This window comes from Tachysurus fulvidraco, chromosome 9 (genome assembly GCF_022655615.1).
Source record: "Tachysurus fulvidraco isolate hzauxx_2018 chromosome 9, HZAU_PFXX_2.0, whole genome shotgun sequence".
In the NCBI taxonomy this organism is placed as follows: Eukaryota; Metazoa; Chordata; class Actinopteri; order Siluriformes; family Bagridae; genus Tachysurus; species Tachysurus fulvidraco.
In genome coordinates this window covers 28,397,920-28,470,008 of record NC_062526.1, presented here as the reverse complement: position 1 = coordinate 28,470,008, position 72,089 = coordinate 28,397,920, and the positions used below count along the sequence as shown (strand labels likewise).

The 72,089-nt window shown below is 41.1% G+C and overlaps 6 protein-coding genes across 6 annotated transcripts in view; 4 read left to right on the top strand and 2 right to left on the bottom strand.

Annotated features, from left to right (window-relative positions):
- LOC125145406 (trace amine-associated receptor 13c-like) overlaps positions 1-255 on the bottom strand; it is a 7,051-nt gene extending 6,796 nt beyond the window's left edge. Inside the window, exon 1 of the mRNA XM_047817973.1 lies at positions 1-255. This exon is cut by the window's left edge and continues 710 nt beyond it. Within this exon, the coding sequence (XP_047673929.1) occupies positions 1-255 (255 nt within the window).
- A 24,396-nt stretch (positions 256-24,651) lies between these two features.
- LOC113651783 (trace amine-associated receptor 13c-like) lies at positions 24,652-25,644 on the bottom strand. Its single transcript, XM_027160632.2, has one exon. It carries the CDS (start codon positions 25,642-25,644, stop codon positions 24,652-24,654), a length of 993 nt encoding a protein of 330 aa, XP_027016433.2.
- Positions 25,645-36,336: 10,692 nt separating this feature from the next.
- Positions 36,337-37,329, top strand: LOC125145555 (trace amine-associated receptor 13c-like). The gene has a single exon (XM_047818887.1). The coding sequence runs from the start codon at positions 36,337-36,339 to the stop codon at positions 37,327-37,329; it is 993 nt and encodes a 330-aa protein (XP_047674843.1).
- A 10,863-nt stretch (positions 37,330-48,192) lies between these two features.
- LOC125145575 (trace amine-associated receptor 6-like) lies at positions 48,193-49,185 on the top strand. The gene has a single exon (XM_047819007.1). The coding sequence runs from the start codon at positions 48,193-48,195 to the stop codon at positions 49,183-49,185; it is 993 nt and encodes a 330-aa protein (XP_047674963.1).
- A 2,637-nt stretch (positions 49,186-51,822) lies between these two features.
- On the top strand, positions 51,823-52,815 carry LOC113651718 (trace amine-associated receptor 13c-like). Its single transcript, XM_027160565.2, has one exon. The coding sequence runs from the start codon at positions 51,823-51,825 to the stop codon at positions 52,813-52,815; it is 993 nt and encodes a 330-aa protein (XP_027016366.2).
- Positions 52,816-60,328: 7,513 nt separating this feature from the next.
- Positions 60,329-61,321, top strand: LOC113651785 (trace amine-associated receptor 13c-like). Its single transcript, XM_027160634.2, has one exon. The coding sequence runs from the start codon at positions 60,329-60,331 to the stop codon at positions 61,319-61,321; it is 993 nt and encodes a 330-aa protein (XP_027016435.2).
- Positions 61,322-72,089: the final 10,768 nt, after the last annotated feature.

The following is a 72,089-nucleotide window of genomic DNA, read 5'->3' as shown; positions in this document are numbered from 1 at the left end:
TAACGTTGGCGGCATCACTAAAGCTCCAACAAGGAAATCCGATACAGCCAGAGAGAGCAGCAGCATGTTTGTTGGTGTGTGAAGCTGCTTGAAGTGAAGAACAGAAATGATGACGAGCAGATTTCCACACACTGTTAGCAGAACCACAGCAGCTGAACACACGTACAGTAAGATATAAACTGCAGGAGATACAGATCTCTCTGGACAGGAGAAATGATCACAGCCATCAGACTGATTAGACTCCATCAGGTTCATCAATACAGCATTTCTCTAATGTCTACAAAGTTTAAGAAATACCTTATACATTGGATGACATTGTAAATAGTAAATGTAAAAGGTCAAATGACTTGAGGCTCAAGCAGTCCTAGTGGTTTTATCATTTAGAAGTGGAGTACGCCCCTGAGTTTGAGTGACTGCATAATACATATGATGTCATGTTGGCTAAAGAAGTAAACCTGTTATTATGCAGATTTATGTGTCACGAAACCTCAATTAAATATGAACACAAAGTTCACTGAACAAAAGTTCTCACAAAAAATAAATGCAGGGAAATAAGTTTTAATATAAATATATTTTCATAAACATATTTACAATGTTGCTATTTTGATGAACTACATATCAGACATACACAAGACACAATTTTCCAATCTATCTGTGTGTGATAAAGTATTACACTTTATGCAGGAAACAAGTATTGAACATGCTAACTGAAATGTATTTAATACATGGAGCATATGTGGAGAAGCCTGATATGATGGCTTTAAGACATGACAGTTTCTGTATGAATGAACTAATCAGTCACAGTTTTCACAGACAAAATGATGCTAATCACTCCCAGTCTGCACTCTGAAAGTTTTTTTGTGGTTTAAATGGGAGTTGCAATCATGTAAAAATCAGAGTAAGAGTCTGTGCATTTGATGCATGAAGCCAGTTCATGTGCAGTAAATACTGCCCAACAGCAGCAGGTCTACATTTTGCACTACAAAGAATCTTTTACACATGTGCATGGTGATTTATCAAATAAATGATTTACAAATTAACAACAGACAAGCTTAACTGTATAATTGTCATGATTCATTTGCAGAGTCGCATGCAAGTGATAAAATTCTTCTTTCTCGATATACTCAGGCCTTATCACCTGTTTGTGAGTGCCGGGGAAGTGTACATGTATTGTGGAGATTGTAGCTCAGGGAGGCCATGAGTATCAATGTCTCCCAATGGGTAGATTACACAATCTGGGTGATTTACATGAATCTCATGGAGCAGGTTGGGGTCAAGTATAGTGTGTGCAGGTACCCAAAATTGTTCTTCTGGCCTGTAACACATACAACTCAGTGATGTACTCTACGCAATCAGCTTTGCATCTAGAGTTTAGAATGGACTTGATTAGGTATGCAGGTTGAACTTTAATGTGGAGGGATAGCAGGGTAGCAGCAGGCAGGTTGGTGGTAAAGGATCATGAGACAATTGATTTGAGCCAGGAGACATGGAATGGTGGAGCAACATGCCAGTGATGGTTACACCTGAAGGTCAAGCTAAGTTATGCCTTTAATTTTTTTTTGCATCTTGAAGGGCCTAGTGTACCTTGTGGTGAGTTTTTAAACGGATGCAGTTGGTGCAGGTCATTAATGGTAAGCCAGTGTCAATCACAAGTTTGATAGCAGGGGGTTGTTATCTTTAATCCCTCTTATTTAGAGGTGGTAAATGCTTTAAACACTTATGTGCCCACAAATCCCAGATTTGTGAGCCCATGGATTGAGTCTGGTTTACAGGCATCTGGACAAAGAGCTTGTTAGGAAACTGCTGCCTAGAATTGCGTGCAGTGATACTATCAAATTTTTAATGGATATCTCCACTGGGTCTGGCTGCCTGGCAATAAGGACTGTGGTGAATTCCAGGTTAAGCTTACAAATTGCAATGACTTGTGTGGGTGAGTGAGGGCATTAAAGCCCCGAATTAAACAAATTATGATGAAACTGAGTTAGTGTTAGCTGCCTTGGTTTGTGCCATCACTTCATTTATTCATGATGGTTTGTTATTTAGAATAGCAGGATAACCTGGTTTATGGAACAAAATGAGCAACAAATTGGAAAAAGTACAAAGAACTGCTGATTGTCTGTTACAATAGTTTACAGCAGAACAAATGCTGTCTTTGCTACAGACTGTAAGGAAAAATAATGAATCTATATCATGCTCAACTGAACAATAAAGCTTTGTTTTTTCCTCAAAAATAATTTGTGTAGCTGTTACTGAAAATGAAATTTTTGGTCTGTTTTTAAAATGGAATGGGAAAGGTTTAAAATTGTACTGCAGCCAGTCACTAGAGGGCCTCAGACATTTTGGCTTCACATTTAAATCCTTGTCATGATTTAACATATATAGAGTCAATAAGAATATCAAAGATTAATGCAGAGTTTTTTTAATCAAGTGGACATTTTACACAACCGAGTACAATGAAATAGTGTACTGTATATATGTGTATTTATGAATAATTTAACACACCTCCCAAACCAACGGTAAAACAGAGCATAAATAACTGGATTAATGGAGGAATTAAGATGAGGCACAATCAAAACTTTCTGAAATGTTTCATTATCATTTCTTTTCAGAAATGATAGATATGATGTCATGGCTTGTGGGAACAAAAGGCCTAAACTAAAAATCTCCATCTCCATCTCTGTACTTGACTGGAATGATGGATCTTTCTGTTCACTCACTGTTTAAGAATGTGAATCTTTTCTTGAAGTATTGAAGGAGGTTTTTGATTCTCTGATACACTAAACCTGGTCTACAAACTGCACCTTAGCTTCCATATAGACATTTCGAGCAGGTTTGCCTGGGCCTTATACCTGCAATACATTTACATTTACAGCATTTGGCAGACGCCCTTATCCAGAGAGACGTACATAAGTGCTTAAATCTCTATCATTGGATCATTTACATTAATGCTGGCTCACTAGGTTACATACTTAAGATACCATGAGTTTAAAACATTGTTCAAAGTTACAGTGAAAAAGTGTCAAAGGTTGTTTTTTCTTTTTTTTAATAAATGCAAAAGATAGGGAAAGAAGTGCTAGTTGAAGTGTTTCCTGAATAATTAGGTTGAATAAGAGCTGAATGGCAGCATCCAGAACTCAGTGAAAACAAAGATGCATCAGTCTATAGACAGTAAATATTTAAATGACATATAATACAACAGCAATATTAACAACTATTCCCTCTGTGATTAAGCTGTGATTTGTATTGAGAAAAATGCAAATTAATCGTTTATGTAGGCCAAACATTTGTTGTTCTTATATATGCTAATTATGCTTGATATTCCCCTTATGGTGTCTATCATTATTTCTAATGATTTAAATCTTAGAAAACATATTTTTGTTTTACCAAAAGTTACAATTCATTTGATTGTATTATACATATTGAAAAATCAATATTGCTTTTACATTATACATTATATTTGGGGCTGATTTTTTTATATATAATTGATATATTTTATTAATAACTTTGTCATGAACTGTTATATATCTTTGGACACATCAGGCATGGTGAAAAAAGAATTTTCATAAAAAAACATTTATTAATGCAGAGTCTGTCTGGAATATTTGTCCAGTTTAATGCAGCACTGATGCTTTGATAGCATATATTGATTACACCCCTGAGTTTTGAGTGACACTGTATGTATAACTTGATGCTGTGTTGTGATGGAAGGCCAAATATCATTTACAGATGATGTCATACCAGAAAAATAGGAATATGTTTATTTTTTTTAACACAATGCAAAAGTGTGCTCAACAAAGCCTTAATATCAGCCCTACAGATAAAGAACAAGTGATGAAACAGATTTTTATATTAAATCATGATTCACTGTCAAAACCTGTATCTGGTCAGGCACATGTAAGACAGCCCAGTAAAACCTACCCTTCCAGAGCAAAAGTGCATCTGATGTTTTTTTTTTATTTATTGTTTTCTATTAAAAACATAACTTTATGCTCATTTATGCTGACATGTATATTATCTGAGAGAATTTGAAATATTACATAACAGCAATATTTTGGGCTAATGAATAAAACAAGTGACGGAAATTAAATCATGAAAGGACGTTTATTAACGCAGAGTCTGTTTGAAATATTTTCAGAGTTATGATTATATGAATGCATCTCCTAAACCACGAGTAAAACAGAGCATAAATATAAGGATTAATTGTGGAGTTAAGATAAACCACAACTAGAAACATTTCTACCTGAAGTTCAATAACTCGAGTATACAATATGATTATGACAGAAAGTGGAAATATAAATGAATATATGAGATCAGTTATAGACCAAACCTCATTTAGTAAGTAATAACACTCTCCAGGACACATTACAGTATTTGTAAAGGATCCACCGAAATAATAGAATGCTAGACTGTACACCAGATTTACACACCAGTTAGTTGAAACCACAATGCACATCATTCTTGTAGAGATTGTGTTTGTGTAGAGAAAAGGGTTTGGGAGAGCCGAATACCGATCTACAGAGATCAGAGCAATATTATAGATTGATATGGTCATGAGGAGACCAGCAGTTAACAAAACATTGGTACACAAACCTCTACCAAAAATCCAGCATAACTCGATTGACCAGATGAACATCGATGGCATCACCAATGTGCCTACAAGGAAATCCGACACAGCCAGAGAGAGCAGCAGCATGTTTGTTGGTGTGTGAAGCTGCTTGAAGTGAAGAACAGAGATGATGATGAGCAGATTTCCACACATTGTTAGCAGAACCACAGCAGCTGAACACACATACAGTAAGATATAAACTGCAGGAGATACAGATCTCTCTGTACAGGAGAAATGATCACAGCCATCAGACTGATTAAACTCTGTCAGGTTCATCAATACAGTATTTCAATCAGGACCACTTTGTAAATGAAGGTTAGCGAGCATACAGTTAGTGTTGGTGGGATGGTTCTGTTCTGAGAGAATTTTCCCACGCGCCTGTCGGTGCATGCATGGACGGGGCGGGGAGGCAGCAGCTGGGGAATGAATAGACCCCCCCATTACAGCTCAGAATCAGAACCGAAATTGCGTGTGATTTTTTACGTGAAGAATTTAATCTGAGCTGGCGACAGGTTCTGGCTGGAGGAGTCGGGGACGGAGGAGGGTTTTGGATCGCATCAGCGGCGATGCGTAGGTGCGCTCGAAGGCGAGGATTTAAAGGAGGGAAATTATGGAAGTCGTGCTGGATTGGTGCGCCTTGTGGACAGCTGATTAGCAGCTGATGCAGCTTACTGCGTGGCCTGCCTGAACTAACACGATGCTTGATTTCTCTAATGTCAGAGTTTAAGGAAATAGCTCTTATGTCCTGGATGTTAATATTGTAAAATATTAATTCTAAAATGTCAAATCAAATATCTCATGACTAAAGGAGCTGTGGTTCTTTTATAGTATAAAAAGATCACGCCCCCCGAGTTTAAATGACATCATACTTATGAGGCAGTGCCTTGTTGTAATGGAAGCGAAGTAGAATTATAAGTATTTATTTGCAAAAAATTAGGCAAAATGTTTGTGACAAAGCTTAAATATCAATAAAATCATTTCACGCTACTAAGATAAATGGCCAGATTAATAATTAAGTGTTAAAAGATGCCAATTTGACATTTATAAAACAAATTTGAATTTAAGAAAATGAAAAATATTATCATAAATAGGATCTGTTTTAAGATATATTTCATTTAATGCACCTACTCTATTTTCAAAAGAGTAAAAATTCTTGGTGCGTGTCTCACTGGTGCAACAGCGACCAGGACAGAATATCTCTGAACAGCCACTGTATTCATGGTAATCTCGGCCTACCACCACATGGAGTAACTGTCGACACAAGAGGCTTGCTTTTGCTGGTTGAGCATGCCGCTGTCATGGACTATCGAACTATTCTAGAGGATAAGGTCATTGCTCTAGAAATGTCAGTTGGTATTCTGAGCTCATGAGGCAGATCTCATGAGATCCCCTTTCTAATAATGTTCAGGTCAGACAGGATTATGATGCATAGACTGAATTGCACTAGCAGATTTTTGACAGACTCAAGGGTAAGTTTACATCTGTGCCTGTTCTCGCATATTCAGATTTCACCCAGCCTTTCATTCTGGAAATGAATGCCATTTATAGCGGACTGGTGACAGAGTGGTTTTATTAATTGGTGGTGCCTAGTTTCATTCTGACCATGGTTCAATTTATGTGTTTAGCTGGACTTCTGTTCATGTATAAGATCGCCAAACATTATTACAGTACAGTAGATCATGCAACAAACAACATGCATGATGACGAGCTGGAGAAGCTTCATGACCTTGGCTTGCTACAAAGATCAGCCCTCCAGCTCTTGGCTTTGTCTAATTCCGGTGACAAGAAGAGGGGATGCCAAATGCAGTGCAGAAGCTCGGCAAGATGAAATGCAGCAGGACTTGCATTACGGCTCACAGTTGTGGCATGTGTATTTACATTACCAATGTCAGGATCTAGCCCAGACTTTTTCAATGTACACTTTATGTTTGGTGTCTGCCCAGCCCTTGTCTATTCCTTCCCACCTCTGCACAGCTGTCTCTTATGTGGACTTTTTGTCTTTTTTATTTAACAGAGCATGCAGAATCCTTGTCTTGTGTTTTGTCTCTATATTGTCTTCAAGGTTTGTGTTGTGATTTTTGAGTTTCGGTTTCGGTTATGTTTAATAAATCATTTTTTTTGGCCATCTTGCATTTGGGTTTTTTTAACCATTGTAACATGAGATCAAGATCCCTCCTGTAATGGTGGCCCGAAATATACTGTCTTTCGTGCTATTGAGGAGGAATGAGGAGGAAGTGGAATGAATGCTGAAGGAAGGGATTTTTGAAGAGTCTGCCAGCCCTTGGTCCAGCCCCATTGTAGTGGTACCTAAACCTGATAAGTCCATTCGCCTCTGTAACGACTTCCGGAGGCTTAACCAGACAAAGGGCTATTGGCAGGTGGCACTTGCACTGGAGGCGAAACCAAAGATGGCATTCAGCACCTCAAATGGCCACGGGTAGTACCGGGTCATTTCTTTTGGCCTACATGGGGCTCCGGCCACCTTCCAGTGCTTCATGTACATCATCCACTGACCCCTCCACGCTTTCGCTACTGCCTACCTGGACGATGTGGTAGTCCACTACTCCACCCGGTCTGATCACCTGTTTCATCTGGGGGAGGTTCTGGGAGCCCTCCGGACAGCTGGTCTTATGGCAAATATAATTAATTGCCACCTGGGCCTGTCCGAGGCCCAGAACCTGGGATATTGCATCAGTCATGGGCTGCTGAAGTCCCAGGAGAAAAAGATCCAGTCTGTAAGAGCATACCCCTGACCCTCTACAAAGAAACAGGTATTGGCCTTTTGGATTGGTGGGCTATTATAGACGTTTTGTGTCTAATTTCTCTTCTTTAGCTGCCCCCGCTCTCAGATCTAACCAAGAAAGGTCAACCAGACTGGGTACACGGGACAGATGGCACAGAACGGGCATTCTGGCCCTCACTACCCAGCTAGTACTGCGGAAACAGGATTTTGATTGCCCCTTCATGCTACAAACGGATGCCTGATGGAACTAATGGACTAATGCTGAGCAACGCCAAGTTGGCGAACTCCGAGAATGTTTTTACCTCTCGCGTAGGCGGCATCAGATACCGCAGGATGTCCCTTAGTCCATGTTTAAAGATATCCTTGAGCACCTTCTCATCGAAGTTGATCTGATTGCACAGGTCCACGAATACCTCCGTATATTCCTCGACCGGGGAGTCCTCCTGACAAAGACAAAACAGTATTTCTGCTGGATCCATGGGGTGAGTCGTTCTGTCACAATGTGACATGGTGAGACAAAGGCAAGTGTGGATCCAAATGCAGTTTTACTTATTTAATAAACAAAACTGCATGTGGCCAAAGTCCGAGCTGAATCATGACAGTAATACACTGTATGTGTTGTAGTATAATTGGCCCCTCTAACAATATAACTGGCCCCAGCTTGGCCCCCCAATTGAAAAGGTCTAGAACTGCCACTGGTGCAGAGCCCCGCCCCATCCCGCCTCATAAATTCCCCAACAAGTTCATGGTTAAATATAAACAAGATAACACATTTATTTATGTGGTTTGTACACTTTTAAACTGATAATTCTCAGCGTGTTCAAAATGTGCGACTTACCCACAGCATGTCTGGTTACCTCTGCTGTACATGGTCCCTATTCCACATTCCAGATACCATCTTTTGTCATACAGATGCCGCTGTCCCAATTTATGCGTCATTTAATACCCTCAGCAACCCATTTTACCCTCCATTATATATGCTGTTTATACACCGTAACTTTAATGCTGTTTTGTACAAAAGTCATGCTGCTATTGTGTACATACTGTATAGCAATCTCTATTAGTAATCTCTATTTGCACAATGCCATTACAATGTGTTCTCGGGTCGGATTTTTTGTATTTGTCTTGGAGAATACTGTATTGGTTGCACTGCCTGTCTGTTTGCTCTGTCGTTTTTTAGTCTCATGTGCCCCCATGTTGTTTTATGTAGCAACATGGTCCTGGAGAAATTCTGATTCATTTTAGTATGTAGTTAATAGTATATGCAGCTACATATGTTTGAAACAACAATAAAAGCATGTTTGATGCAGTGTTTATGAAGATTTTATAACATAGAGAGAAGTACTTCACCGTATCAACCAGCTGGTAATGGCCAGTGTGAGTTGTTCAACCATACTTAGCATAACCTGTCATGTACCCTACCTGTGTCAAGAAAAATAAATTATGGATTATCATGTCTTCCCTGTGTTATGTCATATCACAGCTTATCATGCTAGTGTAGAACCCTTCACTTTCTTGTGTTTGGTCAAGATCTTACAGTGAAAGCAACAAAGGAGGGTGGCACTACATTCACCTATGACCTTGGCATCATCAGTGGGTGCCCAGAGTGTAGGTAAACTGCTGGTGAGTGTCACATGGGTAAGTGTAATTTCTAACCAGTCTAATTCTTTAACATGGGTAAGTGTAATGTCTTACCATTCTAATTTCTAACTCTTAAACCAGTTTTCTGAAAAATAACACATAACTTTCGAGTTTGTGGTTCGTTTTTGTTTTAACACGCTGCTGTCTGGTGAATGATTCTCCAATTTAATTCTTCTACACAATGCTTTATTTGAATAAAATTAGGCCATGCTGCTGTCAGTGCAATGGTTTTCCTTGTACTTTAATGTCACATGCACAATTCAGTCATAATATGAAATTCTGAAAACTTTCATAAAGTAACATACAATCTGTATTATTAATGCAGTACAAATCATTGGAGTGAGGCAGTAATTTTACAAACTCATTTGTGCTTTAAAATGCCACATCTGTACAACATTGTAGGTGTGATGATAAAGATCAGATGTGTTTTTGCATCCAAAAGCTTTCATTTCACAGAAAAGTAATCACAAGCACTGAAAAATGAGTCTCATTGTATGAGTGCTTATGTATGCCTTAAAAGTAGAGTACTACAGAAGAGATTTAAAGCTCCACTTCAAATATATTTTTTGTTATACTGTATATAAAAGAGAACAAAACAATGGTCATATAAAATATAATAGAATAATAACATGTCATATTAGTAGCAGTATTTTGGGGTTATGCTAAAGATTACTGACAAAACTTAATTCATGAAAGAACATTGATTAAATTAGAGTCTTTCAGAAAAATTTGTAGATTTTTGATTAACTTAACACACCTCCTGAACCACGGATAAAACAGAGCATAAATAACTGGATTAATGGTGGAATTAAGACAAATAATTATTAAAACTTTCTGAAATGTTTCTAATTGTATTTCAATAACATTCCCTAATAAACTGAAGCTGCTTGAAGTGAAGAACAGAGATGATGATGAGCAGATTTCCACACACTGTTAGCAGAACCACAGCAGCTGAACACACGTACAGTAAGATATAAACTGCAGGAGATAGAAATCTTTCTGGACAGGAGAAATGATCACAGCCATCTGTAATGTGTCTGTCTGTGTTTTCCCCTTGTTTCTGTCTGCCGTCTCTCCCTGATGTTAATTGTTGACCCCGCCCACCTATCTGTTACCATGGACACTAATTACATTCATTCTCTTCCCCAGGTGTTTTGTCTTAGTCCTTGTCTGTCTCCGTTTTGTGATTGGTTCTCGTTCACCATATATACTCTGTCTGTTCACTTCAATGTTGTTGGTCGTTGTTGGTGTGTGCATGTCCGTGTTCCCGTTTCCTGTTTGTTTCGCGTTGCCTGCCTGTTTGTTTGTGTTTTGTTTAGTAAAAAACCTTTAAACTGCATTTGGATCCTCACTCGCCTTTGTCTCACTGTGTCACATCGTGACACCATCAGACTGATTAAACTCGGTCAGGTTCATCAATACAACATTTCTCTAATGTCTACAGAATTACCTTATACATTGGATGACATTGTAAAATAGTAAATGTAGAAGATCAAATGACTTGAGGCTCAAGCAGTCCTAGTGGTTTTATAATTTAGAAGTGGAGTACGCCCCTGAGTTTGAGTGACAGCATAATACATATGATGTCATGCCTCTGTGGAACAAATAGGTCTAGTTGGCTAAAAAGGTAAAAATGTTATTATGCAGATTTATGTCACAAAACCTCAATTAAATTTGAACACAAAATTCACAAAACTAAAGTTCTCACAAAAATAAAATGAGTAAAATAAGTTTTAATATAAATATTTTCATATACATATTTACAATGTTGTTATTTTTATGAACTACATATCAGACATACACAAGACATAATTTTGTAAATCTATCTGTGTGTGATAAAGTGTAATGATGCAGGAAAGAAGTACTGAACATGCTAACTGAAATGTATTTAATACTTGGAGCATATGTGGAGAAGCCTGATATGATGGCTTCAAGACATGACAGTTTCTGAATGAAGGAACCAATCAGTCACAGTTTTCACAGACAAAATGGTGCCATTCACTCCCAGTCTGCACTCTGAAAGATTTTTTGTTGTTTAAATGGGAGTTGCAATCATGTAAAAATCAGTGCAAGAGTCTGTGCATTAGATACATGAAGCCAGTTCATGTGCAGTAAATACTGCTCAACAGCATTGGGTCTACATTTTGCACTACAAAGAATCTTTTACACATGTGCATGGTGATTTATCAAATAAATGATTTACAAATAAACAGCAGACAGGCTAATTTAAAGTGGTAAGTACGGTGTTAAATAATATTTAAACACTTAACTGTATAATTGTCATGATTCATTTGCAGAGTCAGGTGCAAGTGATAAAATTCTTCTTTATTGATATACTCAGGCCTTATCACCTGTTAGTGAATGCAGGGGAAGTGTACATGTGTTGTGGAGATCAGGGAGCTCAGGGAGGCCATGAGTATAAAGGTCTCGCAATGGGTAGATGACACACTCTGGGTGATTTACATGAATCTCATCGAGCAGGATGGGGTCAACTATAGTGTATGCAGGTAGCCAAAATTGTTCTTCTGGCCTGTAACACATTCAACTCAATGATGTACTCTAGGCAATCAGCTTTGCATCTAGATTTTAGAATGGATTTGTTTTGGTATTGTTACATTTTCCTTAAAACTGGCTCGGGTGGCTCGCCAATGTACTAGAATGCTTCTAATACGTAAAAGAAAAGTAAGCTGGACCAAGTTAAAGGAAAAAGTGTTTATTGAAGATGTTTGTGTAGCATAGCGGTCTTCTGGAACTTAACCTAAAGGTACTGTCTGTGTGACCAGATTTTATACCTGGTAACAAATGGCCTTCAAAGAATAGAAAGATACAGTTAGGACCTCCTACTAGAGAACATACAATGAACAGGACAGAAGGGCCATCCAGTGTATTGATCAATTGATTGCATTACAGACCGGCCATTTTGTTAACTACAGGTAGGGCACAGGCAAAATGTAATCAGCCTTTTGGTTCCCTATTTACAGTTATATGTAAATTACAGGTGGGGCACAGAAACATCAGATTTTAATTAGATATGAATGTCAGGCGTTGATTATGCATGAAAGAAGTAGACACAAAATCCTTCAGTATGCAGGTTGGACTTTGATGTGGATGAGGGATAGCAGGGTAGTAGCTGGCAGGTTGGTGGTCAAGGGGAATGGGACAATTGATTTGAGACAGGAGACATGGAATGGTGGAGCAACATGCCAGTGATGGTTACACCTGAAGGTCAAGATAAGTTATGGCTTTAATTAATTTATTTTTTCATCTTGAAGGGCCCAATGCACCTGGTGGTGATTACTTAAATGGATGCAGTTGGTGCAGGTCATTAGTGGTAAGCCAGAGTCAATCACAAGTTTGATAGCAAGGGGTTTCTCTCTGTGGTGATCTGACACCTCCAAATTGTTAACAGATTTCTCCACTCCAGTTTGGCAGGTGAATGCGGGAAAGACCATCTGCTTTGGCATTGTAAAAGCTGCTGCAATAGGACAGGGTACACAGGAAGTGGGCCAAAAACAGGGACAAGGAGGCTTGTTGGTGATCTGTGAGATTCAGGAATGTGTGTTTAGCCTCCTACAATCAGTGGCTCTACTGTTCCAAAGCCAACTTGTTGCCTAGCAGTTCTTGATTACAAAGTCAGAAATACAATCATGAGTCATCAGCTTCGGAGAAAAGGAGAAAGATTGAACCGATCCATGAAACACTGTGAAAGGACAGCCACTGTCAGGGACGCGGGGATAAAATAGACCCAAATGCAGGATAGCACAAAATAAACAGGATTTAATAAACTAAACCACAAAACAGGAACCAAGGACACATGACCGCATGACACAGGACGTAACAAGAGACGACATTAGACAATAGAGGATTCCGCGCTGAATTGCACCAGCAGATTTTTGACAGACTCAAGGGAAACTTTACATCTGCGCCTGTTCTTGCATATTCACCGAGCCTTTCATTCTGGAAATGAATGTCATTCATAGCGGACTGGGAGCAATCCTCTGTAAGGAAAGGTGAGGCCTTCTGCTTATGTTAATCACATTCTTCAGTCCACTGAACACAATATGTCAAATTATAGATTCATGAAACTGTGGTTTTGAACTCAAGTATGCATGACTGATAATTTTAGAGAATTTTCGTTTGGAAGAAGTGTTTGGTATTTCAATTCAAGTTCAACTTTATAGCATTTTTAACAATGTAATTTGTCTGAAATCAGCTTTACAGTACAGAACATAGGAAAAAAATACAAAAAGTTTAATATAAAACAAATGTTCAAGATTAATATTAGACTTAAATATAATTAAATGTGTTTGTATTTATCCCCAATGAACAAATCTGAGGTGACTGTGGTAAGGAAAAACTTTGAAACCTTGAGAGGAACCAGACTCAAAAATGAACTCATTTGGGTGACACTGGAGGGTGTAATTATAAATATACAGTCTGACAGTTGTACTGATGAGGAGGTTGTTGTCCTCAAAGACCACATGGAGTTGGGATCTCCACTTAGTATGCCTGAATACTTCTTGAGGCAGAGTCCAAGTGGAATTGGTACATCTCTAGATACCTCAGGATCCTCACAAGGTTGGCCTCATCTCAATGAAGGTCTGAAATCTTCATGACTTGGAACACAACTGGAGCTGGTACTACCTCTGGATGATGTGGGATGGGTAGAAAAAAGTATTCAGTGGAGTGAAATTAGTGTAGCTGCTGTTAATAATATTAGCAAGCACTAGATGATAATGTGTATTTGATCAGAGGTACTGAAAAAAACTGTCCTCACTCTGGACAAGCATGCTCAAACAGTAGCCAGGTTAATGGTGACAAGAAGAGGGGATGCCAAAAGCAGTGCAGAAGCTCGGCCAGCAGCTAGGTTTCTGTGCTAGGCTAAAAACAGACTATAGCTGGCTGGCACAGCCATTTATTGTACTTGCTAAAGTTTTTTCCTGGACAATACACTGGACTGCATCCGACTTGAGCAGACCACATGGCTAGAGTTTCAAGACCCTGCCTCTTTGTTTTCATGGAATCGTGGCTAAGCAACAGAGTGCTGTACATTCCTATTCAGCTAGATGAGCTCATCTCTTTTCATGCCAAGAGAACTGCTGCAGGTCTTGCATTAAGGCTAACAGTGGTGGCATGTGAATTTACATTAACAATGTCAGGATCTTGCCCAGACTTTTTTCATGTACATTTTGTTTATGTTCAGTGTTCATGTGTCTGCCCTGCCCTTGTCTATTCCTTCACACCTCTGCACACCTCTCCCTTATGTGTCTAATTGTCTTTTGTATTTAGCAGAGCAAGTGGAAGTTTCGGTTTTGGTTATGTTTAATAAATCCTTTTTTTTTTTTGCTATCCTGCATTTGGGTCTTATTAACCACTGTAACATGAGATCAAGACCCCTCGTGGAATGGTGGTCCGACAGCGGCCATACAGGGTCCTGGAAGCCTGCTGTCGCGCCATTGAGGAGGAAGTGAAATGAATGTTGAAGGAAGGGATTATTGAAGAGTCTGCCAGCCCTTGGTCCAGCCCCATTGTAATGGTGCCTAAACCGGATGGGTCCATTTGCCTCTGTAACGATTTCCAGAGGCTCAACCAGACAAAGGGCCATTGGCAGGTGGCCCTTAGGCGAAACCATTCAGCACTGCAAATGGCCACTGGCACTACTGTGTCCTTCCTTTTGGCCTACATGGGGCTCCGGCCACCTTCCAGCTCCTCATGGACATCTGACATGGACAACCCCTCCGTGCTTTCAATGCCGCCTACCTGGAAGATGTGGTTGTCCACTCCTCCACCCGGTCTGATCACCTGTTCCATCTGGGGGACGTTCTGGGAGCCCTCCGTACAGCTGGTTTTACAGCAAATCCCCATAATTGCCACCTGGGCTATTGCATCAGTCGCGGGCTGCTGATGCCCCAGGACAAAAAGGTCCAGGCTGTGAGAGTATACCCCCAACCCACTACAAAAAAACAGGTATGGGCCTTTTTGGGATTGGCGGGCTATTACAGTCATTTTGTGCCTAATTTCTCCATTTTAGCTGCCCCCCTCTCAGATCTAACCAAGAAAGGTTAACCGGACTCGGTGCACTGGACAGATAACACAGAACGGGCATCACTACCCAGCCAGTACTGCAGAATCCGGATTTCGATTGCCCCTTCATGCTACAAAGGGGCAATCAGACTGATTAAACTCTGTCAGATTCATCAATACAGCATTTCTCTAATGTCTACAGAGTTTAACAAAACAGTTTGTATATGGGATGACGTAAAATTTTAACTGTAAAATGACTTGTGGCTCAAGCAGTCCTAGTGGTTTTATAATTTAGAAGTGGAGTACACCCCTGAGTTTGAGTGACAGCAGAATGCAAATGATGTCATGCCTCTGTGGAACAAATAGGTTTAGTTGGCAAAAGAAGTATACCTGTTATTATGCAGATTTATATGTCACAAATCCTGAATTAAATATACACAAACCAGTTTTCCAAAAAGTGAATATAGTTAAATAAGTATTTAACATAAACATTTATTTTCATAAACATATTTAATATGTATTTAAAGAAAGAACTACATATCATACATACACGATAATTTTGTAATTCTAGACCTCTAAAGAAATTTTTGTATTTCAATTTATGAGGATTAAAGTGTAATGATGCAGGAAACAAGTATTGAACATGCAATCTGAAATGTACTTATTACTAGGAGCATATCTGGAAAAGCCTGATTTGACAGCTTCAAGATGGCTTTTAAAAAGACGTTCAAGACCACTAATCTGTCATAGTTTTTACAGAAACGATGGTGCCACTCCTAGTCTGCACTCTTGAAGCTGTTTTGTGTTTAAATGGAAGGTGCAATCTTGAAAAAAATAGGAGCCAGTCTGCTCATTAGATACATAGATACATTACAGTACCAAACACCAATAGGCTCCTTACCTGGTAAGGCATTCTGAGAGCTGGGGTCATAGGACAGGGTGAACAGGAAATGTTCAGCCTCCTCCAACTAGTGTCTCTACTGTAATGTAATCAGCAGTCATCAGCCTCAGGATAAAGGGGGAGGATTGAGCCTCTCCATGAAACACTGTGACCCCCTTTATGCTTCCAGTGGCATACACCACTTCCACAAAGGGTTTGGGCAATGATGTATTAGTAGTAGCCTTTATTGTCACTGGTCACAAGTACCGTGAAATTAGCCATCAACCTGTCCAACATACAATACATACAATATGACAAGGGGTGGACAGGACAGGAAGACAGGGAATTTGAAAAGAAATACAGCATAACATGAGGGAAGGGAGGAGAAAAAACCAACCCCCAGACTATACTCCAGAGGAAGTACAGTGTGGGAACAGGAAAAACACCTCAGCAACATAAGCACATAAACAGTATGCCATAAACACACGACTTGCAACAGGGGAGGGGAGTGGGGGGTGGAGGTCATCCAGCACAGGCAAGCAGCCATCAGGTCCTGCAGCCTTTATCTACAGCGCTGGTCACAGACCCACTTGTCAGACTGGCGGTACGAAGCGGCGAAGGCGTGGGGTGGGGGGTGAGTGCATATCTTTATATATGTGTGTGTGTGTGTGTGTGTGTGTAAAAGTGTAGGCCTGGAGAGTCGTCGCTCCCAGCATCCAATCTTGGTGCCTCAGTCCGCAAGATTGTCATAGCAATACACAGCAAATTGCCATGGAGACAACCTTGATTAGGTCCTAGAGAGAGTCAACAATCAGCAGGTGTCTGTGGAAGTGGGGGAAAGAACGCAAGAGAGTCCTGCTGCAGTGCTCTGCCGGGGGAGTTGTTGTTCCAACAGCAGCCTTGGCCAAGGCCAGTGCTGGTTGAGGGGAGCCGAAAGCAGATAAGATTGGGATTGTTTGGTCTTGGGGCGAGTAGACGCATTCCAATTTACACGACTACTCTCTTAGTCCATTCTGGTCTCCATTTTTCTTTCCAAAGCAGTGAGTTTCTCTCTGATGTCAACCAAAGCAGTATCCAAAGCAGTGAGCTTTACCGTGATGTTATCCATATTGCGGTTATTAGTCCCAGCCTCAGTGCTGACCGCTCTGCCTACTGCATCAATCATGACGGGCAGCCTTGGGAGATTTTGAAAAGCTGTTACCGTTTTCTGATTTCGTCGATAATCCAGGGCAATGCCTAATCCAATCAGCAGAACTCCTGTTATCATGGTTCCGAATAGGTAGATATCTTCAATGTCCTCCACGGAAAGAGGCGCCAGACACACGACTCACCATCTCTCCCAAGCGTCCATCGTATAGCCAGCTGCGAACGTTCCGGGCAGGGCAGTCAGGTTCCCCCGAACCCAAGCTTCTCGTCGAGAAGATGGTGTCAGTTGCGTTGAGAGACCAGTTTATCAAATCCATGTTATTTTAGTTTGGAGAGCAGTGCGATATAGGCAATCAGCTTTGCATCTAGATTTTAGAATAGACTTGAGCCAGGATCCAGTAATGTGGAAGGTTCAGCAAAGTTCTGCCTTTAATTCTTTTTATTTTTAATCTTGAAGGGCCCAGTACCTTGTGGTGAGTGTTAAAATCGATGCAGTTGGTTCAGGTCATTAGTGGTGAGCCAGACTTAAACACAAGGTTGATAAAGTTGCAGGGGGTTTCCCTGTGTGGTGATCTGACTTAGACATGGCAGTAAATGCAATGAACCCATAGGTGCCCAATGACAACATATGTGTGAGCCCATGTTATGAGTCTGGTCTGCAGCTATCTGTGAACAAAGAGCTTGTGAGAAATCTGCTGCCTAGAATTGTGTGCAGTGTCACTTCCAAATTGTTATTTTCCAGGTCGAAAGGTGAATGCAGGAAAGAGCATCTGCTCTTTGAGCAGGGAGTGGACAAAAAACAGGGATCAGCAGGCTTGTTTGTGATCTGTGATACTCAGGAATGTGTGTTCAGCCTCCTACAACCAGTGTCTCTACTGTTCCAAAGCCAACTTGATGCCTAGCAGTTCTTGATTACAAAGTCATAATATCAGTGAACGTATGGAGGTGCTAGGGAGGAACCCAAACACAGGACAATATCTCATATCTAGCAAGCTCAAAACCCCAAATATATAATCCAATTGGCAGGAAAAGTGCTGGAGCACGAAAAGCGGAACAAAGCACACACAAGCAAAGTACACAACTGAAGTTTGCAAAAACACGCGAAACAAAAAAGAAGAAGACAAAAGTCCACTCGGAACAACAGCAGCGAGACAATGAAAAATAACTAGAACAGGAGGACAGCGGGATGACTCACAGACTGCGATGTAACTGGAGAGAGATGATCTTGCGAAAATCATGCACGATAGACGTGCTTAAATAGCGCTGCCAAGATAAAAAGTCTGGCGACCCGGAAGGGACCTCACCAGTGAGAGCTGCAAACTGGAACTCCGGAGGAATACGCTAATACATAATTACAATCTAAATATAATGACCTTAGATATCCTTTGAATGTATGTTGTTAGGGTACTTTGGACAATGTGCTTGTAGTCAGTCTGCTCACTTACTATGAATTCACTGTGGTGTTGGAACAATCATGTTGCACATGTAAGGGAAGAAACAGATTCGGGTAAGGGCATTGCTCCAGAAATGTCAGTTGGTATTCTCGGCTCATGAGGCAGATCTAGGGTGCGATAACCTAACTGCTCATGGGATCGCCTTTCTAATAATGTTCAGGTCAGACAGCACTGTGATGCATTATATTATATTAGATATGTTGCACCAGCAGATTTTTGACAGACTCAAGGGTAAGCTTACATCTGTATGCTTACTTCTTGCATATTCAGATTTCAGCCAGCCTTTCATTCTGGAAATTAATGCCATTTATAGTGGACTGGGAGCAATCCTCCCCAAGGAAAAGGGAGGCAGGGCACAGCCTACTGCTTAAGTCACATTCTTTGACCTACTAAACACAATACGTCAAATTATAAATACATGAAACTGGTTTTGAACTCAATTAGGCATGACTGAAAATTTTAGAGAATTTTAGTTTGGAAGAAGTGTTTGGTATTTCAATTCAATTTCAATTGTTTAGCACAGAGTCGGCCTAATCTCAGTAGAGGTCCAAAATCTTCATTGCATAGAAGTCAATAGGAGCTGGTACAATTTCTGAATGCCTCAGAATGGGTAGAAAAAGAGAAGCAGTGGAGAGGAATTAGCATTGCTGCTGTTCATAAAATTAGCAAGCACTAGATTATAATGTGCATTTGATCAGATGTATTAGAGCACAAGATTATGGGATGTACAGTATTATGTTTATGCCTGACTAAAGAGATATGTCTGTAATCTACATTAACTGGAAGAGTGTGTCTGAGCCCCAAACACAATCAGGAAATCTATTCCACAGTTTGGTAGCTAAATACAAAAACGCTCTACATCTTTACTTGATTTTGATGTTGTGAGATCTACCAGAAGTTTTGTGATCTCAGAGATCGTGAAAGATTGTAGCGTGTTAGAAGACTGGAGAGACAGAGGGGAGCTAAACCATATAGAGCCTTTTACGTAAGTAGCTGCATGTTTTTAAATACAGTAAATACAGTACTGTAAATACAGTTTGTAATCAATTCTAAACTTAAACAGTAGCCAGTGTGAAATTGGGGTTATTTGATCATATTTTTCAACCTGGTAAGAACTCTGGCAGCTGCATTTTAGAATAACTCTAGCCTATTTATTGAAGATGCAGGCCAACACCTAGTAATGCATTACAATAGTCCAGTCTGGAGGTCTGAATGTTCAAGTGCAAGTTTCTTTATTTGATATTTTGCTACATGTTGAAACATGCAGTGGAACGAGATGTCGTGTCTCACAGGTCAAACGCTGCAACATATGAGATATTGTCATCCCAGGTGATTCATCCCGAGGTCATGATCTTGCTATATCCCTGGACAACAATCCAATCTCCCCTTCAGCCACAGCTCGCAACTTTGGGATAACCATGGACAATCAACTGTTCTTTTCCTCTCATGTTGCTAATGTGACTCGCTCATGTTGCTTTCTTCTCTACAACATTAGAAGGATTTGGCCATTTTTGTCCACACAGGCTGCTCAGGTACTTGTTCAGTCTTTTGTCATTTTAAGACTGGATTACTGCAACGCACTGCTGGCAGGTCTACCTATGAATGCAATTCGTCCTCTGCAAATGATCCAAAATGCAACTGCATGGCTCGTTTTCAACCTGCCAAAGTTCTCGCATACCACCCCACTGCAGCGATCCCTCCACTGGATACCGATAGCTGCACGCATCAGATTCAAAACACTGATGCTGGCCTACAAAGCCAAAAATGGACCAGCTCCCTCTTACCTCCAAGCCCTCATCACTCCTCGCACTGCACCCCACACCCTCCGATCTACCAGCACTGCTCGACTGGTTCCACCATCTCTCAGGGTAAGAGGCAAGTATACTATAAGACTCTTCTCTGTTCTGGCACCAAGGTGGTGGAATGAATTCCCCTGGGGGTCCGGACAGCTGTCACTGGCTGTTTTCAAATGGCAGTTGAAGACCTACTTATTCAGGAAACACTTAAACTAGCACTTCTTTCCCTATCTTTTGCATTTATAAAAAACAAACAAACAAACAAAAAAAAACCTTTTTCATTGTAACTTTGAACAGTGTTTTAAACTCATGATATCTTAAGTATGTAATCTAGTGAGCTAGCATTAATGTATCCAATGATAGAGATTTAAGCACTTATGTACGTCGCTCTGGTTAAGGGCAACTGCCAAATGCTGTAAATGTAAATGTAGTGCAGAGCCCCGCCCGCACCTCGGCTGCTCAGACCACATCTCCATTATGCTAATTCCCTGCAGCAGATAGTTAGGACTACTGAGAAGATCGATGCAGTTGCTCTCCTCTCTATAATGGACATTTACACCACATGCTGCATCCACAAAGCCAACAGCATATTGTACGACCCCATAAACCCCTCACACACACTTTTCACTCTACTGCATCAGGTAATTGGTATCAAATCTCTCACTACCACTGTGGTTTTTGCCCTTTAGGCATCAGTCTTCTCAACACAAAGACAACATATCTGAACCAAACTGGCCTACACACACTCAAACAAACACACTCATTCAATATAAATAACTGTAGTGTTCACAACTCCACCCATATAAGACTGATAAGATGCTGTTTAAACATTGTAACTTTAATGCTGTTTTGTACAAAAGTCATGCTGCTATTGTGTACATATCTTTATAATCCTCTTACTGTTTAGTGATCTCTATTTGCACAATGCCATTACAATGTGTTCTCGGGTCGGCACTATATTTTATGTATCTGTCTTGTAAAATATTGGATTGGTTACACTGTCTGTCTGTTTGCTCTTGGTTTCATAATATGCACTTTACTTTTTAGTCCTTAGCTCTGTGTTGTTTTTAGTCTCATCTGGCCCCTGTTGTTCTATGTAGCAACATGGTCCTGGAGAAATGTTGATTCATTTTAGTATGTAGTTACTAGTGTATGCAGCTATATATGGTTAAAATAACAATGAAAGCTTCTTGACTTGGCCAAGGCCACAATGTTGAGTATAGTCTGATACAGTGTTTGTGTAGATTTTATAACGTAGAGAGAAGTACTTCACCGTATCAACCAGCTGGTAATGGCCTGTGTGAGTTGTTCAACCACATATTGCATAACCTGCCATGTACCTTACCTGTGTCAAGAATAAGGAATTATGGGTTACATTATCTGCCCCAAGTGTTTTGTCCTCTCACTTCCTCATGTTTGGTCAGGAACCACAGTGAAAGCACCAAAGGTGGGTGGCACCACATTGACCTATGACCTTGGCATAATCCGTGCCCAGAGTGTAGGTAAACTGCTGGTGAGTGTCACATAGGTAAGTGTCATTTCCAGTGTTGTGCTAGTTACTAAAAAATAGTAACTATTTACAGTTACTAGTTACTTCATTCAAAAAGTAATTCAATTAGGTTATTGATTACTTACACCTAAAAGTAATGTGTTACTGTTAAAAGTAACTTTTTAGTTACTTTTTTAAAGAACGTTCTTTAATGTTCCCATTAATGTCCTTTTATGCGTTATGGTCTATACAAACACAAAACCAGACATCACAAGTATCCCGGATGTTCTGGGAGTCTGACGTATATTGATAGTGGCTCCCTGATGCCTGCAAATGAGTTACAATCTCCCGGAATCTAGAGCAAGTGAGCAAGAGCATGCATGCACGACAGAGACAAGTATTCGAGTATGTGCTCCAAACCTTGTAGCACATGCACGGTAGAGAGGGAGGGGGCCAATCCTGATTGTAGTAAATGCTGCTGTAAACAGGTTAGGCTGTAGTCTACACTTCAGCCAAAATTAATTAATTTAAAAAAGTAACGGGTAACACACCATATAGTAACGTTAACTGAGTTACTTTATTTAAAAAAAAGTAACGCGTTAGAGTATTAGTTACTGTCAAAAGTAACGGCGTTACAGTAACGTGTTACTGCCCAACACTGGTCATTTCTAACCAGAGTCTGACTGCACTAAGTATGATAAAGTAAAATTTTAATATAATAAGAAAACAATCAAATTAAATTTTGGGGGGCACGGTGGCTTAATGGTTAGCACGTTCACCTCACACCTCCAGGGTTGGTGGTTTGATTCACACCTCCGCTTTGTGTGTGTGGAGTTTGCATGTTTTCCCGTGGCTCAGGGGTTTCAACCGGGTACTCTGGTTTCCTGGTCCAAAGACATGCATGGTACAGTAGGTTGATTGGCATCTCTGGAAAATTGTCTGTAGTGTGTGATTTTGTGAGTGAATGAGTGTGTGTGTGCCCTGTGATGGGTTGGCACTCGGTCCAGGGTGTATCCTGCCTTGATGCCCGATGACGCCTGAGATAGTCATAGGCTCCTCGTGACCTGAGGTAGTTTGTATAAGCGGTAGAAAATGATGAATGAAAAACAATTGTATATTTTCTGTCTTAGTATATTATTTCTTATTTTTCTGTATCTTATCTCAGTCACACTGGAATTTATCAGGAACCATTTAGCAATAAACACCAGCCTTTTTTAGTCTGTGATTTATGAGCTATATACTTTGAGCCATATTCTAAATCTACCTATCTAAATCTTTGGGGAAGTCGTGGCCTAATGGTTAGAGAGTCTAACTCCTAACCCTAACGTTGTGGGTTCGAGTCTCGGGCCAGCCATGACTGAGCCTTGAGCAAGGCACCAAACCCCCAACTGCTCCCCGGGTGCCGCAGCATAAATGGCTGCCCACTGCTCCGGGTGTGTGTTCATGGTGTGTGTGTGTTCACTGCTGTGTGTGTGCACTTTGGATAGGTTAAACGCAGAGAACAAATTCTGAGTATGGGTCACCGTACTTAGCTGTATGTCACGTCACCTTCACTTTCATCTATAAAAGGTGCTACAGTAAAAATATATTATTGAAGTTGTTCGTAAAAATGTTTACATTAACTTATTTATTTACTTTCCAATAAGAGCTTTTTCACTCGACTACTGCAAATGGATTATAATGCATTTATTCAAATAAAATAAAAGCTTTCAAAAAATAACACAGCTTTCAAAGTTGTGGTTTGTTTTTGTTTTAACACACTGCTGCCTGATATATGTTTCCCTAATTTAATTCTTATCCACAGTGCTATATTTGAATAAAATTAGGCCATGATTCTGTCAACGCAATGGTTTTCCGTTTTGTACTTTGTCACATACAAAATACAGTCATAATATGAAATTCAGAAAACTTGCATTAAGTAACATACAATCTGCTCATCTGTCCTTTAAAATGCCACATCTGTACAACATTTAAGATGTGTAATATTACAAACATAAGATGAATCTTTCCATCCAAAAGCTTTAATTTGTTGTGAAAGTTTGAGTTTTGAGACATTTAAAGTATAAAGTATTACACTGGTAGGCACAGGCAAGAGTAAAAAGTTTTGCCCCTTTGTAGTGTTGCCTAAACCGGATTGGTCCATTCGCCTCTGTAACGGATTCTGGAGGCTCAACCAGATCACAGATCACTGAACCAAACTGGCCCACACACACTCAAACAAACACACTTATTCAATATAAATCTCTGTAGTGTTCACACCATGGCGCTTTGGCCACCTTTGGCCATCGTGTTCTGCTGCGCAGCAGGATCCAACACTGCTAGTATAGCCTGACTAAGGCCGGACCCCGATGAGTGATTACATCAATATTTTATAGGTGGGATTCAAACAAAGATGACATGTAAAAGCAAAACATCATTAATCATTGGCTTAAATGCACAACACCTGCTCACCTCCTTATCAAACTAATCTTGACTTACCAAGGTCTACTTGAAGCTGTTTATGAACCTAAGTCCAGCCAACTCATCTGAGTCCCCTCTGTCCTTGTCATATTCTACAAAAACAACCACTGGCAATGACAATTTCTAGTCACAACGACTACCAGTCATGAGTATAGATGGACAAAGACTTGAAACATCTCTAGAGGAAAATAAGGCTTCTTTATGCCATAAACGTTACTACAATAGAGATTAAAAAATAAATAAATAAATTTAATCTCCACCACAAATATATAATTTATAATACTCTATTATATACTGCATATAATACAGAACAAAAAAATGTATAAAATATATCATAATATTATAATAACATAAGTCGTAATTTTATAGAAATGTTTTGGGGTTATGCTAAACATTTGTGACAAAAGTTAATTCATGAAAGAACATTGATTAATTCAGAGTCTGTCAGAAAAATGTGTAGAGTTATGATTAATTTAACACACCTCCTGAACCACGGATAAAACAGAGCATAAATAACTGGATTAATAGTGGAATTAAGATGAACGACAATCAAAAACTTCAGCAATGTTTTTATCTGTAGTTCAATAACGTTCCCTAATAAACTGTAAATATAAAATGGAAGTAAACACATCAGAAACACAGACACTAAAATACCGAGGACTTTAGCTGCTTTTCTCTCAGATTTCATGGAGTGTGAGGTGATTTTCTGTGTTTTAGGCCGTGTGTGATTATTAAGCTCTCTGATAGCAGTCGCATGTTTCTTAGCAATCATAAAAACTCGAGTATACAATATGATTATGACAGAAAGTGGAAATATAAACAATACCACAAGATTCATTACAGACCAAACCTCATTCACAATTAATAAACATTGTCCAGGACACATTACAGAATGTTCAAAGCTTCCGTTGAAATAATAAAATGTTGTCATATACATAATACACACACACCAGTTAGAATAAACCACAATGCACATAGTCCTCCTAGATATAGAACTCATGTAGAGAAAAGGGTTTGACAGAGCCAAATACCGATCTACAGCGATCAGGGCAACATTATAAATTGATATGGTCATGAGGACACCACCAATAAACAAAAAACTGATGCAGAAATCTCTCCCAAAAATCCAGCATGACTCTATTGTCCAGATAAATATTGGTGGCATCACTAAAGCACCAACAAGGAAATCCGACACAGCCAGAGAGAGCAGCAGCATGTTAGTTGGTGTGTGAAACTGCTTGAAGTGAAGAACAGAGATGATAACGAGCAGATTTCCACACACTGTTAGCAGAACCACAGCAGCTGAACACATGTACAGTAAGATATAAACTGCAGCAGATACAGATCTCTCTGGACAGGGAAAATGATCACAGTGATCAGTCTGATTAAACTCCATCAGGTTCATCAATACAGCATTTCTCTAATGTCTACAGAGTTTTAGAAATTCCTCATAGATGGTAAAAATAGTAAATGGTAAAATAGTAAATGTAATAGATCAAATGAATTGAGGCTCAGGCAGTCCTAGTGGTTTTATAATTTAGAAGTGGAGTACGCCCCTGAGTTTGAGTGACAGCATAATACATATGATGTCATGCCTCTGTGGAACAAATAGGTCTAGTTTCCAAAAGAAGTAAACATGTTATTATGCAGATTTATGTGTCACAAAACCTCAATTAAATATAAACACAAAATTCACAAAACAAAAGATAAATGCAGGGAAATTAGTTTTAGTATAAATATATTTTCATATACATGTTTACAATGTTGCTATTTTCATGAACTACATATCAGACATACCCAAGACATAATTTTGTAAATCTATCTGTGTGTGAAAGTGTTATGATGCAGGAAAGAAGTATTGAACATGCTAACTGAAAGGTATTTAATACTTGCAGCATATGTGAAGCCTGATATGATGGCTTCAAGACATGACAGTTTCTGAATAAAGAAACCAATCAGTCACAGTTTTCACAGACAAAATGATGCCATTCTCTCCCAGTCAGCACTCTGAAAGATTATTTCTGGTTTAAATGGGAGTTGCAATCATGTAAAAATCAGAGTAAGAGTCTGTGCATTAGGTACATAAAGCCTTTTCATGTACAGTAAATACTGCCCAACAGCAGCGGGTCTACCTTTTGCACTACAAATAATCTTTTACACATGTGCATTCTGATTTATCAAATAAACGATTTACAAACTAAAAGCAGAAAGGCTAATTTAAAGTGGTAAGTACGGTGTTAAGTAATACTTAAACATTTAACTGTATAATTGTCATGATTCATTTGCAGAGTCAGATGCAAGTGATAAAATTCTTCTTTATTGATATACCCAGGCGTTATCAACTGTTTCTAAGGACCAGGGAAGTGTACATGTATTGTATCGAGGTCTCCCAATGGGTAGATGACACACTCTGGGTGATTTACATGAATCTCATTGAGCAGGTTGGGGTCAAATATAGTGTGTGCAGGTACCCAAAATCGTTCTTCTGGCCTGTAAGTCAGCTTTGCATCTTTCTGCCCCTGGTAGGGTCTCCCAAGGCAAACAGGTCCTGGGTGATGGGCCAGACAAAGAGCAGTTCAAAACCCCCCTCATGAGGAATTTTAAATCAATGTTCGTGACGTCGCCTGGTATGGCGCAACTGGGGCGACACCCTGGAGCCAGGCCCAGGGTTGGGGCTCACATGCTAGTGTCTGGTGGCTCAGCCCAAAGGAGTGATGTGGGGCTGATCTCCTGTGGGCCCACCACCTGCAGGAGGAACCGTAAGGGGCCGGTGAATTGTGGAAGGTGGGGGCCTCGGCGACCCAATCCCTGGACACGGAATCAGGCTCTAGGGACATGAAATGTCACCTCACTGGGGGGAAGGAGCCTGAGCTCGTGTAGAAGGTTGAGAGATACCGACTAGAGATAGTTGTGCTCGCAATAAGTGTTTATTGAAGATGTTTGTGTAGCACAGCAGTCTCCTGGAAATTAACCCAAAGGTACTGTCTGTGTGACCAGACTTCATACCTGGCAACAAATGGACAGGACAGAAGGGCCATCCTGTGTATTGATCAGTTGATTGCTTTACAGAGAGGCCATTTTGTTAACTACAGGTGGGGCACAGCCACAATGTAATAAGACTTTTGGTTCCCCCTTTACAGTTATATGTAAATTACAGGTGGGGCACAGTAAGATCAGACATTGATTACATACAGTATGAATGTCAGGCGTTGATTATGCATGAAAGAAGTAGACACAAAATCCTTCAGTATGCAGGTTGGACTTTCATGTGGAGGAGGGATAGCAGGGGATCTTCAACTCTGGCAGAGCTTCAACCAGATCCTGAGGGAGGAGACATTGAGTCCGAGTGAACCATGTTCTCCACCTCCATTGTCGTCGCAACCGCTCGGAGCTGTGGCCGTAAGGTCTCTGGTGCCTGTTGTTGCGGCAATCCCCGAACCCGGTGGTGGACCCCGGAAGTAAGGAATGCCGTCAAGTTGAAGAAGGAGTCCTATCGAGCCTGGTTGGCTCGGGGGACTCCGGAGGCAGCTGATAGTTACCGGAGGGCCAAGCAAGCTTCAGCCTGGGTGGTTGCGGAGGCAAAAACTCGGGTCTGGGAGGAGTTTGGTGAGGCCATGGAGAAGGACTATCATTCGGCCTCAAAGAAATTCTGGCAAACTGTCCGGTGCATCAGGAGGGGGAAGCAGTGCCCTGCACACACTGTTTACAGTGGGAGTGGGAATCTGCTGACTTCGACTGGGGACATCCTCGGACAGTGGAAGGAGTACTTCGAGGACCTCCTCAACCCCACTGACTTGTCTTCCACTGAGGAAGCAGAGGCAGAGGGCTCAGTTGTGGACTCCTCAATCCCCCAAGCTGAGGTCACTAAGGTAGTTGAGAAGATCCTCAGTGGCAAGGCACCGGGGGTGGATGAGATCTGCCCTGAGTACCTCAAGTCCCTGGATGTTGTGGGGCTGTCTTGGTTGACACGCCTCTGCAACATCGTGTGGTGGCAGGGGACAGTGCCTCTGGACTGGCAGACTGGGGTGGTGGTCCCTCTGTTTAAGAAGGGGGACAGGAGGGTGTGTTCCAACTACAGGGGGATCCACCGTAGGGTGGCTGGGCACTCCCTTAGAGATAGGGTGAGGAGCTCGGTCACTTGGGAGGAGCTCAGAGTAGAACCGCTGCTCCTCCACATTGAGAGGAGTCAGCTGAGGTGGCTCGGGCAGCTGTTCCAGATGCCTCCTGGACGCCTCATTAGGGAGGTGTTCCGGGCATGTCCAACTGGGAGGAGGCCCCGGGGAAGACCTAGGACATGCTGGAGGGACTATGTCTCTCGACTGGCCTGGGAACACCTCAGTATTCCCTGGAAGAGCTGGAGGAAGTGTCTGGGGAGAAGAAAGTCTAGGCATCCCTGCTTGGACTGCTGTCCCTGCGACCCGGTCCCGGATAAGCGGTAGAAGATGGATGGATGAATTGTCTGATCAGAGTGTACCATTCACAAGCAAAAAAGGCCTTTACTTATACTAATGATACTAATGTGAAAGTCCATGTTTTGTGAATAGCAAAATGCAAAATAAAATGTACACATTTTAGCCCTGCCATTTTTACACCGTTTTTACAGCCTGTTAAAATTTCTGACATTTACTAGGGTCATATATTTTTCATATCTGTTTTAAATTCTATTTGACACCCATTTCATTTACCAATTGAATCTTGTGCTCCTTCAGTGAAATCAACCAAGGAACAGGCCTGCACAGGTTTGAAGCAGAACAATGGGAAGGTAGAATAGGCTCTAGAATAGAGTAGGCTCTTAGGGAGTTTAAAACGGATGGTTACTGGGTTGAGTATCCTGGAGATGAGAAACGGAGGCGCATCGAGGCGCGAGCTTGCGGCAAGACCCCTTGATAGGAAGGTCCTTGGTGGATAGCCATACCTTTTAGACGACGTCAAGAGTCAAGTCAAGAAGCTTTTATTGTCATTTCAACCATATATAGCTGTTGCAGTACATAGTGAAACTAGAACGGTACATTTCCTAAAGAAAATGTGTATGTGCTTGCACGTGACGTCAGTTTCCTTCATCGTGCTGAGTGTTTTATGTTGTGTAACTGAGATATGGCTTCTTTATATTGCAATATGGTTCGTAAGGTGCACTACATGGTTGCTAGGGTATGGCTGCACAGTTACTATGGTTATATTTGCAGACTAGTTTCTCACCTGCAACAAAAGAGCACACCTGAAAATCCATTTATCTTTTCCTGAAACAAGCGCCATGAAGATCTTGAACTAAAGCATCAATCAGTGATTTTAATGGGAAAAAATATAATCACGTTACAATAAGGATCATTAGTTCAAATGTAATGTATTAACTAACATTAACTAACCATGAGCAATAAATTATTGTATTTAGTAATCTTTGTTAAAATAAAGTTTATTCTTTGTTCATGTTAGTTCACAGTATATTAACTACTGGGAAAAAATATAATCACATTACAATAAGGATCATTAGTTCAAATGTAATGTATTAACGAACATTTACTGACCATGGGTAATAAATTATTGTATTTAGTAATCTTGTTAAAATAAAGTTTATTCTTTGTTCATGTTAGTTCACAGTATATTAAGTAATGTTAACATGGTGTTAATAATGTATTAGTAAATGTTGAAATTAACATGAACAAAATGAATAAATGCTGTAGAAGGGCAGTTCATTATTAGTTCATGTTAAGTAATGTGGTAACTAATGTCAACTAATGAACCTTTATTATAAAGTTTTAGAAAAAAAAAACTGTCCGAGGGTGGATTCGAACCCCGAATCTCTGCATGTGAAGAATGGCGCGTCTAACAATACCCAAGCTTTATTATATTAAAGTCATTCTTATCATTTTTTGTGATATACATGTCATATCATGTCAAAAAAAATTATGTAATGTGAGGAGACAAAGAAAAAATGCGCTTAATTTTAATTAATGGGTGGCTCTTAAAAGAGCCGTTGCTGCTCTTAAAAGGACATTAGTTTAAAGTGAAATAAAAAATTATAAAAACTACACTGATTGTTGAAAACAACAAAAAGTTATACAAATGGCAGAAACAACAACATATGTGACCGCCGTGCTGTCCAAGGCACGCAACACTAGTTTTAAACATCAAATACACGGTTAAATGTTATATTGTTTGAAAGCTTAGACGCTCAGGATTTTATTAAGCCCACACACAAAGCATAATATGATTTATAACCATCATACTAATTTAATCCAAGTTGATAGTCACCGGAAATAGGCGGCGCTTACCTTTCTTCACTGGGGTAATATTTTCCATTTGGCCTAGCCCTTACACCACGCACATTTAAAAAGTGTATGGACACTGCCCTGGCACCGTTACGTCTCCAGGGCCTCCGTGTACTGAATTACCTGGACGACTGGCTCATTCTGGCCCAGTCGAAGGTTATGGCGGCCAGTCATCGAGATGCTGTGCTTGCCCACATGAGGTCTTTAGGCCTCAGGTTGAACCCAGGAAAGTGTGTGCTTTCTCCTTCTCAGAGAACCACCTTTCTGGGTGTAGTTTGGGACCACAATGCGGGCACATCTGTCTCCCACTCAGGTGACTTCCATCTTGTCAGCAGTGAAAGCTGTTCGGCTAGGCCGAGGCAGCAGCCAACTTTATCCCTTTGGGTCTGCTTCGCATGAGGCTATTCCGGCTCTGGGCTGCGGACTTTTATCCTCGCAGATATCCCCTCAGGGTTATGATGGTTACACACAGTGGGCTTCGTACCCTTCTTATGTGGAAAAGACCCCGGTTCTTGGCCTTGGGTCCCATTCTAGGGGTGTGTCACCATCACAGGACTCTTTTGACGGACACCTCACTTTCGGGCTGTGGAGCGGCCTTGGATGGCTGCCCTGACCAGGGTTTATGGGAGGGCCCCTATCTCTTGTGGCACATAAATTGCCTAGAGATGAGGGCTGTAATTATAGCATTGAAACACTTTCTCTCACACCTCATGGGCTGTCGTGTCTTAGTACGGACAGACAGCACTGCGGTGGTGTCCTATTTCAATCAACAAGGTGGTCTGCGTTCACGCCCCCTGTTAAGGTTGGTGCAGCAGATTCTGCTCTGGAGAGAGACCAGGTTTCTTTCGCTGAGAGCGGTTTTCATTCCAGGGCATGTAAATCGAGAGCCAGACTTCATGTCAGGGCAGGTGGCAGATTTTCGGCTGGGCAGAAGTGGATCTGTTAGCCTCCAAGGAGTCGACCCACTGTCCGCCGTGGTTCTCCCTCTGTCATCTGGCCCCTTTGGGCATGGATGCCTTGGTATGGATGTGGCTGAGGCTCTGTCTGTACACCTTTTGGAATCTTGGAATCCAAAGGGGATCAGTTCCTAGAGGCAGGCCTATCATCTGAGGTGACAGAGACTCTGCTGAATGCTAGGGCTCCCTCCACTAGGAAGTTGTATGCTCTGAAGGGGAGACTTTTTTGCCTCTGGTGCGGTGAACACTGTCAGGATCCACTTCACTGCCCGGTCGGTACAGTACTGCCCCATCTACTTTAAAGGTGTACGTGGCCACCATCGCTGCAAACCATGAGCCTGTCCTTGTGGAATGAATGAATTTTACAGCACCATAGCACCATGTACCTTATATTCATGACAACTGGACTACATCAAGATGGCGGCACGGCAGTAGCATTCAGCGGCCTCTCCGGATTCAATACGGTGCTATTTAAGTTTTTTAAGTTTTTATTTATGGTTTTTAGCCCGACCGTTGCTTCTACATGGATGCCAGAGACAGCGGTGTTCATGTATACAACCACCAGGACCTAATAAAGTACAGAAATCGTGTAATAACCAACCTGCACGATGATGTACTGGATAGACTTCGTGACCTCGGCTTGCTGCGGAGACCAGGCCTCCAGTCCCCGGTGTCACCTGATACCAGAGACCAGGAGAGGGGACGCCGAAAGTGGTGCGCAAGGAAGCGGAAGTGCGGTAAGCGAATGGGTGTCCGTGCTAGGCTAAAAACAAACCCTAGCCGGCCGGCTCTCCCGTCCATTCTACTATCCAACGTTTGCTCCCTGAACAATAAACTGGACTACATCCGACTCGAACGCTCTACATGGAGAGAGGTTAGAAACTGCTGCGTGTATGTTTTCACGGAGACGTGGCTCAGCGACAGAGTTCCGGATGGGCTAACTTCATTTAGAGCTGAAAGAAATGTAGCTCTGTGCAGTAAGACTCACGGTGGTGGTGTGTGTGTTTATATCAACACAGAAGCGTTAGCGCTAATGCTAATGAGGCGCTATGTGAGCTATACGGAGCTATTAGCGACCTACAGAAATTTCACCCCGACGGACTTTTTATCATTGCCAGAGATTTCAACCATGCAAATCTTAAGTCAGTGCTCCCTAAATTCCATCAGCATGTGGACTTTGCTACGAGAGGTGAAAACACGCTGGATCTTGTTTACACAAACATTCCCGGCACGTACCGTGTGGAGCCCCGCCCCCACCTCGGCTACTCAGACCACATCACTGTTATGCTAATTCCAGCATACAGACCACTCATCAGACGCTCAAAACCGGTTCTGAAGCAGGTGAATACCTGGCCAGCAGGAGCCACCTCTGCTTTTCAGGACTGCTTTGAGTGCACTGACTGGAATATCGTCAGGTAGGCTGCAACCAACAGTGACTCCGTCAACTTGGAGTAGTACACGTCAGCAGTGATCAGTTACATCGGCAAGTGCATTGATGACGTGACTGTCTCCAAGACCATCACTACATGCTCCAACCAGAAGCCGTGGATGACTGCTAATGTGCGTTCTCTGCTGAGGTCTAGGGACCTAGCCTTTTGAACAGGGGACAGGGTGGCCCTAAGAACAGCAAGGGCCAAACTGTCCCAAGCCATCAGAGACGCAAAGCTTGCACATGCCCAGACAATCCACAGCCACTTCCATGACAGCGGAGATACCAGGCGCATGTGGCAGGGCATACAGGCGATCACAAACTACAAGACAGCTTCACCTGATTGTGATAGCGACGCCTCCCTCCCAGACGTGTTGAACGAGTTCTACGCTTGGTTCGAGGTACAGAACAACGTTACACCAAGGAAGACCATCCCTCGTCTCGACGACCAGGTACTCTGTATATCCACGGCCGATGTGAGGAGATCTCTATGCAGAGTTAACCCACGGAAGGCTGCTGGACCAGACAACATTCCTGGCAGGGTGCTCAGAGAATGTGCGGAACAGCTAGCGGATGTCTTTACGGACATCTTCAACATTTCCCTGAGCAGCGCCGTTGTTCCTACGTGCCTCAAAACTACCACCATCGTTCCTGTCCTAATGAAGTCTACAGTGTCCTGCCTCAATGACTATCATCCCATTGCACTCACACCCATAGTTATGAAGTGCTTCGAGAAGCTCATCATGAGGCACATCAAGACCCAGCTACCACCCTCACTGGACCCCCTACAGTTTGCGTATCATCCGAACCGCTCCAGAGACGATTCCATTACCACAGCCCTCAACTTAGCCCTCACCCATCTGGATAATAAAGACACTTATGAACTAATGCTGTTCATAGACTTTAGTTCAGCATTCAATACAATCAGCACCCGATTGGGAAGCTGAGCCTGCTGGGACTAAACACCTCCCTCTGCAACTGGATCCTGGACTTCCTGACTGGGAGACCTCAGTCAGTCCGGATCGGGAACAGCATCTCCAGCACCACCACACTGAACACTGGAGCTCCTCAAGGCTGCGTGCTCAGTCCACTGCTGTTCACTCTGCTGACTCACGACTGTGCAGCAATGCACAGATCGAATCATATTATTAAGTTCGCTGATGACACGACCGTGGTGGGTCTCATCAACAAGAACGACGAGTCAGCATACAGGGAGGAGGTGCAACAACTAACTGCCTGGTGTAGAGCCAACAACCTTTCTCTGAATGTGGACAAAACTAAATAGATGGTTGTGGACTTCAGGAGAGCACAGAGTGAACACTCTCCGCTGAACATCGACGGATCATCTGTAGAGATCGTCAAGAGCATCAAATTTCTTGGTGTTAATCTAGCGGAGAACCTCACCTGGTCACTCAACACCAGCGCCATCACCAAGACAGCCCAGCAGCATCTCTACTTCCTCCGAAGGCTGAGAAAGACACATCTCCCTCTCCCCATCCTGACCATGTTCTACAGAGGGACCATTGAAAGCATCCTGAGCAGCTGCATCACTGTCTGGTTTGGCAACTGTACGATCTCGGATCGCAAAACCCTGCAGCGGATAGTGAGGACAGCGGAGAAGATCAATGGGGTCTCTCTTCCCTCTATCATGGACACTTACACCACACGCTGCATCCGCAAAGCCAACAGCATTGTCGATGACCCCACACACCCCTCACACACACTCTTCACCCTCCTGCCTGGAAAAAGGTACCGAAGCATTTGGGCCCTCACGACCAGACTGCGTAACAGTTTCTTCCCACAAGCCATCAGACTTCTCAATAACTGAACTGTACTATACTGAGCACAACATACACACACATCATCTGTATGGACTGCACAGACCGTCACAAAACACACACACTGTTCTGCATACCATGAAAATTCCACACTGCTTTCATTGTCGGAGTGTACATTCCCCCGGTGCTAATGATAAGAAGACACTATGTGAACTTTATAGGGGTTTTAGCGATCTGCAGGTTTCTCACCCTGAGATTTCAACCATCCAAATCTCAAATCAGTGCTCTCTAAATTCCATCAGCATGTAGACTTTGCAATGAGAGAGGTGAACATGCTGGATCCTGTTTGTTGTGTATTTGTCCTGTGGTGTTTTGTTTTGTCTTTTGTCTCACACTGTTTGCACACTATGCATTTTATGTGGATAGGACAACTTATTTCAAGTCCTTAGCTCTGTGGTGTTTTATTTAGCTTTGTCATATGTAGCACTATATTCCTGGAGAAACTATAGTCCTTTGTTTCATTTAAATGTGTACTGTGTATACTATATATAGTTGAAATGACAATAAAACTTCTTGACTTGACTTGAATTGATCAAACTGCTATACATGTAATAAAAATGAATTTGATTATGGTCTTATAGTTTAATACTTATGATTCATATTTGCTGGCGCATGAGATTGTGTGTATATCTGCACACCCCTGTCCATGTGTATACAGGATCCCCTACTGGTAGAAGAGTGTAATAGCATGTAAACTAAGGAGCTTCTGTCCCACCCACTGTCAATTATGCCAGAACAGGAGAGAGTAATTACTAATTTTGGTGATCATATGAAGGTGCAGACTGGTAACACTGATTAAATGTGATATAAGTCGTGTAAAATGGTGATAATTTGAGATGATATATTAAGATTTGGCGTGTACAGTTTGTGTAGTGAGGGATCACTGAAAAGAGAAAATGAAAAATGGATCATCATCAGATTTTGTTTGATTAGTGTGAGTTTATTTGATATCTGTTCATGAGGTTTCAGACACACATTCCATAGATTAATTGTCGATGATTTTGGCATTTGTAGACCGACTTGGGATCTGAGTCAGACTGTAGAACATGGTGTGTGTCTGTGTGTTCAGGAGCATTCAAGTAGGAAATGCACAAATATTCCTGTAGCCTTGTTTATCCTTTCTTTTTTTTTTTTCCTTTATTTTGACCACTTTATGCACCTCTTCCACTTAATCAGATCAACTGAAACCAAAACCCTAAGCACCAGTAAAACATTGCCAGTGACAATGGCATGTATAAGGCCCAGGCAAATTTGCTAGAAATGTCTATATGGAAGCTAAGGTGCAGTGTGGAGACCTGGTGTAGTGTATCAGATAATCAAACCCCCTTCAACACCAATCAAAGATTCACATTCTTAAACAGTGAATTAACAGGAAGCTCCATCAGTACAGTCAAGAACATGTGAGATGGAGATATTTAGTTTAGGCCTTTTGTTCCCACAAGCCATGACATCATATCTATCATACTGTCATTCAAATAAGGGAGGCGTGACTAATTTCTATAAACTATAAATTCACCAGAGCTTCTGAGCCATGAGTCATTCGATTATGACTGTTTGCATTTTCTGTTTTACTTTAAACTCTGTAGACAATAGAGAAATGCTGTTTTAATGAACCGGACAGAGTTTAATCAGTCTCATGGCTGTGATCATTTCTCCTGTCCAGAGAGATCTGTATCTCCTGCAGTTTATATCTTACTTTATGTGTGTTCAGCTGCTGTGGTTCTGCTAACAGTGTGTGGAAATCTGCTCATCATCATCTCTGTTCTTCACTTCAAGCAGCTTCACACACCAACAAACATGCTGCTTCTCTCTCTGGCTGTGCCGGATTTCCTTGTTGGTGCTTTAGTGATGCCATCGATGTTCATCTGGACAATCGAGTCATGCTGGATTTTTGGAAGAGATTTCTGCATCTGTTTTTGGATGATTTGTTGTTTTCTTCTAAATTCATCAATCTACAATATCGCTCTGATTGCTGTGGATCGATATTTGGCTATCTCAAATCCTTTTCTTTACATGAACAGAGTCTCTGTGAGGATCACTGCTGTTGTAATTATTTTTGACTGGTGTGTGATGCTGATCTATATCTTAGCTGTCATGTTTTTCAATGGAAACTTCACAATTTCTGTAATGTGTCCTGGAGAGTGTTATTACATTCTGAATGAGATTTGGGCTGTAATTGATCTCATATATTCATTTATATTCCCACTTTCTATCATAATCATATTGTATACTCGAGTTTTTGTGATTGCTAAGAAACATGCCACTGCTATCAGAGAGCTTAATAATCACACACGGCCTAAAACACAGAAAATCACCTCACACTCTATGAAATCTGAGAGAAAAGCAGCTAAAGTACTCGGTATTTTAGTATCTGTGTTTCTTGTGTGTTTACTTCCATATTTTATTTACAGTTTATTAGGGTATGCTATTGGAATTCAGACAGAAACTTTTCAGAAAATTCTGATCATTCTTTATCTTAATTCCACCATTAATCCAGTTATTTATGCTCTGTTTTATCCGTGGTTCAGGAGGTGTGTTAAATTAATCATAACTCTACAAATTTTCCAGACAGATTCTGCATTAATCAATGTTCTTTCATGAAAAGTCTTTGCACACCACCTAATAATGTCTTTACAGTAAATATTGTTCATGTTAATTATATATCATTTAAACATTTAATCAAATTTCAACCCCAATATAATTTTTGCCTGATGTATTTTTGTCAACACTACTGTTTAAGGGCCTTGCCCAAGGTGCACCTAGTAGAACCATGAAGAGAAGTCTGTTAATGCTCTTTATAGTGATGCTGCTGCAACAAATATTTAACATGTTTTGTGACATCTTTATGTTTCTAATCCACAGGTTAATATGTAAAATGTAAGAATTAATTTTGTACAGAAAACAGAAAATCACGTTTAAGTCTCTCACTAGTTAGTACTAGGAATTTTGTTTCAACATGGCATGACATGTTGACTGTCAGTCAGAATCAGGGGGTGTGAGTCATTTATAAAGACTAAAACCACCAATACTATTTGAGGCATTTGAATTTGACCTTTTCTTACAATTGTCCAATTAGATTTAAATTAGATTTCAGCAGTTGGCAGACTCCCTTATCCAGAGCAACCCACTGGGCTGTTTTACATGTGCCTGATCAGATACAGATTTTGGCAGTGAATCATGATTTAACATAAAAATGTGTTTCATCACTTGTTCTTTATCTATAGGGCTGATATTAAGGCTGAGCACACTTTTGCATTGTGTTAAAAAAAAACAAAACATACTCCTGTTTTTCTGGTATGACATCATCTGTAAATGATATTTGGACTTCCATCACAACACAGCACAAAGTGTCACTCAAACTCAAGGTGTCATCAATATATGCTCTCAAAGCACCAGTGCTACATTAAACTGGGCAAATATTCCAGACAGACTCTGCATTAATAAATGTTTTTTTTTTAATGAAAAGTCTTTTTTCACCATGCCTGATGTGTTCAAAGATACAGTATATAACAGTTCATGACAAAGTAATTAATGAAATATATAAATTATATACATACAAATCAGCCCAAAATATAATGTATAATGTAAAAGTAATATTGATTTTCAATATTTATAATACAATCAAATTAATTGTAACCTTTTGTTAAACAAAATTGTTTTTTAGCTTAAAATAAGATTTAAATCATTAGAAATAATGATCAACATCATCAGGGGAATATCAAGCATAATAACAGTTAGCATATATGAGAACAAAAATGTTTGGCCTACATAAAAGATTAATTTGTACTTTTCTCAGTACAAATCACAGCTATTTTCAACTAATTCAGCACTGCTTTCATTATCAAAATGTACATTCCCTGGCAATAATGCTAAGAAGCCACTATGTGAACATTATGGGGCTATTAGCGATCTGCAGAATGATCACCTTGAGATTTCAATCACACACATCTCAAATCAGTGGTCCCTAAATTCCATCAAAATACTTCCCTACTATATTTACAGTTTATTAGGGAATGTTATTGAACTACAGACAGAAACATTTCAGAAAGTTCTGATTGTGCTTTATCTTAATTCCACCATTAATCCAGTTATTTACGCTCTGTTTTACCATTGGTTTGGGAGGTGTGTTAAATTAATCATAAATACACATAAACACACTATTTCATTGTACTTGCTTGTGTAAAATGTCCACTTGATTCAAACTGAAAACTTAGAAAGCACCTTTTTTGCTTCTTCAATTAAGGAAGCTCTGCATTGATCTTTGATATTCCTATTGACTCTATATATGAGTTACATCATGAGAAGGATTTAAATGTGAAGCCATAATGTCTGAGGCCCTCTAATGACTGACTGCAGTATAATTTTATACCCTTCCCATTCCATTTTAGTAAATATAAACAGACCAAAAGTTTCATTTTCAGTAACAGCTACACAAATTATTTTTGAGGAATAAACATAAATAAGTACTTTATAAATAAGTAAATTTAATCGGAATAAAAAAATATTATTGTTAAGTTGAGCATGATATAGACTCATTATTGTTCCTTACAGTTGGTAGCAAAGGCAGACATTTTTCCAGTGTGTTGCTCATTTTGGGACATAATCTAGCAGGTTATCCTGCTATTATAAATAACAAACCATCATGAATAAATGAAGTGATGGCACGAACCAAGGCAGCTAACATTAACTTCATAATAATTTGTTTAATTCGAGGCTTCAATGGCCTCACTCTCCCACACAAGTCATTGCTCCAATAAAGACCTGAGAAAGCAATGTGTAAGCTTAACCTGGTCTTCACCACAGTCCTTATTGTCAGGCAGCCAGACCCAACCAAACCCTTTGTATTAGTGGTGCATGCCTCTCGAAGAGAAATAGGGGCTGTCCTGTCACAGTGTTTCCTGGATCCGTTCTCATTTTCTCGCAGCGGCGAGCAGCCTGGGCCATCATCCGGCCGCACCCAACTCTCTTCTAGCTCACTCAGGGCAGTAAAAAGGGTTAGTGTGGTGGCCCACACCCCCCGTCTAAAATTAGAGAGGCTGGTCAGCATACCCGGGCCCAGACCCATCTGGTGAAAGGGGACCTTAGGTCTGTCATCTCAGCCAGGCGGGCTACAAAGGAGTCCTGATGCCAAGGGCTGGGGTTCCTAAGAGCGTCCTATTCAGGAACGTGCCTGCTCCCCTTCCTTGCATGGATCTCCCTGGGTTAGCACCTGCCAGTGCACTGTTTCAGGGCACACGGGAGGTCTGCACGAGGTTGACACTACTGACAACCAGGCAGCACGGAAACTTCTGCCAGGGGTGTCTCAGTGGGTCCTGGATACTGTAGAAAAAGGGTACAGGATACAGTTTTCCTCCCATCATCTGCGCTTCCAGGGTGTGTTGCCCACGATCATTGGCAGGCACCAAGTGGTGTTCCTCCAAGAGGAACTTCTCTCACTTCTGAGGAAAGGGGCCATAGAGCATGTTCCCCTCCCAGAGCGGGACTTTTGTTGTTCCCAAGAACGACGGGGGGCTGCGTCCGATTTTGGACCTGCGGGTTCTGAACTGTACTCTGAAGACTTACAAGTTCAAGATACTCACACTCAAGGTCACGATCAAATCCAAAGACTGGTTTGTGACCTCAAACCTCAAAGACGCTTATTTTCACATAAGCATTCTGCCAGAGCACAGGAACTTCCTAGGTTCGCTTTCTGGGGCAAAGTGTACCAGTATTGTGTCCATCCTTTTGGCCTAGCCCTTACACCATGCACATTTAAAAAGTGTATGGATGCTGCCCTGGCACTGTCTCCAGGGCCTCTGTGTACTGAATTACCTGGACGACTGGCTCATTCTGGCCCAGTCAAAGGCTATGGCGGCCGGTCATCGAGATGCTGTGCTTGCCCACATGAGGTCTTTAGGCCTCAGGTTGAACCCAGGAAAGTGTGTGCTTTCTCCTTCTCAGAGAACCACTTTTCTGGGTGTAGTTCGGGACCACAATGCGGGCACATCTGTCTCCTACTCGGGTGACTTCCGTCTTGTCAGCAGTGAAAGCTGTTCGGCTAGGCCGAGGCAGCAGCCAACTTTATCCCTTTGGGTCTGCTTCATATGAGGCTATTCCGGCTCTGGCTCTGGTTCAGGGGTGAGGACTTTTATCCTCGCAGACATCCCCTCAGGGTTATGACGGTTACACAGAGTGGGCTTCGTACCCTTCTTATGTGGAAAAGACCCCGGTTCTTGGACTTGGGTCCCATTCTAGGGGCGTGTCACCATCACAGGACTCTTTTGACGGACACCTCACTTTCGGGCTGTGGAGCGGCCTTGGATGGCTGCCCTGCCCAGGGTCTATGGGAGGGCCCCTATCTCTTGTGGCACATAAATTGCCTAGAGATGAGGGCTGTGTTTATAGCATTGAAACAATTTCTCTCACACCTCAGGGGCTGCCATGTCTTAGTATGGACAGACAGCACTGCGGTGGTGTCCTATTTCAATCAACAAGGTGGTCTGCATTCACGCCCCCTGTTAAGGTTGGTGCAGCAGATTCTGCTCTGGGCAGAGACCAGGTTTCTTTCGCTGAGAGTGGTTTTCATTCCAGGGCATGTAAATCGAGAGGCAGACTTCATGTCAGGGCAGGTGGCAGATTTTCGGCTGGGCAGAAGTGAATCTGTTCATCTTCAAGGAGTCGACCCACTGTCCGCCGTGGTTCTCCCTCTGTCATCTGGTCCCGTTGGGCATGGATGCCTTGGTATGGACGTGGCTGAGGCTCTGTCTGTACACCTTTTGGAATCTTGGAATCCAACGGGGATCAGTTCCTAGAGGCAGGCCTCTCATCTGAGGTAACAGAGACTCTGCTGAATGCTAGGGCTCCCTCCACTAGGAAGTTGTATGCTCTGAAGGGGAGACTTTTTCGCCTCTGGTGTGGTGAACACTGTCAGGATCCACTTCACTGCCCGGTCTGTACAGTACTGCCCCATCTACTTTAAAGGTGTACGTGGCCACCATCACTGCAAACCATGAGCCTGTCCTTGTGGAATGAATGAATTTTACAGCACCATAGCACCATGTACCTTATATTCATGAAAACTGGACTACATCAGACTTAAGCAGACCACATGGCGTCTTCAAGACTCCTGCATCTTTATTTTCACTGAGTTATGGATGCTGACATTCAGCTAGATGGGCTCACGTCGTTTAGTGCCAACAACTGTACTGCTCATCCTTAGGAGAGTTTGTGACTGTTTGATGCAGCGATTTTATTTACCATGAAAATTCAACACTTCTTTCATTGTCGGAGTGTACATTCCCCCAGTGTTAATGATAAGAAGCCACTACGTGAACATTATAGGGGTTTTAGCGATCTGCAGGTTTCTCACCCTGAGATTTCAATCATGCACATCTCAAATCAGTGCTCTCTAAATTCCATCAGCATGTAGACTGTGCAATGAGGCAGGTGAACATTCTGGATCCTTTTTGTTGGGTATTTGTCCTGTGGTGTTTTGCTTTGTCTTTTGTCTCACCCTGTTTGCACACTATGCATTTTATGTGGATAGGACAACTTCAAGTCCTTAGCTCTGTGGTGTTTTATTTAGCTTTGTCGTATGTAGCACTATATTCCTGGAGAAACTATAGTTCTTTGTTTCATTTAAATGTGTACTGTGTAAGCCATTTATGGTTGAAATGACAATAATAGCTTCTTGACTTGAATTGATTTAACTGCTATACATGTAATAAAATGAATTTGATTATGGGCTTATAGTTTAATACTTATGATTCATATTTGGTGGTGCATGATATTGTGTGTATATTTGCACACCCCTGTCCATGTGTATACAGGATCCCCTACTGGTAGAAGAATGTAATAGCAGGTAAACTAAGGAGCTTCTGTCCCACCCACTGTCAATTATGCCAGCACAGCAGAGAGTAATTACTAATTTTGGTGATCATATGAAGGTGCAGACTGGTAACACAGATTAAATGTGATATAAGTCGTGTAAAATGGTAATGATTTGAGATGATATATTAAGATTTGGCGTGTACAGTTTGTGTAGTGAGGGATCACTGAAAAGAGAAAATGAAAAATGCATCATCGGATTTGTTCGATTAGTGTGAGTTTATTTGATATCCGTTTAAGAGGTTTCAGACACACATTTCATGGAGTAATTGGCGATGATTTTGGCATTTGTAGACCGACTTGGGATCTGAGTCAGACTGTAGAACATGTTGTGTGTCTGTGTGTTCAGGAGCATTCAAGTAGGAAATGCACAAATATTCCTGTAGCCTTGTTTACCCTTTCTTTTTCTTTTTCCTTTATTTGACCACTTTCTGCACCTCTTCCACTTAATCAGATCAACTGAAACCAAAACGCTAAGCACCAGTAAAACATTGCCAGTGACAATGGCATGTATAAGGCCCAGGCAAATTTGCTAGAAATGTCTATATGGAAGCTAAGGTGCAGTGTGTAGACCAGGTGTAGTGTATCAGAGAATCAAAAACCTCCTTCAACAATTCAATAAAAGATTTACATTCCCTTTTATGTACCGCCGTGACGTCCACTGCACACGACCACTAGGGGATGAGGCTGCATTGTTGTAGCTTTTAAGCATTAAATCCTCTAAATACACAGTTAAATTTTATATTGTTTGAAAGCTTAGACTCTCACGATTTTATTAAGCCCACACACAAAGCATAAAATGATTTATAGCCATCATACAAATTCAATCCAAGTTGATAGTGAACTGAACTAGGCGGCGCTAGACCAGTTGTTCACTTACCTTTAGACGCTTCCCTTTCTTCACTGGGGTAATATTTTCCCAAACAAATGCTTGTAAAAAAATCCCCAAGAGTCCAAGGAACAGGAATATGTAAGCCTTTTAATCCAAAACGCTTTGCTCGCCTCACAAATATTAAGTTTCTGACCGCAAACTGTAAACAGCAGCTCACTTCCATCCTTTGTTTCGGCTCTCACTTCTCCCATGAGGCTTCTAAAACTACACTGTTGCATCAGTTTTGTAGTACAGGGCCTACCGAATCAAACAAGCCCTCACATGAGCCAACCAGCACCGGTAGTGCAGAGATGGACGGCTGAGAAGCCAATGATCCGGGACCTTTACAGCTCTTTAGCCAATAAGGAGACGATTCCAACGGTATGCAACATGACATGTCTATGATGTGTGCGCTGCACAGTAGACGGTGCGCAATGGATTTATTGCGCAATTCTCGACTTTTTCACACTCTCTCACGCCTCAGGGTGTCAGGTTGCAGGCCTTTTTCTCAGCAGGCTTCTAGGCAGAGGGGTTCTCTTAGTTTTAGCCCTTTTAAACTGACCATGCAGGCTTTTAATTCAAAGTTATACAGTAAACAAATAAACAAGAAAAACATGAAAGGACGGACATGTCCGTAGAAAAATATTCAAAAATCCATTTTTGAGTCTTTTGACTTTAATTTTTTTTTGGTGAAAGCCAAGACATGTGGCTATGACCCTCAGTTGTTGTTTATCTTCTAACATGTTTTACAGCAATAAGATTAATCAGCTTATCAGTAAACAACTCAGATGGAAATCAAATCCCTCCATTCTAGCCTCAGTAAGTCAAGTCAAGTCAAGTCACCTTTATTGTCACATCACCACGGCACATGTGAAATTCTTGGGAGCGAGCTCCAGACATTGCAGAACCATTTACATACAGTAGTAACATAACATAAACATAAATAGAACAGTTTACAGACAGGTTAGAAAAAAATGTGAAAAATGCTCAGTATCATTGAAATGTGCAAATGTGGAAAATGTGGAAAGGGTTCAATGTGTTCATACATAGTCAGTACACAGTGTACTGCTAGACATATATATAACCATACATATATGTATGTGTATATATATATATATATATATATATATATATATATATATATATATATATATATATATATATATATATATATAAGTATTATATACATGTAATATTATGTAACATGTTAAGGTGCAATGGACTGTACAGATACAGAAATGTCCTGTGGTACCGATAGCTTATTGTCAGATAGATTGTTATTTTAGATTAGATGCAGTGTGTGTGTATAGTCCTATGTGTGTTGATGCAGTACGAATACCGTGTGTGTGTGTGCATGTGTGTATAGTCCGGTGTTGAACTGTTGAATATGCTGTGTGCTGTGTTATTTATGGCTGTTAATTAGTCTGATGGCCTGAGGGAAAAAGCTATCCCTCAGTCGACTAGTGCGGGATCGGATGCTGCGGAGACGTCTTCATGAGGGGAGCAGAGAGAGCAGTCTGTGGGATGGGTGGCTGGAGTCATTAATGATCCTCCAAGTTTTCCTTATGCACCGCCTGTTGTAGATGTCCTGGAGGGAGGGAAGCTCACCTCCAATAATGTGGCTGGCAGTTCGCACGACCCTTTCCAGAGGCTTACGGTTGCCAACGGTGCTGTTTCCAAACCAAGCGGTGATGCAGCCCGTCAGGATGCTCTCTATAGTGCAGGTGTAGAATGTTCTGAGGATGCTGGGGCTCATTCCAAACTTCCTCAGCCGTCTCAGGAAGAAGAGGCGTTGATGTGCCTTCTTCAGCACTGTGTCGGTGTGTGTGGACCAGGTGAGATCCTCACTGATGTTGACACCCAGAAACTTAAAGCTGCTCACACGCTCCACAGGTGTCTTGTCGATGGTGATGGGTTTGTGTTCTCTGCTCTGTCTCCTGAAATCAACCACCAGCTCCTTGGTCTTGTCAATGTTTAGTGAGAGGTGATTCTTTCAACACCATTTGGTCAGGGTGCTCACCTCTTCTCTGTAGGCCGTCTCATCGTTGTCGGTGATCAGGCCTATCACCGTCGTATCATCAGCAAATTTGACGATGACGTTGGAGCTGTGTGTAGCTGTACAGTCGTGTGTATACAGGGAATACAGGAGTGGGCTGAGGACACAGCCCTGAGGAGCACCGGTGTTGAGGATCAGAGGGGATGAAGTATTGCTGCCCATTCTCACAACCTGACTTCTGCCTGTCAGGAAGTCCAGAATCCAGTTGCACAGAGATCTGTTTAGTCCCAGAGTCTGAAGCTTCGCTACAAGTGTGGCAGGCACTATTGTGTTAAATGCTGAGCTGTAGTCCACAAACAGCATTCTCAGATAGGTGTTCTTATTGTCCAGGTGGGAGAGAGCGGTGTGTAGGGTGAAAGCAATAGCATCATCTGTGGAACAGTTGATGCGAACAGTATGCGAACTGTAGCGGATCAAGTGAGGCAGGCAGCACAGAGCAGATGTAATCTCTGATGAGTCTCTCGAAGCACTTGCTGAAGATGGGTGTCAGAGCAACTGGTCTCCAGTCATTTAGGCATGTGATTTTATTTTTCTTTGGTATGGGTACTATGAATAATATTTTTTGAAACATGATGGAACGACAGACAGACACAGGGAGAGGTTGAAAATGTCTGTGAACACACCGGCCAGTTGGGATGCGCATGCGCGGAGCACACGGCCTGGGATGCCGTCAGGACCCGCAGCCTTGCAGATGTTTACTCGTCGGAAGGATCGGGTTACATCCGCGACAGAGACGGAGAGCGCACTCACATCTTCTGCAGCAGCCGCGGGAGCGCTCTCTGTGTGGGCGGGGTTGTGAGCCTCGAAACGAGCATAAAAGTTATTTAGCTCATCCGGTAGAGAGGCGGCAATGTTCACAGTTGCTGGTTTTCTCCCTTAAAAGTCTGTGATGTTGTTGATGCCCTGCCACAAGCTTCTTGCGTTGTTGGTGTTGAAATGTTCTTCAATTTTGTTTTTCTATTGTCTTTTTGCGGCTTTGATGGTTTTCCTGAGATCGTAGCTGGCTTGTTTGCGATCATCAGGATTCCCGGATTTAAAAGCATACGTCCACGCTGACAAGGCCACTCGAACATCGCTATTAATCCACGGTTTTTGGTTGGGGTAGACGCGGATTGTTTTTGTCGGCACAACATCTTTTACACACTTCCTGATGAAACACGTGACAGAATTCTGAGTACGCCTCTATGTCGTCATCAGACGCTGCCCGGAACATGTCCCAGTCCACGTGATCAAAACAGTCCTGTAGTATAGCATCTGATTGGTCCGACCAGCATTGGATTGTCCTGAGGGCGGGTGCTTCCCGTTTCAGTTTCTGCCTATAAGCAGGCAGGAGCAGAATGGACGAGTGGTCCGATTTGCCGAGAGGTGTGCGGGGGAGGGATTTGTAAGCATCCCGGAAGGGAGAGTAGCAGTGGTCCAGTATACGGTCACCACGCGTGTTGATAGTGATGTGTTGGAGGTATTTTGGTGCTATTGTTCTGAAGTTGGCTTTGTTAAAGTCCCCTGTTACAATAAACGCTGCATCTGGGTGCGCGGTTTCCTGCTCACTTATATTCCTATACAGTTCCTTGAGTGCCTGGTCTGTGTTAGCTTGAGGAGGAATATAAACAGCTGTGATAATGACCGCTGTAAATTCCCTCGGTAGCCAGAATGGTCGACACAGAAGCGTAAGAAATTCCAGATCAGGGGAGCAGAAGGATTTAATAGAGTGTAGGTTCCTTTCATCACACCACGAGTTGTTGATAAAAAAACAAACACCTCCGCCTCTGCTTTTCCCTGTGAGCTCTTTCGTCCTGTCCGAGCGGTGCACAGAGAACCCCGTGAACTCGATGGCTGAGTCTGGAACCTCCGCAGACATCCAGCTTTCTGTGAGGCAAATAATGCAGCAGTCCCTCGTTTCTCGTTGGTAGGAGATACGTGCCCGTAGTTCACAGAGTTTGTTGTCTAGTTACTGAACATTAGCCAGCAAAATGGTTGGGAGAGGAGGTCGGAGGGGACGACATCTGAGTCTAACAAGGACGCCGGCTCTCTTCCCTCTTTTCCGGCGGCGTTTCCTCGGTCACGTTCGTGCGGCCCAGACAAAGGGCTCCGATGCGGTGTTGGTAAACAAATCGCCATCGTTCAAGAACTCAAAGTCCGGTTTGCGTTTCGCGACATAGGAACCTATATTTAGAAGCGTGTGTCTGTCGTAGGCAGTTATGCAATCAACTTCCAACACACAGGACAGCAGAATAACTAGTAAGATAAATGAAAAACTGCAAGTAAGTACAGTAAGGCCTCTGACACTTGTATCTGAAACTAGAGACTCTCTTCTTTCCAATGAGACCATGCTCACCATGTGTGTCAAAGTATGTGTACCACTTTTTAGGTGGGTAGGTCATGTAGGCGAAAATCATGAAAATAGGGGGCGAGGTCCATAACAGGCTAATTAACAGGAAGCTCCATAAATCCAGTCAAGAACATGTGAGATGGAGATATTTAGTTTAGGCCTTTTATTCCCACAAGCCATGAAATCATATCTATAAAACTGTCATTCAAAAAAGGGAGGCGTGCCTAATTTCTATAAGCTATAAATTCACCAGAGCTTCTGAGCCACAAGACATTTGATTATGACTTTTTGCATTTTCTGTTTTACTTTAAACTCTGTAGACATTAGAGAAATGCTGTATTGATGAACCGGACAGAGTTTAATCAGTCTGATGGCTGTGATCATTTCTCCTGTCCAGAGAGATCTGTATCTCCTGCAGTTTATATCTTACTGTACGTGTGTTCAGCTGCTGTGGTTCTGCTAACAGTGTGTGGAAATCTGCTCGTCATCATCTCTGTTCTTCACTTCAAGCAGCTTCACACACCAACAAACATGCTGCTGCTCTCTCTGGCTGTGTCAGATTTCCTTGTTGGTGCTTTAGTGATGCCAGCAATGTTAATCTGGACAATCGAGTCATGCTGGATTTTTGGGAGAGATTTCTGCATTTGTTTTTGGATGATTTTTAGTTTTCTCATAATTTCATCAATCTATAATATCACTCTGATTGCTGTGGATCGATATTTGGCTCTCTCAAACCCCTTTCTCTACATGAACAGAGTCTCTGTGAGGATCACTGCTGTTGTAATTATTTTTGACTGGTGTGTGATGCTGATCTATATCTTAGCTTTCATGTATTTCAATGGAAACTTCACAATTTCTGTAATGTGTCCTGGAGAGTGTTATTGCTTTCTGAATGAGAATTGGGCTGTATTTGATCTCATATATTCATTTATATTCCCACTTTCTGTCATAATCATATTGTATACTCGAGTTTTTATGATTGCTAAGAAACATGCCACTGCTATCAGAGAGCTTAATAATCACACACGGCCTAAAACACAGAAAATCACCTCACACTCCATGAAATCTGAGAGAAAAGCAGCTAAAGTCCTCTGTATTTTAGTGTCTGTGTTTCTGGTGTGTTTACTTCCATATTATATTTACAGTTTATTAGGGTATGCTATTGGAATTCAGACAGAAATATTTCAGAAAATTCTAATCATACATTGTCTTAATTCCACCATTAATCCAGTTATTTATGCTCTGTTTTATCCGTGGTTCAGGAGGTGTGTTAAAATAACTGTAACTCTACAAATTTTCCAGACAGATTCTGCATTAAACAATGTTCTTTCATGAAAATTCTTTGTAACACCACCTAATAATGTCTTTAAAGTAAATATTGTTTATGTTAATTATATATCATTTAAACATTTAATCAAATTTCAACCCCAATATAATTTTTGTCTGATGTATTTTTGCCAACACTACTGTTTAAGCACCTAGTAGAACCATGAAGAGAAGTCTTTAAATGGTGTTGTTAAGTCTGTTAATGCTCTTTATAGTGATGCTGCTGCAACAAATATTTAACATGTTTTGTGACATCTTTATGTTTCTAATTCACAGGTTAATATGTAAAATGTAAGAATTAATTTTGCATAGAAAACATAGAAATCACGTTTAAGTCTTTCACTAGTTAGTACTAGGCCTTTTGTTTCAACATGGCATGACATCATATTTACACATTTACTGTCAGTCAGACTCAGGCGGTGTGAGTCATTTATAAAGACTAAAACCACCAATACTATTTGAGGCATTTGAATGTGATTGTGGTTGCCCTTATCCTGAGCAACCCACAGCTAAGCAACTGAGGGTAAGGGTCATGCTTAGGGGCTCAGGAGTGGCAGCCTGGTGGCCCAGGATTTAAACTCATGACCTTCAGATGAGTAGTTCAACACCTTACACACTGAGCTACCACATCACCCATTGTTTCAATGATCCAATAGATCAGGACATCTTTAAACTGCATATGTGACATAAAATTAATCATGAAAAAAAATCTTTGCATCATCAAAAGTTTGGCCTAAATTTAATCCTAAATATGACTAACGTGAATGTGATATTAAAATAAAAAGATTAAGTGTGAATTAGGAAATAAAAAAATTTGACAGTGTTTGGACATTTGAATATTTTCAGGAATATGAATATTTACGAGTGATTGTTTACCAGCCAGTTTGTTAGAGCATGACTTTAAACTATATTCTCATCTTCAGCTTCAAAACAGTGAACCTGTAAGACTAGTCACTGACTTTAGTAAAGAAACATGATAATTAATACAGAGACGAATCAGACGTTAAAAGTGAAGTTCAGATATTAATGTTAATTAATGGCAAGCTAATAAATTTAGTATTAATACATTAGGAAATAAACTGCACAACTTCAGTAAGTATGAGTCGAGAACCCAGATAAAATCACTAACTTGTAACTTCTGAAATGTGGTTATCCAAAAGGTTTGTAATTATGAAATTTTTTAGTCCACTGTACTTCCTCTGGCAGTTATTGGGAGTGAACAGGATATAATGATGATAGTATAGGAGAGAGAAAGCTCCCTTGTGGTGCATCAGTGTGGACTGATACTGGCTCTAACAAAATAGTCCATGAGCTACAGTAAGTCTGAGCATGGTTGAATCAGAATATGCTTTATTGGGTGTTAGGTCTTTATTTAGTTATTTATATCTTCATACAAACAAGATTTTCTAAGTGGAATATAAATAGGCTTTACAGGAGTTATAATACTGCATGTGCAAAATATACCAAAAAATTTCAAATCACTTAAACAGAGTTTACTGACTGTCTACATGTCTGAGCGCCCCTTGTTATTAATGTAAACACTCGTGCCACCACCTTTATGTTTTCAGGATTTGACTGTATGGTCCTGTGGTGAATGGAGCATGTCCTAAAGCCAGGTTTCTGTGAAACTAAGACTGGACTTTCAAAAATAACGACACCCATGCCTGAATATTGTTTACTGATTATAGCTCAGCATTCAGCAAAGTGTACCAGCATTATCAAATTTGCTGAAGACATAAAAGTCATTGGACTACATTTACAATCATGGCATTTGTCAGACGTCCTTATCCAGAGTGACATACAACAGGGGTTTTAAGTCTCTATCGATGAATACATTAACACTGATTCACTATGTTACAGACTTAGGATACCAACTAATGACAGGAGAAGTAATAATACTAATACAATTCCTTACAATCCTTCAAAAATGTTTACATCAGGTTCATTATTTTAAATGCTGATTGTTTAATTATAAAACACACAGTTTATTACATCAAATAACCACTCATGCAGAATATTTAATATTCTGTAGGGATTTATGTTTATTAATTGCAGACACAAAATCAGCATTGTTCATCTTCACACAAGAAAAATTATATTTACATATTTGTAATGCAGTATAGTGATTCAGATATTAAGGTGTTTCTTTATGCTCTGTTTTAGCCATGGTTTAAAATAATGTGTAATGGAGTAATATGTATTTGTAATATGTAATAAGACGGACAGCCTTACTGACTGCAGGACAAACACTAAGAGCTGAATATGTTTGTGACCAATGTGGTGGGTTTTTGTAGTGACATTTTTAATAAATATAATTAACTGACATTTATTATATACTTGTATAATATTCACTTTATTGAATGTTGTTGTTTTTAATTTTCTATTCTCCATGAATTACCATTATAGAAACCAGTGTCCCATCAGTACAGTCAAGAACACATGAGATGGAGATATTTAGTTTAGGCCTTTTGTTCCCACAAGCCATGACATCATATCTATCATACTGTCACTCAAAATAGGGAGGTGTGACTAATTTCTATTTACTATAAAATCACCAGTGTCTGAGCCATGAGTCATTTGATTATGACTTTTTTACATTTTCTGTATTACTTAAAATTCTGTAGACATTAGAGAAATGCTGTATTGATGAACCGGACAGAGTTTAATCAGTCTGATGGCTGTGATCATTTCTCCTGTCCAGAGAGATCTGTATCTCCTGCAGTTTATATCTTACTGTATGTGTGTTCAGCTGCTGTGGTTCTGCTAACAGTGTGTGGAAATCTGCTCGTCATCATCTCTGTTCTTCACTTCAAGCAGCTTCACACACCAACAAACATGCTGTTGCTCTCTCTGGCTGTGTCAGATTTCCTTGTTGGAGCTTTAGTGATGCCTTCGATTTTAAGCTGGGTGATCGAGTCATGCTGGATTTTTGGTAGAGACTTTTGCATGTGTATTATGATGACTGCCTCCTTCCTGATGACCTTATCTGTATATCATATTGTTCTGATTGCGGTGGATCGATATTTGGCTCTATCAACCCCATTTCTCTACATGAACAAAGTCTCTATAAGGATCACTCGTGTTGTAATTTTTTTTAATTGGTGTGTAGTGGTGGTCTATAACTTAGTACTTTTTTATATCAATGGAAACTTCATGAGCTCTGTTATGTGCCCCGGAGAGTGTTTTCTCTCTCTGAATATGTTTTGGTCTGTACTTGATCTCATATATTCAGTTATATTTCCACTTTCTCTCATAATCATATTGTATGCTCGAGTTTTTGTGATTGCTAAGAAACATGCCTCTGCTATCAGAGAGCTTAATAATCACACACGGCCTAAAACACAGAAAATCACCTCACACTCCATGAAATCTGAGAGAAAAGCAGCTAAAGTCCTCGGTATTTTAGTGTCTGTGTTTCTGGTGTGTTTACTTCCATATTTTATTTGCAGTTTATTAGGTTATGTTATTCAACTACAGTCAGAAACAATTCAGAAAGTTATGATGGTGATTTCTCTTAATTCCACCATTAATCCAGTTATTTATGCTCTGTTTTACTCGTGGTTTAAAAGGTGCATTAAAATAATTATATCTCGGGAAATATTCCAGACAGACTCTGCATTAATCAATGTTTTTTTATAAAAAAAAATGTTTTTCCCCCACTCCTTCTGATATGCCTAAATATATTATAACACTATTGATGACAATTAATCAATTAAATACATTAATTATTACATATTCAAATATAATATATTATGTAAGAGCAATAATTTGTTTTCAATATTTGAGTGTAACCTTTTATTAAATATTTATTATGTTTGCTCAAGCAGCTCCAAATTATTAAAATAATTAAATAGTTAGAAATAGGACTAAGAGACATCATAAGGAGAATATCAAGCATAATAACAATTAGCATATATAAACCAACAAACAACACAAAAGATTAATTTGTAACTTTTTGTGTTTTTAGTAGTGTCAAAATATAAATGTGGATTACTATACTGATATAATATTTAGGATTTGGGTATTTATAACATTTATTTCCCTGGTAATATGTAATCTCTACTGTAGACTCCTTTATGATCTATCAAAGAAGCATTAATAAAATTCTGTAAATCTTTATTTTTACATTGGAAATTAATGCTTTTCACTGCTTTTCACATGAACATTGTTTTAAAGAATGTGACACATTTATAGTTGTTACATGCCAAGGCACTTATTTTAGATGTTGTTTCTGCAATTCTCTTATGGCTGGGGATTGGTGGGGGAGCGTGATAAAGTTGGCCGCTTGCCCAGACCATTTTGCTGCGAGAAGGAGCCACACCGTGTGGACACCGTCTCGGAAGTGCATCCAGAAGAAGTTTGCAACAATAAATGAGCGAGCATGTCAACAAATCTGGGGTGCTTGATGTTGTCTTATGGAACTATTTGCTCTTTGCATTGCTGTGTTGCTAGCTCATATTTTGGTATTGCTGTTTGTGTGAAGTATTGTTCTACTTATGGGGCTGGAAGAGGCAAGAAGGAGCTTGCTAATATATTATATAATACGTAGTACATGTATAGACACATTATGTAAGGGGCAGGTGCCTCCCCCCGTACTTAAGTTTGCAAGGGAAGTGCAGTGTAGCCAGGATGTTGGTTAGGTAAGTGTGTTTGGTTTTCTTAGTGTCTTTTCTTTAGCACCATCATTGTCTAGCTTTGTCATTGTTTTCCAGGTATACTGAGGGCATATTAAAGGGCAGCATGCTGAGTGAATCACTTACTCTGTTGATCTTACACTACATTACTATTTTTTTAGGTTTTTAAACATTCTTTTTTTATGGTCAAGTAAGTATAGGAAAATAACTCAATCAGTGTAGTCTAAGTTAACCTCTTACGGGCCCTGTGCCGTACACGGCACGGAAGTAGAAGTGACCACTAGGGGATGACCCAGAAACAAGCTTCAATTCAACTTTAAAGCATCAAATCCTCCAAAAACACGAAAAAACCTATTTACCTAGTAAAGTTTATACTCTCAATATTTTTTAAGCCCACACACAAAGCACAATATGATTCACAGCCTTCATACAATTAGAAAAAAATTTCGGACAAAACTGACCTAGGTGGCGCTAGGCCGGTTTTCCCTTACATTTAGACGCGTCTCTTTCTTCACTGGGGTAATATATTCCAACACAAATAATCCACAAAAATCCACACAGGTCCAAGGAATTGAAATCTGTAAGCCTTTTAATCCAAAACGCTCTGGTCGCGCCGCAAATATTCCGTTAGTGTTCTGAAAACTGGAAACAGAAGTGCGCTCGTTTTGCCGCTCTAACTCCTAATTGGGATATTCAAAAATTCAAAGCCTACGTCATATTTATAGCCCAGGTCCTAACGAATCAAATAAGCCCTCATTTGAGCCAATCGGTGCTTGTATGGCAGAGATAGACGGCTGAGAAGCCAATGGTGGCATGACCTCATTTTTGGGAACTCGCCTTTGACTGACAATTACTCCTTCCAATAGCAATGAAATGGGCTGGGACCTATACAGCCGTTTAGCCAATAAGCAGACGATTCCAACGGTATATGGCATGCAGTATGTTCTTTGCCTGTGTCTGCGTGAACTGGATGCGCAGAGGAATTCTTGCGTAATCCCTGACCTTTTGTCCCTCTCACAGCTCAGGGTGTCAAGTTACAGGCCTGTTTTCACACCAGAGTGATAGAGAGAGAGTCTAGGCTTATTTATGGCTTGTCAGACTGAGCCTGCAGCCTTTTATTTCAAAGTTATATAGTAAACAAGTACACAAAAACGCTGCACCCGACGACCAGGGCCGTAAAAAAATATTCATATAAAATCCATTTTTTGGGTCTTTTGACTTGAAATTTTTTTTGGTGAAAGCCAAGACATGTGGCTATGACTCTCAGTTGTTGGTTTGTCCCTAACATGTTCTAGAAAAATAAGATTAATCAGTTTATCAGAAAAACAACCCAGGCGGACAGGAAAATCTGCATTCAAACCCCTGTAACTTTGTGCCAGTAAAGCCTAGAATCAATGAAACTAGTTTCTGAAACTAGAGAATCTCTTCTTTCAAATGAGACCAGGCTCACCCCTGTGTGTCAAAGTATGTGGGAGCTGTACCACTTTTTGTTGGACAATGGATATAGGCGGAGGTCCGTAAGAGGTTAAACCCAGTCATTTTTTAAATAACCTCTAGATTACCCTTTGAGTATTTATACAGTTATATAAAAATGTGAGGCCTCCCTTCTCAGTGAATCAAACCCAGACAGATGAACCCTGTCGAAGGAGTTTGACCACTGTTGAGGCTTCTTGCTACAATGTGAAATATTTATTGCCTACCAACCAGTGGCCTACCAAGATGAACCACCATCCCGCAATTTTTTCCAAATTATTTGGGAGGTATTTGAGTACCCAGCAGGGAGGCAGGACATATATCACAATAAGAATTTGGTCAGGCACCTCTACCCCTAACCTATAGTCCTGTCAGCCCCAGAGCAGCTCTGGAAGAAAACAAGACATCTTTATGAAACAGGACCTCAGGAGGGTTTACAACCTTATTTGTGTATGAAAGAGGGACCAATGGAAAGTGGTGTTTCTGACAACACATGGACACTATGGATATCTGGTTATACTCTGTAGCCTAACTAATGTGTAAAAGAACATTTAGTTATATACATATCGCCTCATGATACTTAAGGCTTTTTGGGAATCAGCTTTTTCTGATATGTATCTTGGAGATGAATCTCTGTGCATATAATCTGTAAATTCATACACATTTCTGCAGTATTGAATACAAAGTATTCAGAGACTTATTAAATAACTGTCATATAGATGACATCAATGACATTCTAATCTACTCCACAGACATACTGTAGACACTGAATTTAACCATGTTTGAAAAGTTCTAATCGAATTTCTGCAACACCAGTTTTTTGTCAAGGCAGTGAAATGTGAGATCCACCATAGCGTTCCTAGGCTACTTAATTAGTGAGTGGAAGTGGACACCAGAATGTTTCATGTCATAATCAGTGGTCAGTCTCCTCTAGAATCAAAGAACTGCAGAGGTTTTTTGGATTCACCAAATTCTACAGGGAATTTATCAGAAACTACAGCATCATGGCAGGCCCACTCACATGCCTTGGAGATTACTATGGACAAGCAAATCCTGCCTGGCTATATTTTCAGCTTTGGCTGCGCCTCTTGGTCCAGGTCCTGCATCCACTGCGGTGGCGCGGTGGCTTCGATCATGGGGTTCGCAGGTTGAGTTAGCAGAAGCGGTGCAAGAGACGGGTGTTTCCATTTCTCTTGCCCATTCCCCTGACTCCGTTCGCTTGGTTTTGGGAGCTTGCGCTGCTTCACGCATTTTTTTCTAGACTGATGCTGAGGTGTCGAGGTCCTGGAGAAATCCATTTTCGGCACGTGTTTTTTCTCCAGCCATGTCGGACTACTTCAGCCCTTGTGGATAAGGCCTATAAGGCAGCAGGCCAAGCAGATGTGGCCCTGCACACCATGGCTGTTTTGCAGGCCTACCAGGCTGACCTGCTGACAGAGCTTGACAGTGGTGAGGCATTGGGACCTCAGGTGGTATCTGAGCTCCGCTGAGCCACTAACCACATTTACAAAGTGTATGGACACTGCCCTGGCACCGTTGCGTCTCCAGGGCATTCGTGTACTGAATTACCTGGATGACTGGCTCATTCTGGCCCAGTGGAAGGCTATGGCGGCCAGTCATCGAGATGTTGTGGCTTGCCCACATGAGATCTTTAGGCCTCAGGTTGAACCCAGGAAAGTGTGTGCTTTCTCCTTCTCAGAGAACCACTTTTCTGGGTGTAGTTTGAGACTCGACCACTATGCGGGCACATCTGTCTCCCACTCGGTAGCTCTGCTCCCGCATGTCCTAGCCAGAGTGCACCATGACTGAGTCAACCTTCTCCTAGTTGCCCTTTGTTGGCCCTCTCAAGTTTGGTTCACAGACCTAGTCTTCTTCCCGAACTGCACTCCATGGGAGGTTCCCGTCAGGAAGGATCTCCTCTCTCAGGCGCGAGACATGGAAGCTTTGGGTCTGGCCCCTGAGAGAGACAATTTCATAGAGGCAGGCCTTTCATCTGAGGTGACAGAGACTCTGCTGAATGCTAGGGCTCCCTCCACTAGGAAGCTGTATGCTCTGAAGTGGAGGTTTTTTCGACTCTGTTGCGATGAACACTGTCTGGATCCAGTTCACTGCCCGGTCGTTACAGTGCTGGAGTTCCTGCAGTCTTGCTTTTCTCGGGGCCTGTCCCCATCTACTTTAAAGGTGTACATGGCCACCGTCACCGCGAACTATGAACCTGTCATTTTGTTGCCTCCTTGGGTAGGAACCCTCTGGTCTCTCACTTTCTGCGTGGTGTCAGGCAGCTGAGGCCTTCCTGTAGACCACGACTTCCTTCCTGGGACCTTTCTGTGGTCCTGGATGGGCTGCTGGAAGCCCCCTTTGAGCCCATGGAGTCAGCCTCTGAGAAGTTTCTGACTCTGAAGTTGGCTCTGCTTCTTGCCTTGGCCTTTCTCAAAGGAGTGGGTGATTTGCAGGCTCTCTCGATCGCCCCCGCCTGCCTAGAATTTTCCCCTGGCATGTCCAAGGCTATTCTGCACCCCAGGGCAGGATATGTCCCTAAGGTGCCCAGGATGGCAACACCAGTTTTTTGTCAAGGCAGGTTGTCCAATCATCCTGCAGGCCTACTGTCTCCTGCCCCATGAGTCAGCAGAACAGGACAATCTGCATTTGCTTTGCCCGGTAAGGGCCTTGAGGACTTATGTCCACCGCTCTAGCTTGTGGTGTAACTCCTCCACCCTTTTTGTCTGTATTGGGGGCAGGAATAGGGGTAATCCGGTTTCCAAACAGGACCTGGCACACTGGGTAGTAGAGGCCATTACTCAGGCCTATGAGGTGCGCCGCAGTCTTGCCTCGCCTCTCGGCATCAGGGCTCAATCTACTAAGGGTATTGTCTCGTCCAGTGCCTTGGCCAGGGGTGTCCCCCTTGAAGATATTTGTGCTGCGGCTGGATGGTCCTCTCCGCACACCTTTATCACATTCTATGACTTGGACCCCACTCCAGGGTCCCAGGTCCTGCAGGGCCTTTGATGTTCTGTTCCCAGTCTGCTTGTGCCCTCTCAGGGCCTCTGTCGCAGTCATCGACCGGTGCGTGGCAGCGTGGGTATTGGCATTCCCATAGTGTCAGCACTGATGCAGCATCGAGTTCCCCCGAAAGGGAACTACACCAGGTTACGTATGTAACCCGGTTCCCTGAGAAGGGAACAAGATGCTGCATCACTGGCCATGACCCGGGCATCTTCTCGCGCTTCCTTCAGACAAATAGAAGCTGGAGCAGTGTGACATAGATGCCCTTATATGGACGCATGTGTCCTTTCCGAGCCATTAAAATGGCATGTGTGCACACAGAGCTTCAGATACAACTTCCTCACAGAAACATTCCCATAGCGTCAGCACTGCTGCAGCGTTTCATGACAACTGAACTACAGCAGACTTAAGCAGACCACACAGTGAGAGCTTCAAGACTCCTGCATCTTTGTTCTGGATGCTGCCATTCAGCTAGATCGGCTCACCTTGTTTAGTGACAACTGAACTGTACTGCTCATCCCTAGGAGTGTTTGTGACTGTTAGATGCAGGACATTTTATTTACCACAAAGATTCAACACTGCTTTCTTTGTGGCAGTGTACATTCCCCCGGATGCTAATGCTAAGAAGCCACTATGTGAACTTTATGTGGCTATTAGTGATCTGCAGAATTCTCACCCTGAGATTTCAATCATGCACATCTCAAATCAATGGTCACTAAATTCCATCAGCATGTAGACTTTGCAATGAGACAGGTGAACATTCTGGATCCTGTTTGTTGGGTATTTGTCCTGTGGTGTTTTGTTTTGTCTGTTTGTCTTTTGTCTCACACTGTTTGCACACTATGCATTTTATGTGGATAGGACAACTTACTTTAAGTCCTTAGTTCTGTGTTGTTTTATGTAGCTTTGTTGTATGTAGCATTATAGTCCTGGAGAAACTATAGTCCTTTGTTTCATTTAAATGTGTACTGTGTAAGCCATTTATGGTTGAAATGACAATAATAGCTTCTTGACTTGACTTGAATTGATCTAACTGCTATACATGTAATAAAATGAATTTGATTATGGTCTTATAGTTTAATACTTATGATTCATATTTGCTGGTGCATGATATTGTGTGTATATTTGCACACCCCTGTCCATGTGTATACAGGATCCCCTACTGGTAGAAAAGTGTAATAGCAGGTAAACTGATCATAAGGAGCTTCTGTCCTAACCACTGTCAATTATGTCAGCACAGGAGAGAGTAATTACTAATTTTGGTGATCATATGATGGTGCAGACTGGTAACACAGATTAAATGTGATATAAGTCGTGTAAAATGGTAATAATTTGAGATGATATATTAAGATTTGGCTTGTACAGTTTGTGTAGTGAGGGATCACTGAAAAGAGAAAATGAAAAATGGATCCTCGGATTTTGTTTGATTAGTGTGAGTTTATTTGATATCTGTTTAAGAGGTTTCAGACACACATTTCATGGAGTAATTGGCGATGATTTTGGCATTTGTAGACCGACTTGGGATCTGAGTCAGACTGTAGAACATGGTATGTGTCTGTGTGTTCAGGAGCATTCAAGTAGGAAATGCACAACTATTCCTGTAGCCTTGTTTATCCTTTCTTTTTTCTTTTTCCTTTATTTGACCACTTTCTGCACCTCTTCCACTTAATCAGATCAACTGAAACCAAAACACTAAGCACCAGTAAAACATTGCCAGTGACAATGGCATGTATAAGGCCCAGGCAAATTTGCTAGAAATGTCTATATGGAAGCTAAGGTGCAGTGTGGAGACCAGGTGTAGTGTATCAGAGAATCAAAAACCTCCATCAACACTGCAAGAAAATATTTACATTCTTAAACAGTGAATTAACAGGAAGCTCCTTTTGTTCCCACAAGCTATGACATCATATCTATCATACTGTCACTCAAATTAGGGAGGCGTGACTAATTTCTACAAACTATAAATCCACCAGAGCTTCTAAGCCATAAGTCATTCGAATTATGACTTTAAATTCTGTAGACATTAGAGAAATGCTGTATTGATGAATCTGACAGAGTTTAATCAGTCTGATGGCTGTGATCATTTCTCCTGTCCAGAGAGATCTGTATCTCCTGCAGTTTATATCTTACTGTACGTGTGTTCAGCTGCTGTGGTTCTGCTAACAATGTGTGGAAATATGCTCGTCATCATCTCTGTTCTTCACTTCAAGCAGCTTCACACACCAACAAACATGCTGGTGCTCTCTCTGGCTGTGTCGGATATCCATGTTGGTGCTTTAGTGATGCCAGCAATGTTAATCTGGTTGATCGAGTCATGCTGGATATTTGGGAGAGGTTTCTGCATCTGTTTTTTGTTCATTGGTGGTGTCCTCACATGTTTATCCGTCTATAATATTGCTCTAATTGCTGTAGATCGGTATTTGGCTCTCTCAAATCCCTTTCTCTACACAAACACAGTCACTAAGAGAACAATGTGCATTTTTGTTTATTCTAACTGGTGTATATGTCTAGTCTATAATGCAGCGCTCTGTTATTTTAATGGATGTTTCGTAAATTTTCTATCATGTCCTGAAGAGTGTGTTTATTTTCTGAATGAGATTTGGACTGTACTCGATCTCATATATTCATTTATATTCCCACTTTCTGTCATAATCATATTGTATACTCGAGTTTTTGTGATTGCTAAGAAACATGCCACTGCTATCAGAGAGCTTAATAATCACGCACGGCCTAAAACACAGAAAATCACCTCATACTCAATGAAATCTGAGAGAAAAGCAGCTAAAGTCCTCGGTATTTTAGTGTCTGTGTTTCTGGTGTGTTTACTTCCATATTTTATTTGCAGTTTATTAGGGAATGTTATTGAAATACAGGCAGAGACAATTAAGAAACTTTTGCTCATACTTTGCTTTAATTCCACCATTAATCCAGTTATTTATGCTCTGTTTTACCCGTGGTTTCAAAAATGCATTAAATTAATTATTACACTGCAAATATTTCGAACAGACTCTACATTAATAAAAGTTATTTCATGAAAAGTCTTTTTCCACTCCTCATGATGAAGTGCCTACATATTGCTATTGTTTTGTATATTTTTCTGTGTTCTCCTGAAGACATGTTCATGAATAATAAACATCATAAAAAGTTTTGCAAATTTAATAATAAAAAAATTCAAAAGAAGATTCTGAGTGATTCACTCTATTTATCTAAGACTGTATTTATACAGTATATATTTCAGAATACAGTTTGCATGTTATTTAGTTTTCAGACTTTATTAATGCTGACATGCATCTGACTAAAATACACTGACGTATGAATGAAGGGATAAAAAATAACAAAGCTGACTGTTTTTGTTTCATTCTGTAATTGTGCAACACTCAGACTGGACTGGGTTTTATGAACAGAGCTAAAGAGAAGGAATGGTGAAGAAAAGTCATCAAACAGGGAGTCACAGTCATAGCTCATGAGCTTGGGGTAACTATGGATAATCAACTGTCATTTTTGTCGCATGTTGCTAATGTGACACACTCATGTTTCTTTCCTGTCTACAACATTTGAAGGATTTGACCATTTTTGTCCACACTGGCTGCCCAGGTACTTGATAAAATTTAAAGTCAGATTTATGTGTATATTATGTGTTAACAATGGATATTATCTAAAAGCAGCTTTACAGAACATACAAATTTAAAAAAAAGTTAATATAAATATAATACAAAAATTCAAGATTAATATTGGATTATATTTAAATGCATTTGTATTGATCCCCAATGAGCAAGTCTGAAGTGACTGAGGTGACTTTCTCAAGGAAAAAATCCTTTAGATGGAAGAGGAAGAAACTTTGAGAGGAACCAGACTCAAAAGTGAATCTTTTATGCTCAAAAACTTTGTGAAGGAAAGTCCAAATGGAGCTGATACATCTCTAGATGTCTCAGGATCCTCACATGGTTGGCCTTATCTCAGTGAAGGTTAAAATCTTCATGACATGGACAATGGGAGCTGGTCATTTCAAGACTGGACTACTGCAGCTTTCTCTGTCAGGTCTACCTATGAATGCAATTCATCCTCTGCAAATGATCCAAAATGCAGCTGCACTGATGCTTGCCTACAAAGCAAAAAACTGACCAGCTCTCTCTTACCTCAAAGCCCTCATAACTCCTCACACTGCACCTCAAAGAGTCCTTTTAGGGCAGAATAGATATAATCTCTGTGCAGGAGAAAGCATTGAGGCTAAATCCCATACTATTCTCAAGAAGGTGGTTGTCTGTGAAGGAGAAAGCACATGCTGGCAGGGGATAACTAAGGGGACAGCAACACACAAGGACCAGGAGCATGGGTTGTCATGCCTGAACCCCGAAGCACATGAAGCGACTGGATAGGCAGCAGGGGAGATGGCCCTAAAGAGGCATAGAATTTTTTTGACCACAGATAAGTTTCTTAAGTGGGATTGTAGGTCTTCCGTATAAGGCCAGCATGGCCCAACAAGGCCTCAATGGCAGCACAGAATTTTACCATGCAGCCGATTAAGTGGAGAGAGAGCTGGCAAGTTTCCCTTCAGCCATAGGTATTGTCGCATACCCATGCAGAGGCTGAGGAGAAGAAACAGATATAATAAGGATTATTCCATAACCTTGACACCTCAGTGTGGAGGTCTGTGAAAAATGGGAGACATGGAGTTGAAAGGTGTTGTAAAGTTTGGTAGCTATTGTCAAGCTCAGAGAGGACAATGCAAACTCTTTTATCAGGTAACAACACCACAGAATATGATGGCAATTTGATGGATGCTTGCTCCTCATTGCCCCCATAAAGCTTCTTAGAGTCTGATGCAAATTCCACATTTGGTTTAGAAGAAATCACAAAGCAAGCTCCCAGAGACGAAGCAAAGGAATTAGAGTTAGGCTCAGGCACTGGCGTTGTCTGTCCACCTCCCTGATCCCAGCTACAATGCTTAGCAATGGTTCACAAAATTGAGGAAGACGACATTGGGCATTCCTGGACACCAAATGGTAGTTCTGTGTCGACTGTTGCATGTCAAATATTTGAGGACATCCGTTTACCACCCCCAGACTGATGGACTGGTGGAGTGCTTTAATTAAACACTCGTGGTAGATGGAACTGGTACCTCCTCCTTCCATATGTGCTCTTCACCATCCATAAGACGGCCAAGGCATCCACAGGTGTCATGCCTTTTGAGCTTCTTTTCATACGGTGACCTCAAAGGCTGTTGGACATAGCCCGGTAAGTGTGGGAGGAGCAGTCCTCTCCATTCTGTTTGATCATTGATTTTGTCCAGGACATACAGGCACAAATTGATCGTGTTGGCCCCATAGTAAAAGAGCACATGAACAAGCAAAGAGTCTACAACCAACCAGCCCAGTTCTGTAAATTCCAGCATGAAGATCAGTTCATGTTGCTTGTCCCTAGCACATCCTACAAGTTCCTGGCAAAATGGCAGGGCCTGTACTCTGTCCTTGAGAAGGTAGGCCCAGTCAACTACAAACTGCAACAGCCAGGTAAGCATGCAGACAGTCAATTATACTACATCAATATACTAAAGAGGTGGGTCCCTCTGGCCCCAGGTGTATCTGCATTTGCTTTCTCTGTCACAGATCTCGGAAAGTGTGCCCTGGTGAAGAGACCAATTCGCTGACATTTTCTCCTCCATGCCAGGACTGACCCACCTGGTGCACCATGAGATCAAGACCCCTTCTGGGATGGTGGTTCGACAATGACCATTCTGTGTCCCGGAAGTTGGTCATAACGTCATAGAGAAAAAAACAGGAACGGGGTAATGTTAAAAGATGGGGTCTTCGATGAGTCCACCAGCCCATGGTCCAACCCCATTAAGGTGGTGCCTAAGCCAGACAGAAGCATCCGCCTCTGTAATGAATTCCGGAGGCTCAACCAAATCTCAGAATGTGACAGCTTCCCCCTCCCCGAGGTGGATAACATCATGGAGTGCCTGGGAAAAACCCACTATTTTTCCACCCTCGGCCTGACCAAGGGTTATTGGCAAATGGCCCTTGCCCCAGATGCAAAACCCAAGACTACGTTCAGCACCACCAATGACCATTGGCCGTACCTGGTTCTTTCTTTTGGCCTACATGGGGTGCTTGCCACATTCCAGTGCCTCATAGACATTGTCCTCTGCCCCATTCGGCCTTTGCGGCTACTTATCTGGACTTTGGTGTCATCCACTCCTCCACATTGGTTGACTATTTCATCTAAAGGAAGTTCTGGAAGCCCTGCAGAAGGCCGGACTACCTGCTAACCCCCGCAAGTGCCATCTGGGGCTGGTCTGGGCATTCTCAAACCTCAGAAATAGAGGCCGTCAAGGAGTACCCCCAACCCACAATGAAAAAACAGGTATGTGCCTTTCTGAGTTTTGCAAGATATTATCGGTGGTTTGTTTTTAACTTCTCCACTGTAGCATCCTCCCTCAAATCAAAACTAAAAGGGTCAGTTGGAATGGATGAAGCGGATGAGCTACAAGGAGTGGGCGTTTGTCCACCAAAGGAAAGCCCTTATCACCCTCCCCATGACATTAACCTACCTGCCTGGTAGCGGTCCTCTCCCAAACATTTGAAAGGGAAACACCCAGTCCTGTTTATCTCCCAGAAACTGAACCCCTGCTGAGAGGAAATATGTGGCAGTGGAACAGGAAGCCCTTGCAATCAAATGAACTCTTCTCCCCAGAAAATCCACTGCTAAAAGAAATCACACTCCTCAGAATTTCAGCATCACAGTCAGCACTGCTGAATTAAGCTGCAAGGTTGTTGCAAGGTTGTGCAGAAAAATTCCCACCAAAAGAGTGGGGGCCAATCAGGAGTGCAGCTGGGGCACCCACACTCCAGCAGAATGCCACAGCAGAAAGTCAAGCTTAGCAGCCAGCAGGAGGTGGGCTGCGTTATGCCCATGGAAGGAATTAATGTGCTGTATCCCTCTGCTTTATCCCTTTGCTCTGGGTAGCCAAAAGTGCCAACGTCTGCTGAGCCTGAGCCAAGCTAATGGGTTCAAAGCTCTTTCTGCACCTCCACTGGGACTCCTTCAAGATTGGGAACCTCCCCATGGAATCCTCAATTAATCCAGAAAGAGCATGCAAGGTTCTTTTTCACCTCTAAAAATACCACTTTTTCATTGCACTGTGTTAACAAATAAACACATTTGAGATTTGCACCTAACACCTCCATCTCTGTGTTGTGCTTCTGTGTCCCTCTCATCAGAGTGCCCTACAAATATAACAGTTCAAATAACAAAGTACACAAAATTCAGAATCCTACCTTACAAGATGAGAATAAACTCAAGATAATGAGCTAAAGCACACTTTTAACAATAATATTGAGGATATTTTTATAAACATATATGCAGTACAATACAGTTCTCTTCTGGGTGTTGAGGAATCTGAAGGCTTGAGGAAGTAAACAGTTACACAGTCTAGTTATGAGGTCCAAATGCTTTGGTACTTTTTCCAGATGGCAGGTGTGTGAAGTGTGTGTGTGAAGAGTGTGTGTGAAGAATGTGTGGGGTGTGTACAGTCATCTTTAATGCTAATAACTTTTTAGATGCAGGGAATGTTGTAACTGTCTGTGATGGGGAAGAGTGATTTTTCAGGATCTGAAACGGTGCAATTCCCAAACCAGGCAGTAATGCAGCTGCTCAGGATGCTCTCTATGTTCCCTCTGTAAAACATGGCCAGGATGGCATGGAAGATGGGCTTTCTTCAGTCTTCATAAGAAGTAAAGATTCTGCTGGGATTTCATGCTGATGAAGCTTGTGTTGAGGGGCCAATATTTTATTTATAAACATTTCGTAATCCCACCAATTAAGGTGCCCAAAATAATATATTAGTTGTGTTAAGCACTAAAGGTGTATGGGTAAAAGCACAATAATTTACTAATTTCAAATACTGTACAAAATGGCAAGTCCCTGAAGACCTCATGACAGAAAGTATAGTTTGAGATCCTGGGGAGTGCTTAACTTAAGTTTTGCTCCCTGCATCCAAATTATTTCAAACTCATGTTTCTTCTACATTATCCATGTAACTTTACAAAAATCAATGGAACCCCATGGGTCCCATCAATCCAGTCAAGAACACATGAAATAGAAAAAAAATTCTGTAGATATTTAGATATTCTCCATAAATTACCATTACAGCAACCAGTGTCCCATCAGTCCAGTCAAGAACACATGAGATGGGGATATTTAGTTTAGGCCTTTTGTTCCCACAAGCCATGACATCATATTTATCATTCTGATCAGTCTGATCACTGTGATCATTTCTCCTGTCCAGAGAGATCTGTATCTCCTGCAGTTTATATCTTACTGTACGTGTGTTCAGCTGCTGTGGTTCTGCTAACAGTGTGTGGAAATCTGCTCATCATCATCTCTGTTCTTCACTTCAAGCAGCTTCAAACACCAACAAACATGCTGCTGCTCTCTCTGGTTGTGTCAGATTTCCTCGTTGGTGCTTTAGTGATGCCGCCAATGTTCATCTGGACAATAGAGTCATGCTGGATTTTTGGGAGAGGTTTCTGCACCATCTTTTGGATAATTTGTGGTTTTCTATTAATTCTATCGATATATAATATCACTCTGATTGCTGTGGATCGATATTTGGCTATCTCAAATCCCCTTTTCTACATGAGCAGAGTCTCTGTGAGGATCACTTGTGTTGTAATTATTTTGGACTGGTTTGTGGTGGGAGTCTATCTCTTGTTACTCATGTTTTTCAATGGAAATTTCACAATTTCTGTAATGTGTCCTGGAGAATGTTTTTATTTTCTGAATGATGTTTGGACTGTAATTGATGTCATATATATTGATGTCTAGTTTTTGTGATTGCTAAGAAACATGCCACTGCTATCAGAGAGCTTAATAATCACACACGGCCTAAAACACAGAAAATCAGCTCACACTCCATGAAATCTGAGAGAAAAGCAGCTAAAGTCCTCAGTATTTTAGTGTCTGTGTTTCTGGTGTGTTTACTTCCATTTTATATTTACAGTTTATTAGGAAATGTGATTGAACAACAGACAGAAACCATTCAGAAACTTGTAATCATTCTTTATCTTAATTCCACCATTAATCCAGTTATTTATGCTCTTTTTTATCTGTGGTTCAGGAGGTGTGTTAAACTCTGTAAATAACTCTACAAATAGTCCAGTCAAACTCTGCATTAGCAAATGTTCTCTCGTGAAAAGTCTGTTTTTTCTACATCAAATCAAATTTAAACAATATAATGTGTACTGTAACGTATAATATGTAAAAAGAGTTAATTATATTTGCTTCAGAAACTTAAAATATGGATTACATATTAACATGCAATGAGACGAAGACCAACAGATTTTCAATGAAAAAGATTCATTTGTACTTTTGATTATTAGTTTTAAGTTTCCTAATAAAGGTGTCAAATTACAGGAGGCAGAAACAGATGCAGATGCATTTGAGCATGTGTATTTCAAAAATGTTAAAAGTTCCAAAACTCATTCAGGGTTAATGATGCAGCCCAGAAAAGTGATGGTGCATATGTAAACCTCACTCTTCTCTCTTTTTTTTAAAAAACTCTTGATGCTGTGCAAGAATCTGGAGAACCTTCTGGACTTGGACCTCATGGTTTTCTATGAAATGGGTGCATACCAGAACATCATCAATATAGGCTATGATGTATTTGTCCATCATATCTCAGATGCTATTGTAGCTCTGAGTGTCCAGTTTATAGTGTTTTGTTATGTTTTTATGTTTCTATCCACAGGTTAATATGCTAAATGTAATTATTAATTTGACAGGTTTAGGCCTTTTGTTTCAACAAGGCATTATATTCGTTCATTGACTTAGGTGAATTAATATTAAAACAAAGTATGGATTAGTGAAAAAAATGCCAATAGATATTTAAAATATTTTCACTAATCCATATTTTATTTTAATTTATGTTATATAACATATTATATTATATAAAATCTCGACCCAACAGATTCTTTAATGGGAATAGTGGAGTTTGGACAGGAGACGTCTCACATGACACAATAACACCAGCTTTTAACATGGAGTTGAACACCTGTGTTATACCTGCTATAGCTTCTAGATTTTGGGGATATTAAGCTTTCTTTGGCCTGTAATCTGATTTTGGAGTTATGGTCACTGCTCAGTTTGCTCCCAATCATGAGTCCAAGCAACTATCTATTTTCCCAAGGCTTCTCATTCATCATCAGCGTATAGAGAGAGATGTGGAGATGCTTCATTTATTTGGAATGGGTGTGGATGACCATTTAATTAGGGGTCAAGCCCCGAAGGGGCGTAGATACCTATTGTTATCGTTATTGTTCTTCTTATTATTCTTCCTCTTCTGCCATTGAAGTCAGTGGCAGCCCATAGAACAGTACGTAGGAAAGTTATGTAATTTGGCATACATGTAGAGTGTGTCTAGACTTGGGTGTGTCTAGCTCAAACCCTCTAGCGCCACCAACAGTCCAAAAATCCAATTATTTTCATGTTCATAACTGCTGACTCGTAAGGCCTAGAGACAAAATTCATGCATATTTTGGATCCTTTGCTCATGCCGATTCGAATGCACCATATGACGTCATTTCTGTCACGAATATCTTTTCGCCACTTTTTCGAACTTTGGTATGTAGCATCTAGAGACACCAGAGACAAAAAGTTACCAAAAGCTTTTTGATAGACCAATGTGTTCTCATAAACTGTGGCAACATACATGGTGGCGAGCGTGCCAAAACAGACGTGAGGCCGTATTTTCGCAAAACTTTTGTCTATCGACACGAAACTTGGAATGTCATAAAGGTGATGACTTGAGAGTGCAAGCAACATTTTGTCACAGCGCCACATAGTGGTCACGAGATTTGAAAAACGACTCTTTTCGCTTATAACTACTGCAGTCTTGAGTCTAAAATCATGAAGGTGGTGTTGTTAGATTCCTTGAGGCATGCTGAGTCAAATATACCAAACGATTTTCGGACGGCCATTTTGTGTGTCAGCCATTTTTAATTTTCCATAAAACCTACTTTTTACCTGGCTAAAAGGTAAGACAGATATAGGGTGCGAATGTTTTAAGATAGACGTATCGAGTAGGCAGTTTTAACTCATCTGAGACACAGACAGTTAAAAAACATTTGTTAAAAAAGGATGCTAAACCTGGCCCAACTGAGTCAGTAATCATTTTTAAAAATCTTGGATAAATGACGTCGAGGGCACGCTAAATTGAAACCATCTCAATTTAGCGATAGTAGTAATTGAAGAGAGATGGGTTTAAAAGAACCTTTAGCCTTCTTGACATATATCAGTGCTCAGAGTGCAGACACTGCCCTTTTGCACTCATCCCAACTTATCATAGCTTGGGAACACTACAGTACCAGTCTAGGCTGTTTCTCTGCCGCCGCAGTGATGTTAGATCTTCTGGAATGGTAAAGTAGGCATTGACGAGGTTTCTTCTTGTGCATGAAGAGACAAAAAGCTCCACCATTCAGAGGTGGAGACTTCTGGATTCAGATTTCACCCTAGGTGGAAAGAGCTGACCTACCCAACTGGTTCTGTACTCAGTGTTAATTATATCTGTGACGTCAGTGTGATGGTGTGTGAATTCAGTATCTATTTTTCTAATTCCTCTTAAGTGATCTTCGACTGGTTCAATTCAATTCAAGTTTATTTGTATAGTGCTTTTACAATTGAAATCGTCTCAAAGCAGCTTTACAGAACATAAATATAGATCAAAATGTTAATATAAATAATAATATAAAGATTAATAGAATGCAAGAACATAAACATAGATCAAAATGTTAATATAAATAATAATATAAAGATTAATAGAATGCAAAGTTCAAGATTAATATTAGATATATTTAGTTCACAATGTGTATGTATATATCCCCAATGAGCAAGTCTGAGGTGACTCAGGCAGTAGTGGCAAGGAAAAACTCCCTTAGATCCTAAGGAAGAAACCTTGAGAGGAACCAGACTCAAAGGGGAACCCATCCTCATATGGGTGACTGTTATGAGAGCCATGAGGGCTCCCTTGGCTGGCCTGCAGAGAATTTACTGAACTTTATCATCAAGACTCTATTTCCCACAATTCATTGCACCACCAACTCAGCACACCTGTTTCCTGTTTGTAATCACCTGGGGTCTCATTTATAAAGTGTGCGTACGCACAAAACGGGGCTGGAAACGTGCGTACGCCAGTTTTCACGCAAAGGTTGTGATCTATAAAAAACAAACTTGACGGGAAAATGTGCGCACCTTTAAGCAAACTTTGAGACGTGCGTACGCACATTCTGGGGACAAAGGGAATTGGTGACACAGATGGTGAGGTCGTGAACTGAAGTTAGATTGTAGAAAATTCATGTGAGAAGAACGATTATAAGAATTAATGACATTTAATTTTCACTCCATTTCATAACTTATATCCACATTATCATGAAGATTAAATCCAACAGTGTTATTTGTGCCGATTGTTTTAGGCTATATACATCTAGTAAAATCCAAACATAATTAAAAATGTATTAAAAATCAAATAATAATAATAATAATAATAATAATAACCAGGGCTACTCCATTCAGGGTGTATCCTGCCTTGATGCCCAATCACGCCTGAGGATAGGTACAGGCTCCCCGTGACCCGAGTAGTTCAGATAAGCGGTAGAAGAAGAATGAATGAATAAATACCTAGAGCTGCGCAGGAGGAGATGGTGCGACTACATGTGATACAGAATAACATGAAATACCCTTTTATTAGAGAACTGCAGAACACAGTGTAAAAACAAAATATTTTCCTTAATGTACATATATCATAAAATGTCAAAGTCTGCAAATACAGTCATGAAGCACAATCGCTCCTCATCATCTGTCCTAACTATTACGGTGTTCATTACAAAACCGTCATGAAGAAGCATGTGTTGACTATAACATTTCCGTCTTAAATTTTCGCCCAAAAATTAATTCTGTAATTTTGACAAGGTGTTAACGATCAGTCTAATTGCTATAAACATAGAAATTCTCCGGTGACCCGGGTATGTAATGCTTCATGATGGCACTGCTGGCACTGTTGGACGATTACGCCAATGGCAGAATAAGGAGAGAACGAGTTTTCAGGGACCATGATATTTTCCTGGCCCATGATGATGACTGGTTAATAAGCCGATTTAGATTCCCAAGAGCTGTGCTCTTAGATCTATGTGTTGAATTGGGTCCAGTATTAGAGAGGGCAACATGCCAGAACCATGCCATCCCAGTACAAATACAAGTCCTCACCACTCTGTGGTTCTTGGCAACAGGCTGTTTCCAGCGGGAAATGGCAGACAGGTAAATTATTTATATAAAAAAACTATAAGTAATCCTCAACTTTGTGTCTAAGACCTTTTTGTATATGAAATAATTCTATTGGAATCTATCATCTCACCCTATAGGTCTGGTATATCACAGCCGTCCCTGAGTGCCATAATAACTGTCGTTTTGAATGGTATACTTAATATGGGTAGTCGATACATCATGCAATTTGCAGCAATGTCTGGTTTCCCAAATGTAATCGGCGCAATTGACTGGCTGGCTTCTTGGTGAGTTTAACAATACTAAAAAGTAGAAAATGTAACAATGTTGCTTTTATATATAATTATACTAATACATAATACTATAATACATATGTAATTATGACCTACAGGTGACAGTGGCTACCCCTGAGACGCTGGCTCCTCACCCCATTTTTAAAAACACAGAGCGCAGAGGAAACTCATTATAACGAGGTCCACTCTTGTGCCCGCGCAGTGATGTGGACAAAAATGGCCAAATTCTTCCAATGTT

Excerpts from the sequence above, each read along its gene's own strand:
- LOC113651783 (XM_027160632.2), bottom strand. The coding sequence starts at position 25,644 with ATGAACCTGATGGAGTTTAATCAGACTGATCACTGTGATCATTTTCCC.
- LOC125145555 (XM_047818887.1), top strand. The coding sequence starts at position 36,337 with ATGAACCGGACAGAGTTTAATCAGTCTCATGGCTGTGATCATTTCTCC.
- LOC125145575 (XM_047819007.1), top strand. The coding sequence starts at position 48,193 with ATGAACCGGACAGAGTTTAATCAGTCTGATGGCTGTGATCATTTCTCC.
- LOC113651718 (XM_027160565.2), top strand. The coding sequence starts at position 51,823 with ATGAACCGGACAGAGTTTAATCAGTCTGATGGCTGTGATCATTTCTCC.
- LOC113651785 (XM_027160634.2), top strand. The coding sequence starts at position 60,329 with ATGAATCTGACAGAGTTTAATCAGTCTGATGGCTGTGATCATTTCTCC.